Source organism: Rhinoraja longicauda, chromosome 19 (assembly GCF_053455715.1).
Source record: "Rhinoraja longicauda isolate Sanriku21f chromosome 19, sRhiLon1.1, whole genome shotgun sequence".
Lineage (NCBI taxonomy): Eukaryota > Metazoa > Chordata > Chondrichthyes > Rajiformes > Arhynchobatidae > Rhinoraja > Rhinoraja longicauda.
This window is the reverse complement of record NC_135971.1, coordinates 5288608-5356323: the sequence shown is the minus strand read 5'-3', so window position 1 is coordinate 5356323 and position 67716 is coordinate 5288608. Positions and strand designations below refer to the sequence as shown.

The 67716-nt window shown below is 46.9% G+C and overlaps 2 protein-coding genes across 3 annotated transcripts; both read left to right on the top strand.

Moving 5' to 3' along the window:
- The first annotated feature begins 6968 nt into the window (after window positions 1-6968).
- Window positions 6969-44845, top strand: LOC144603056 (E3 ubiquitin-protein ligase TRIM39-like). 2 transcript variants are annotated; one of them, XR_013548527.1, is made up of 4 exons: window positions 6969-7313; window positions 36622-36644; window positions 36742-36860; window positions 44700-44845. XR_013548527.1 is itself a non-coding variant. In XM_078416192.1 (4 exons), exons 1-4 carry the CDS (start codon window positions 33390-33392, stop codon window positions 42077-42079), a joined length of 609 nt encoding a protein of 202 aa, XP_078272318.1. In that variant the 5' UTR covers window positions 33354-33389; the 3' UTR covers window positions 42080-42400. The 2 variants fall into 2 exon arrangements, 1 of the variants encoding a protein (XP_078272318.1); XM_078416192.1 differs by lacking the exons at window positions 6969-7313; window positions 44700-44845 and adding exons at window positions 33354-33407; window positions 41631-42400.
- A 4219-nt stretch (window positions 44846-49064) lies between these two features.
- On the top strand, window positions 49065-65349 carry LOC144603027 (zinc-binding protein A33-like). Its single transcript, XM_078416156.1, has 6 exons — window positions 49065-49484; window positions 49612-49707; window positions 50238-50471; window positions 51671-51693; window positions 51792-51907; window positions 64505-65349. Exons 1-6 carry the CDS (start codon window positions 49065-49067, stop codon window positions 65038-65040), a joined length of 1425 nt encoding a protein of 474 aa, XP_078272282.1. The 3' UTR covers window positions 65041-65349.
- Window positions 65350-67716: the final 2367 nt, after the last annotated feature.

The following is a 67716-nucleotide window of genomic DNA, read 5'->3' as shown; positions in this document are numbered from 1 at the left end:
TGGATGAGCTTGAGGCTCAGTTAGTTATGGGCAAGTATGATGTTGTAGGGATCACTGAGCCATGGCTACAAGAGGACCAGGGCTGGGAACTGAATATTCAGGGGTACACAACGTATAGAAAAGACAGACAGGTGGGCAGAGGGGGTGGGGTTGCTCTGATGGTAAGGAATGATATTCATTCCCTTGCAAGGGGTGACATAGAATCAGGAGATGTTGAATCAGTATGGATAGAAATGAGAAATTGTAAGGGTAAAAAGACCCTAATGGGAGTTATCTATAGGCCCCCAAACAGTAGCCTCGACATAGGGTGCAAGTTGAATCAGGAGATAAAATTGGCGTGTCAAAAATGTAATGCTACGGTGGTTATGGGAGATTTCAACATGCAGGTAGACTGGGAAAATCAGGTTGGAAATGGACCCCAGGAAAGAGAGTTTGTAGAGTGCCTTCGAGATGGATTCTTAGAACAGCTTGTACTGGAGCCTACCAGGGAGAAGGCAATTCTGGATTTAGTGTTGTGTAATGATCCTGATCTGATAAGGGGACTAGAGGTAAAAGAGCCATTAGGAGGCAGTGATCACAACATGATAAGTTTTACTCTGCAAATGGAAAGGCAGAAGGGAAAATCGGAAGTGTCGGTATTACAGTATAGCAAAGGGGATTACAGAGGCATGAGGCAGGAGCTGGCCAAAATTGATTGGAAGGAGGCCCTAGCAGGGAAGACGGTAGAACAGCAATGGCAGGTATTCCTGGGAATAATGCAGAGGTTGCAGGATCAATTTATTCCAAAGAGGTGGAAAGACTCTAAGGGGAGTAAGAGACACCTGTGGCTGACAAGGGAAGTCAGGGACAGCATAAAAATTAAGGAGAAGAAGTATAACATAGCAAAGAAGAGTGGGAAGACAGAGGATTGGGATTCTTTTAAAGAGCAACAAAAGTTAACTAAAAAGGCAATACGGGGAGAAAAGATGAGGTACGAGGGTAAACTAGCCAATAATATAAAGGAGGATAGCAAAAGTTTTTTTAGGTACGTGAAGAGGAAAAAAATAGTCAAGGCAAATGTGGGTCCCTTGAAGACAGAAGCAGGGGAATTTATTATGGGGAACAAAGAAATGGCAGACGAGTTAAACCGTTACTTTGGATCTGTCTTCACTGAGGAAGATACACACAATCTCCCAAATGTTCTAGGGGCCGGAGAACCTAGGGTGATGGAGGAACTGAAGGAAATCCACATTAGGCAGGAAATGGTTTTGGGTAGACTGATGGGACTGAAGGCTGATAAATCCCCAGGGCCTGATGGTCTGCATCCCAGAGTACTTAAGGAGGTGGCTCTAGAAATAGTGGAAGCATTGGAGATCATTTTTCAATGTTCTATAGATTCAGGATCAGTTCCTGTGGATTGGAGAATAGCAAATGTTATCCCACTTTTTAAGAAAGGAGGGAGAGAGAAAACGGGTAATTATAGACCAGTTAGTCTGACATCAGTGGTGGGGAAGATGCTGGAGTCAATTATAAAAGACGAAATTGCTGAGCATTTGGATAGCAGTAACGGGATCATTCCGAGTCAGCATGGATTTACGAAGGGGAAATCATGCTTGACAAATCTACTGGAATTTTTTGAGGATGTAACTAGGAAAATTGACAAGGGAGAGTCAGTGGATGTGGTGTACCTCGACTTTCAGAAAGCCTTCGACAAGGTCCCACATAGGAGATTAGTGGGCAAAATTAGGGCACATGGTATTGGGGGTAGGGTACTGACATGGATAGAAAATTGGTTGACAGACAGAAAGCAAAGAGTGGGGATAAATGGGTCCCTTTCGGAATGGCAGGCAGTGACCAGTGGGGTACCGCAAGGTTCGGTGCTGGGACCCCAGCTATTTACGATATACATTAATGACTTAGACGAAGGGATTAAAAGTACCATTGGCAAATTTGCAGATGATACTAAGTTGGGGGGTAGTGTGAATTGTGAGGAAGATGCAATAAGGCTGCAGGGTGACTTGGACAGGTTGTGTGAGTGGGCGGATACATGGCAGATGCAGTTTAATGTAGATAAGTGTGAGGTTATTCACTTTGGAAGTAAGAATAGAAAGGCAGATTATTATCTGAATGGTGTCAAGTTAGGAGGAGGGGGAGTTCAACGAGATCTGGGTGTCCTAGTGCATCAGTCAATGAAAGGAAGCATGCAGGTACAGCAGGCAGTGAAGAAAGCCAATGGAATGTTGGCCTTCGTAACAAGAGGAGTTGAGTATAGGAGCAAAGAGGTCCTTCTACAGTTGTACCGGGCCCTGGTGAGACCGCACCTGGAGTACTGTGTGCAGTTTTGGTCTCCAAATTTGAGGAAGGATATTCTTGCTATGGAGGGCGTGCAGCGTAGGTTCACTAGGTTAATTCCCGGAATGGCGGGACTGTCGTATGTTGAAAGGCTGGAGCGATTGGGCTTGTATACACTGGAATTTAGAAGGATGAGGGGGGATCTTATTGAAACATATAAGATAATTAGGGGATTGGACACATTAGAGGCAGATAACATGTTCCCAATGTTGGGGGAGTCCAGAACAAGGGGCCACAGTTTAAGAATAAGGGGTAGGCCATTTAGAACGGAGATGAGGAAGAACTTTTTCAGTCAGAGGGTGGTGAAGGTGTGGAATTCTCTGCCTCAGAAGGCAGTGGAGGCCAGTTCGTTGGATGCTTTCAAGAGAGAGCTGGATAGAGCTCTTAAGGATAGCGGAGTGAGGGGGTATGGGGAGAAGGCAGGAACGGGGTACTGATTGAGAGTGATCAGCCATGATCGCATTGAATGGCGGTGCTGGCTCGAAGGGCTGAATGGCCTACTCCTGCACCTATTGTCTATTGTCTATTGTCTATTGAAGTGGTGTTAGGTAAATTAAATGGATTAAAGGCCGATAAATCCCCATGGCCAGATAGGCTGCATCCCAGAGTGCTTAAGGAAGTAGCCTCAGAAATAGTGGATGCATTAGTGATAATTTTTTTTAACTCTTTAGATCCTGGAGTAGTTCCTGAGGATTGGAGGGTAGCTAATGTAACCCCATTTTTAAAAAGGGAGGGAGAGAGAAAACGGAGAATTATAGACCAGTTAGCCTAACATCGGTAGTGGGGAAAATGCTAGAGTCAGTTATTAAAGATGTGATAGCATCACATTTGGAAAGTGGTGAAATCATCAGACAAAGTCAGCATGGATTTATGAAAGGCAAACCATGCCTGACGAATCTTATAGAATTTTTCGAGGATGTAACTAGTAGAGTGGATAAGGGAGAACCAGTCGATGTGTTATATCTGGACTTTCAGAAGGCCTTCGACAAGGTCCCACATAGGACATTGGGGTACAAACTTAAAGCACACGGTATTTGGGGGTTCAGTGTTGAGATGGATAGAGAATTGGTTGGCGGACAGGAAGCAAAGAGTAGGAATAAACGGGTCCTTTTCGGAATGGCAGGCAGTGACTAGTGGGGTACCGCAAGGCTCAGTGCTGGGACCCCAGTTATTTACAATATATATTAATGATTTGGACAAGGGAATTGAATGCAATATCTCTAACTTTGCAGATGACACGAAGCTGAGTGGCAGTGTTAGCTGCGAGGAGGATGCTAGGAGGCTGCAGAGTGACTTGGAAAGATTAGGAGAGTGGGCAAATGCATGGCAGATGCAATATAATGTGGATAAATGTGAGGTTATCCACTTTGGCGGCAAGAACAGGAAAGCAGAGTATTACCTGAATGGTGGCCAATTAGGAAAAGGGGAGATGCAACGTGACCTGGGTGTCATGGTGGACCAGTCATTGAAAGCAAGCGTGCAGGTGCAGCAGGCAGTGAAGAAAGCGAATGGTATGTTAGCATTCATAGCAAGAGGATTTGAGTATAGGAGCAGGGAGGTTCTGCTGCAGTTGTACAGGGCCTTGGTGAGACCGCACCTGGAGTATTGTGTACAGTTTTGGTCTCCTAATCTGAGGAAAGACATTCTAGCCTTAGAGGGAGTACAGAGAAGGTTCCCAGATTGATCCCTGGGATGGCAGGACTTTCATATGAAGAAAGACTGGATAGACTAGGCTTATACTCGCTGGAATTTAGAAGATTGAGGGGGGATCTTATTGAAACATATAAAATTCTTAAGGGGTTGGAGAGGCTAGATGCGGGAAGATTGTTCCCGATGTTGGGGAAGTCCAGAATAAGGGGTCACAGCTTAAGGATAAGGGGGAAGTCTTTTAGGACCGAGATGAGAAAACATTTCTTCACACAGAGAGTGGTGAGTCTGTGGAATTCTCTGCCACAGAAGGTAGTTGAGGCCAGTTCATTGGTTATATTTAAGAGGGAGTTAGATGTGGCCCTTGTGGCTAAAGGTATCAGGGGGTATGGAGAGAAGGCAGGTACAGGTTACTGAGCTGGATGATCAGCCATGATCATATTGAATGGCGGTGCAGGCTCGAAGGGCCGAATGGCCTACTCCTGCACCTATTTTCTATGTTTCTATCTGTGGAGAGAAGGAATGGGTGACTTTTCGGGTCGAGATCCTTCTCTGAAGAACCCGAAACGTCACCCATTCCTTCTCTCCAGAGATGCTGCCTGACCTGCTGAGTTACTTCAGCATTTTGTGAAACGTCACCCATTCCTTCTCTCCACAGATGCTGCCTGACCCGCTGAGTTAGCCCAGCATTTTGTGTCTACATTCATCAGTGAAAATGTCATTTAGCTTAGTGACACGGCGCAGAAACAGGCCCTTCGGCCCACCGGGTACGCAGCGACCAGCGATCAGGCCGCACTAACGCTACCCTTCACACACACAAGGGACAATCTCTAATTTTACAGAAGCCAATTAACCTACAAGCCTGTCGGTCTTGAGAGGTTTGGAGGGAAGAGTGTCAGTAGTAAAGAAAGCAAACTCAGTTATTTCAAGAGGGCTTGTGTACAAAAACAGGGGGTGTTATGCTGAGGCTCTACAAGGCACTGGTCAGGCCCCATTTGGAATATTGTCAGCAATTTTCGCTGTACTTGCTGGAGTTTAGAAGAATGAGGGGGGACCTCATTGAAACCTACCGAATAGTGAAAGACCCGGATAGGGTGGATGTGGAGAGGGTGTTTCCACTAGTGGGAGAGTCTAGGACCAGAGGGCACAGCCTCAGAATTAAAGGACGTTCCTTCAGGAAGGAGATGAGGAGGAATTTCTTTAGTCAGAGGGTGGTGAATCTGTGGGATTCTTTGCCACAGACGGCTGTGGAGGCCACAAGTCAGTGGATCTGGTCTCCAAATTTGAGGAAGGATATTCTTGCTATTGAGGGCGTGCAGCGTAGGTTTACTAGGTTAATTCCCGGAATGGTGGGACTATCATGTGTTGAAAGACTGGAGCGACTAGGCTTGTATACACTGGAATTTAGAAGGATGAGAGGAGATCTTATTGAAACGTATAAGATTATTAAGGGGTTGGACACGTTAGAGGCAGGAAACATGTTCCCAATGTTGGGGGAGTCCAGAACAAGGGGCCACAGTTTAAGAATAAGGGGTAGGCCATTTAGAACTGAGATGAGGAAAAACTTTTTCAGTCAGAGAGTTGTGAATCTGTGGAATTCTCTGTCTCAGAAGACAGTGGAGGCCAATTCTCTGAATGCATTCAAGAGAGAGCTGGATAGAGCTCTTAAGGATAGCGGAGTCAGGGGGTATGGGGAGAAGGCAGGAACGGGGTACTGATTGAGAATGATCAGCCATGATCACATTGAATGGGGGTGCTGGCTCGAAGGGCCGAATGGCCTCCTCCTGCACCTATTGTCTATTGGATATTTTTAAGGCAGAGATAGATAAATTGTTGGTCAGTGCGGGTGTCAGGGGTTATGGGGAGAAGGCAGGAGAATGGGGTTAGGATGGAGAGATAGATCAGCCGTGATTGAATGGCAGAGTAGACTTGATGGGCCGAATGGCCCAATTCTACAACTATCATAGATCCCGGAGAAAACCCACGCAGGTCACGGGGAGAACGTACAGATTCCACGCAGACAGCACCCGTGGTCAGGATCGAACCCTGGTCTCTGGCGCTGTGTGGCAGCAGCTCTACCGCTGCGCCACCATTGTACATCATGATGTATCTATCTGTGTGTCGTTGGTGAAACCACAGTTCTAGCGCCCAGCTACAGGGAGGTGGCATGGTGCTGGAGAGGGTGCAGAAGGGATAGACCAGCTTGGCACGGGCACAGTGGGGGTTAGGTTACAGGGAGAGACTGCACAGGGTAGGTCCCTACTCTGGGGATGAGGGGGATTCTTGTTGAGGTGTATAAAACCATGAGGAGCGTTGGTAATGTGGATGGTCACAGGCCTTTTCCCCAGGGTGTGGTGGTCTTAAACAAGAGTGTAGATGCAATAAACTGGAGTATCTCAGTGGGTCAGGCAGCATCTGTGGAGAACATGGATAGGTGACGTTTCACAGAGTGCTGAGGTAACTCAGCGGGTCAGGCAGCATCTGTGGAGAGCATGGATAGGTAACGTTTCACAGAGTGCTGGAGTAACTCAGCGGGTCAGGCAGCATCTGTGGAGGACATGGATAGGTGATGTTTCACAGAGTGCTGGAGTAACTCAGCGGGTCAGGCAGCATCTGTGGAGAAAAGGAATAGATGATGTTTTGAGTCGAGAACCTTCTTCAGACTGACTCTCATATCGATACCCCTCCCTGCAGCTTCACATTTCATTACTCTCCTCATCTGACCCCCTTTCTGACCCCTTTCATCTTTAGCTTCACCTTTTCGTGAATGAATGAATAAGTTGATGAATGAATGAATGGGTTTATTGGACAAGTATGTGCACATTCAAGGAATGTGCCTTGGTGCTCCGCTCACAAATGACAACACAAACACACAGTTCCCGGGAGAGGGGGGGTCAGGTTCAATGGGAATGTGAGGGGCAGTGTTTTCTGTGGATGATGAAGCAGGCAGGTACAATGACCATGTTGTGTTGCAGGTCTCCACACTGCGGCTCTGTGCGGAACAAGAACGTCGGCCACCGTGGGCTCGGTCACCACTGTCCCCATGGGTGGGACGGTGAGGTTCCCCATCCAGCCCCACAGCCACGAGAAGATCACGGTGGCGATGTGGCGTCTCCATCCCGACCTGCCGATCCTGGATTGGAAGTCTTACAGCCCGGAGAGTCCGTCCCGGATCCACCCGTCCTACAGGGACAGAGTCCGCTTCCGACTGGACGGTGTCATCGAGCTGTGGGCCGTGGGGCTCGGTGACCAGGGGACCTACGAGATAGAGACAAACTACTTTGGCAGGGAGCCGAGGAACCGTGACGTGGAGCACTTTGAGCTGCGCGTGGTCGGTGAGTAGCGGCGTGGAGAGTTGCACAGCACCCAGACACCCTTTGGCCCACACTCTGGGAACCTTGTCAAAGGCTTTCTGAAAGTCAAGGTTTTCTAATGCAGAAGTTGCAGGATCAATTTATCCCAAAGAGGAGGAAAGATTCCAAGGGGAGTAAGAGACACCCGTGGTTGACAAGGGAAGTCAAGGACAGCATAAATATAAAGAACAGAAGTACAACAAAGCAAAGAAGAGTGGGAAGCCAGAGGATTGGGACTCTTTTAAAGAGCAACAGAAGATGACTAAGAAGGCAATATGGGGAGAAACGATGAGGTACGAGGGTAAACTAGCCAATAATATAAAGGAGGATAGTAAAAGCTTTTTTAGGTATGTAAAGAGGAAAAAAATAGTCACGGCAAATGTGGGTCCCTTGAAGACAGAAGATGGGGAATTTATTATGGGAAACAAGGAAATGGCAGATGAGTTGAACCAGTACTTTGGATCTGTCTTCACTAAGGAAGATACAAACAATCTCCCAGATGTTCTAGTGGCCAGAGATCCTAGGATGACGGAGGAACTGAAGGAAATCCACATTAGGCAGGAAATGGTGTTGGGTAGACTGATGGGACTGAAGGCTGATAAATCCCCAGGTGCTGATGGTCTGCATCCCAGAGTACTTAAGGAGATGGCGCTAGGAATTGTGGACGCATTGGTGATCATTTTCCAATGTTCTATAGATTCAGGATCAGTTCCTGTGGATTGGAGGATAGCTAATGTTGTCCCACTTTTTAAGAAAGGAGGGAGAGAGAAAACGGGAAATTATAGACCAGTTAGTCTGACATCAGTGGTGAGGAAGATGCTGGAGGCAATCATAAAAGACGAAATTGCAGAGCATTTGGATAGTTGTAACAGGATTGTTCCGAGTCGGCATGGATTTACGAAGGGGAAATCATGCTTGACTAATCTTCTGAAATTCTTTGAGGATGTAACTAGGAAAATTGACAGGAGAGAGCCGGTGGATGTGGTGTACCTTGACTTTCAGAAAGCCTTCGACAAGGTTCCACATAGGAGATTAGTGGGCAAAATTAGAGCACAGGGTATTGGAGGTAGGGTACTGACATGGATAGAAAATTGGTTGACAGACAGAAAGCAAAGAGTGGGGATAAATGGGTCCCTTTCAGAATGGCAGGCAGTAACTGGTGGGGTACCGCAAGGCTCGGTACTGGGACCGCAGCTATTGACAATATACATTAATGACTTCGATGAAGGGATTAAAAGTACCATTAGCAAATTTGCAGATGATACAAAGCTGGGTGGTAGTGTGAACTGTGAGGAATATGCTATGAGGTTGCAGGGTGACTGGGACAGGTTGTGTGAGTAGGCGAATGCATGGCAGATGCAGTTTAATGTGGATAAGTGTGAGGTTATCCACTTTGGTGGTAAGAATAGGAAGGCAGAGTATTATCTGAATGGTGTCAAGTTAGGAACGGGGGACGTACAACGAGATCTGGGTGTCCTAGTGCATCAGTCACTGAAAGGAAGCATTGCAGGTACAGTGGGCAGTGAAGAAAGCCAATGGAATGTTGGCCATCATAACAAGAGGAGTTGAGTATAGGAGCAAAGAGGTCCCTCTGCAGTTGTACAGGGCCCTAGTGAGACCGCACCTGGAGTATTGTGTGCAGTTTTGGTCTCCAAATTTGAGGAAGGATATTCTTGCTATTGAGGGCGTGCAGCGTAGGTTTACTAGGTTAATTCCCGGAATGGCAGGACTATCAAATGTTGAAAGACTGGAGCGACTAGGCTTGTATACACTGGAATTTAGAAGGATGAGAGGAGAACTTATCGAAACGTATATGATTATTAAGGGGTTGGACACGTTAGAGGCAGGAAACATGTACCCAATGTTGGGGGAGTCCAGAACAAGGGGCCACAGTTTAAGAATAAGGGGGGGGGGCTTGTCCAATGCTTGGCTGAGTAGACATAACTTTTCAGCCCTCCCGAAAATAAAGCCCTAAACTGCCAAAAAAAGACGTACTACATGAAATCAAGTACTTTAAATTAAATCTAAAAGTATACAGAACGTACTGATGCCTTTCAAGATAGAAAAAAGAGCAATACAACTGGCACAGAAGCAAAGAAATCCAGCAAAGAATCAAGGAAAAAAATCGAAGGTAGGCCTACAGCCCAGATGGAGCAGGGGCCTAGATTTTGTGAGCCCTCAGCAGGCGGAGAGTCTGGGGAGGGCTCCGGTGCGATGCTGGAGTCTACTACTCCCAGGAAGCGCTCTTCGACTGGAGGCGAAACACAACGGGGTCTTTGCGAGCTAACAAGAGGGCGCACTGTTCGCCGAGAGGTTGCTGAAGTCATGTCGGAAGCCTCGGAAAAAAATGGAGGAGAATTTTCAAACAGTGATAGATAGAGTTGATGATATACAAATGGAATATGAAATGTTAAAATCTAGAGTGGAAAAAAATGAAGATAGTATTACTGCGGCAGCAATTGAAAGTAAAAAGACGGCAGAGAAGTTTGACGCCTTGGAAAATTATAACAGGAGAAAAAATGTTAAAATTGTTGGTTTGCCAGAGGGAGTGGAGGGGGAAGAACCAATCAATTTTTTCCAAGATTGGATAGTGATTTGTCTGGGAATACATAAACAAGGTGTGATGGAAATAGAAAGAGCACACAGGGCTCTAAGACCGAAACCTTCGGCTAATCAAAAGCCAAGATCTGTTTTGATTAAATTCCTAAGATACCAAGATCGAGAATTGGTTCTGAAGTCAGTCGGGAATAACATAAGAGCGGGGAAACCAATAGAGCATGAAGGTACTAAAATAAATTTCTACCCAGACATCAGTAATGCCTTGTTGAGCAGAAAAAGAGAATTTAATAATGCAAAAAATATTTTATGGAAGAAAGGTTATAAGTTCACTTTATTGCACCCGGCTACTTTGAAGATTACGATCAACCCTGGAGAAAATAATTTTTTCAAAGACTTTGTCCAAGCACAAGATTTTGCTGAAGAATTGCCATGGAGAAAAGCTCAAGAAGACTTAAGGAATGATTATTAACTCTATTATCAGTGTCAACAATTTTAATATATTTGACACCGTGTTTGAATCTTTGCTCAAAGTTGACAAGAATTAAGAATATAAAACCAAGATAAGATAATTAATGGTTGTAACCCACTTCCTAATGTATTCTATTAATAAGATCTGTATACTATAGAGGGGACTAATTGGATTAAGGATTGTTAATTTTCAGAAGTGCTGATATATCGGGAGAGTTGGAGAATATGGATGCTCCTCCATAAATCATGGGCACAAGTGTGGTTTGGACCACACCTCGTATAATAGAGGGGGGTAATGTTGTTAATCTCTTATTTATTAATAACATTAGAGGGAGGGCTTACTTTTCTATCTTTCTTTTTTCTTTTCTGTTTTTGTACCTGGACCATGGAAGGGAGCACACTGAAATACGGCGCAATGTAAATATCGGAAGAGGTATCAAGGTAAAGAAGAAGGAAAAAAAAAGGAATGAATGGATAAAACATTAAAAAAATTAAGTTATAGTGTGAATGGGTTAAATGGACCGATAAAAAGGAAGAGAATTTTAACACAGATGAAAAAATTGGAAGTGGATATAGCTTTTTTACAAGAAACACATCTAACGGAAAAAGAACATCAAAAGTTAAAGAGAGATTGGGAAGGAAGTATGGTAGCATCTTCTTTTAATTCAAAAGCAAGAGGGGTTTCTATCTTATTTAAGAAAACGCTACCAATTAAGATACAAAATATTGTAAGTGACCCAGTAGGTAGATTTATAATGGTACATTGTCAAATTTTCTCAGAATTGTGGACTTTAATGAATATATATGCACCAAATACAGATGAGAAGTTTATGCAGGATACCTTTTTAAATCTAGCGGAAGCACATGAAAATATATTGATAGGAGGAGATTTTAATTTTTGTTTAGATCCAGTAATGGATAGATCATCAAGGACAATGACAATGACAAGAGCAGTGAAGATAAACTTGAACTTAATGGAAGATCTAAATTTAATAGATGTTTGGAGGAAAAGCCATCCTAGGGAAAGAGACTACTCCTTTTATTCCAATAGACATGATACATATTCTAGAATAGATCTATTTTTGATTTCAGCTCAATTAAGGGGTAGAATAATACAAATAGATTATAAGGCTAGATTGTTATTGGATCATTCACCATTATTAATGAAAATTACGATGCCAGATAAAGAACAGTCAGTGTATAGATGGAGACTCAACTCTTTACAATTGAAAAGGTAAGACATGTGATTTTATTCTAGGACAAATTGGATTATTTTTGGAAACAAATTTAGACAATAGACAATAGGTGCAGGAGTAGGCCATTCAGCCCTTCGAGCCAGCACCGCCATTCAATGCGATCATGGCTGATCACTCTCAATCAGTACCCCGTTCCTGCCTTCTCCCCATACCCCCTCACTCCGCTATCCTTAAGAGCTCTATCCAGCTCTCTCTTGAAAGCATCCAACGAACTGGCCTCCACTGCCTTCTGAGGCAGAGAATTCCACTCCTTCACCACTCTCTGACTGAAAAGGTTCTTCCTCATCTCCATTCTAAATGGCCTACCCCTTATTCTTAAACTGTGGCCCCTTGTTCTGGACTCCCCCAGCATTGGGAACATGTTTCCTGCCTCTAATGTGTCCAATCCCCTAATTATCTTATATGTTTCAATAAGATCCCCCCTCATCCTTCTAAATTCCAGTGTCTACAAGCCTAATTGCTCCAGCCTTTCAACATACGACAGTCCCGCCATTCCGGGAATTAACCTAGTTAATGATAAATTTATTGTATGGGATGCAATGAAGGCTTATTTGAGAGGCCAAATTATAAGCTACTCATCTAAGATAAAGAAAGGCTATAGGAAGGAATCTGAAAGACTAGAAAAATAAATCACCGTACTAGAAAAAGACTTACAGAAAGCCTTTTCAGATACGAAAAAAATACAAATTGGAAATAAAAAATTTCAATACAATACGTTACATACTTACAGAACAGAAAAACTAATATTATGAACTAACCAAAGGTATTATGAATTAGGAGAAAGAGCGCACAAGGTACTGGCATGGCAACTGAAATAAGAACAAATATTAAGAACAATAAATTAAATTAGAACAGATCAAAACATTATTACTTATAAACCTGGAGAAATCAATGAGGTATTTAAGCAATTCTACACTAATCTGTATCATTCTGAATCTGAAAAGGATGAAATTAAGATAAACATTTTTTTATCCAAGATACAATTACCAACAATCTCTAATGAGGAGCAGGTGGGACTAAATGCCTCCTTTACTTTGAGAGAAGTGGAGGAAGTATTACATTCTTTACCAAGTAATAAATCACCAGGGGAAGATGGTTTCCCGCCTGAGTTCTATAAAAAATTTAAAGATTTGTTGTTACCAGTATTTATGGAAGTGATACATCAAGCGGAAAAAACTTCTACATTACCAGAATCCTTCTCAATGGCAATTATAACCGTAATTCCAAAAAAAGGGAAAGACCCTTTAAAAGCATCTTCTTATAGACCAATATCATTGTTGAATGTAGATTATAAAATAGTTGCTAAGCTTTTGGCAAGGAGATTGGCAGAATTTTTACCTAAGCTGGTTAAAGAGGACCAAACTGGATTTGTCAAAAAAAGGAGAATATCTGATAATGTAGCAAGATTTATAAGTATTTTACATTTAGCACAGAAAAGAAAGGAATTAAGTGTAGCAGTTGCTTTAGATGCTGAAAAGGCGTTTGACAGGTTAGAATGGGATTTTTTATTTAAAGTATTAGAGAAGTATGGATTGGGAAATGGTTTCATTAACTGGGTAAAAGTCCTTTATAAACAACCTAAAACCAAAGTGGTGACAAATGGCCAATCTTCTCAATCATTTAATTTGGAAAGATCTAGTAGACAGGGATGTCCCTTGTCACCAGCTTTATTTGTACTGGCTATTGAACCTCTGGCAGAACTAATAAGATCAGATTTAGACATTGAAGGATTTAAAGTTAATCAGGAAATTCACAAAATTACTTTATTTGCAAATGGTTTTAATTTGTCTTACTAGACCATTGGAATCCTTAAGAAAATTATATTTCAGACTGGAAGAATACGGGAAAGTATCAGGATACAAAATTAATAAAGATAAAACTGAAATAATGCCTCTTTTTAGACAATAGACAATAGACAATAGGTGCAGGAGTAGGCCATTCAGCCCTTCGAGCCAGCACCGCCATTCAATGCGATCATGGCTGATCACTCTCAATCAGTACCCCGTTCCTGCCTTCTCCCCATACCCCTCACTCCGCTATCCTTAAGAGCTCTATCCAGCTCTCTCTTGAAAGCATCCAACGAACTGGCCTCCACTGCCTTCTGAGGCAGAGAATTCCACACCTTCACCACTCTCTGACTGAAAAAGTTCTTCCTCATCTCCGTTCTAAATGGCCTACCCCTTATTCTTAAACTGTGGCCCCTTGTTCTGGACTCCCCCAACATTGGGAACATGTTTCCTGCCTCTAATGTGTCCAATCCCCTAATTATCTTATACGTTTCAATAAGATCCCCCCTCATCCTTCTAAATTCCAGTGTATACAAGCCTAATTGCTCCAGCCTTTCAACATACGACAGTCCCGCCATTCCGGGAATCAACCTAGTGAACCTACGCAGCACGCCCTCAATAGCAAGAATATCCTTCCTCAAATTTGGAGACCAAAACTGCACACAGTACTCCAGGTGCGGTCTCACCAGGGCCCGGTACAACTGTAGGACCTCTTTGCTCCTATACTCAACTCCTCTTGTTACGAAGGCCAACATTCCATTGGCTTTCTTCACTGCCTGCTGTACCTGCATGCTTCCTTTCAGTGACTGATGCACTAGGACACACAGATCTCGTTGAACATCCCCTCATCCTAACTTGACACCATTCAGATAATAATCTGCCTTTCTATTCTTACTTCCAAAGTGAATAACCTCACACTTATCTACATTAAACTGCATCTGCCATGTATCTGCCCACTCACACAACCTGTCCAAGTCACCCTGCAGCCTTATTGCATCTTCCTCACAATTCACACTACCCCCCAGCTTAGTATCATCTGCAAATTTGAAGGCAATTATGATCAATGTAAAAGAGAAAGTCAGTTTAAATGGCAAAAAGAAGGCATTAAGTACTTAGGAGTTAAAGTAGATAATAAGTTAAATAATTTGTACAAATTAAATTATAAACCACTAATTAAAAAAATAGATGAGGACTTGAAGAAATGGATGAATCTTCCAATTACATTGATAGGGAGAGTGAACTGTATTAAGATGAATATTTTTCCGAGGATACAGTATTTATTTTCAACACTGCCTATAACTTTGCCAAATAATTTTTTTCAGGGATTGAACAAAATTGTGAGGAATTTTCTTTGGAAAGGTAAAATGCCAAGAGTGTCTATGGAAAAATTAACATGGAAATTTGAATTAGGTGGATTGCAATTACCAAATTTTAAAAATTACTATCTGGCAGCACAAATGAGTTTTATTCATCCTTTTATCAAGAGGGTGGAAAAACAGCATGGGTTAAAATTGAAATGGATAAAATAAAAGACTATGCCCAGAAGAATTTATCTATAAATGGGAAGCGAAGCTATTAGTTAAGGATAAAGAGTCACCTTTACTAAAACAGTTAATTAATATATTGTTGAAAACAGTTAAAGCTAATGATAAAAGATTTTTTTTAACAGCTAAAACTCCATTAGTAAAAAATAGATTACTGCCGTTTGCTTGGAATAATCAAATATTACAAGTCTGGGAACAGAACGGTATTAAACATATAGGAGATTGCTACGAAGGGAATAATTTTTTGACATTTTCTCAATTGAGAAATAAATATCAAATTCCAGGGAATAGTATTTTTTTCTATTATCAATTACAATCTTATTTAAGGGAAAAGTTAGGTAATTCAATGTTTTTATTTCAAATTAAAGGAATTGAATCCCTGATTCAGGGCAAGGGAACTAAAAAAATTATATTTTCAATGTATAAATTGTTAAAAAATCTAGTCCAAAGACAGGAATTCAAAAATCAAGACAAAGATGGGAAACAGATCTGAATATTAGCATTGATGAACCAAGTTGGGAAAGATTGTGTTTAGAAAGTATGAAAAATACTATTAATGTGAGATATAGTTTAGTACAATACAATTTTTTACATCAACTATATTTAACTCCGAAAAAATTAAACAATTTAAATCCAAATTTACCTGAAATTTGTTTTAGATGCAACCAGGATGTGGGTACTTTTTTACACTCCACATGGGCATGTCCTAAGGTAACTCCTTTTTGGAAAGACCTAAAAAACTTTTTGGAACAATTGATGAATAAGACCATACCATTGGATTCAAGGTTGTTTTTATTGGGAGATACTAAAGGAATATTACCAAGATTAATTTTAGATAAATATCAGGAAAGATTTCTCAAAATAGCAATAGCAAAAAAATGTGTGGCGGTCACTTGGAAAGATCACAATGAAATAAGAATTGCAAGATGGTATGCAGAAATGCGTAGTTGTATCCCATTAGAAAAAGCTACTTATAATCTGAGAGATAAATATGATTTCTTTTTGAAACTTTGGAACCCATTCACTTTAAAACAGGGATTAAGAATTGGAAAGATTTAATTTCAGCATTGTTTTGATACCCCTAAAAAGAATTTAATAAGAAATTAGCCGGAAGTGTTTCCTTCTTGTCTCCAGGTTTCCTTCTTTCTTCTTTCTTTCTTTCTTTCCTTTTTTGAAATTTTTATTTCTTTATCTTTCTACTTCTCTTTTTTCTAACTGGGGGGTGGGGGGTTGTGGGTGGGGAGATAATACAGAACAATACAGGTATAATCGAATTTAAATGTATAATCGAATTTATAATGTAGGTACCATCGCGTACTATGAGTTCATACATGTATTTGTTTTGTTAAAATTTAAATAAAATTAAAATAAAATAAAAAGTAAGGAATCCTACATAAATAAATATTTATTTAAGTTGCTGCATATTCCAAAATGCTGATTGTATTAGTTCAAGTTATGAATCATACATAAATGAATATTTTTGATAAAACATTTTTGATAAAACACAAGACTTGTTTATTCTTTATCCCATCAGCAATAAAACAGGCAACTTTAAAAAAAATATCAATAAATACTTTTTTCAAGTAATAAATTTTTTAAAAACATTTTATTTTCAACAACTCCATCCGACATTTCCAGAGGTCACACATTCAATGCAGATATTCATTTCCAGATTTACACAGAATCCCTTATTTGCAGTCTCTCTCTCTTACCTGTTCTTGTAGCTGTGATAGCTGCACCTTTCTCAGCTTAGCCCCCAGTCTAGTAGACACTCCAGCCATTCCCATGAGGATCCAGCACCAAGCTTGTGATCACCATCTCTTTTATCTGCCCCCTCCAACCTGAGGGACGAAACAGACATAACAGGCATCTCCCTGAACCAATAATACAAAGGACAGCTCAATGCACTGTGCTGCAAAAACCCAATAGGAACGATGCACTCAGAGTCAGTTTGCAAAATCATTCTGCAAGGTATCAATTTGAAGGAACACCTGGAACATTTGCCATCCTGCAGATCAGCCCGAGCCCAGACTGGCAGGTGTCAATCAAAGGGAAAGCCTGTGAAGTTCTGCAGACAAGGGCTGAGCAATACTGACAAATCCCTGACTCCCTATATTTATTTAAGTTGTTTAAGTATTCCAAAATGCAGATTGTATTAGATAAAGTTTTTGAATCCTATATAAATAAATATTTATTTAAGTTGCTGCATATTCCAAAATGCAGATTGGATTAGTTAAAGTTAGGAATCCTACATAAATGAATATTTATTTAAGTTGTTTAAGTATTCCAAAATGCAGATTGTATTAGATAACGTTTTTGAATCCTACATTAAAAAATATTTTTGATAAAACACAAGACTTGTTTATTCTTTATCCCATCAGCAATAAAACGGGCAAGTTTTGTTTTAATATCAAAAAATACTTTTTTCAAGTAATAAGTATTTTTAAAACATTTTCTTTTCAACAAAATGCAGATTGTATTAGTTAAAGTTAGCAATCCTACATAAATAAATATTTATTTAAGTTCCCACATATTCCAAAATGCAGATTATATTAGTTAAAGTTAGGAATCCTACACAAATAAATATTTATTTAAGTTGCTGCATATTCCAAAATGCAGATTGTATTAGTTAAAGTTATGAATCCTACATAAATAAGTATTTATTTAAGCTGCCACATAATCCAAAATGCTGATTGTATTAGATAAAGTTAGGAATCCTACATAAATAAATATATTTGATTAAATATTTTTGATAAAACACAAGATTTATTTATTTTTTATCACATCAGCAATAAAACAGGCAATTTTTTTTTTAATATCAAAAAATACTTTTTACAAGTAATAAATATTTTAAAAACATTTTCTTTTCAACAACTCCATCCGACATTTCCAGAGGTTACACATTCAATGCAGATATTCATTTCCAGATTTACACAGAATCCCTTATTTGGAGCCTCTCTCTGTTACCTCTTCCTGTAGCTGTGATAGCTGCACCTTTCTCAGCTTAGCCATTAGTCTAGTAGACACTCCAGCCGTTCCCATGAGGATCTAGCACCAAGCTTGTGATCACCATCTCTTTTATCTGCCCCCTCCAACCTGAGGCACGAAACAGACATAACAGGCATCTCCCTGAACCAATAATACAAAGGACAGCTCAATGCACTGTGCTGCAAAACCCCAATAGGAACGATGCACTCAGAGTCAGTTTGCAAAATTATTCTGGGACAAGGTATCAATTTGAAGGAACATGGGGAACACCTGGACCATTTGCCATCCTGCAGATCACCCTGAGCCCAGACTGGCAGGCACCATTCAAAGGGAGAGCCCGTGTAGTTCTGCAGACAAGGGCTGAGCAATACTGACAAATCTCTGACTCCCTATATTTATTTAAGTTGCTGCATATTCCAAAATGCAGATTGTATTAGTTAAAGTTATGAATCCTACATAAATAAATATTTTTGATAAAATATTTTTGATAAAGCACTCAGTCAGTTTGCAAAATCATTCTGCAAGGTATCAATTTGAAGGAACACCGTGACCATTTGCCACCCTGCAGATCAGCCTGAGCCCAGACTGGCAGGTGTTTATGTTGCCACATATTCCAAAATGAAGATTCTCTTAGATAAAGTTATGAATCCTACATAAATAAGTATTTATTTAAGTTCCCACATATTATAAAATGCAGATTGTATTAGTTAAAGTTATGAATCCTACATAAATAAATATTTATTTAAGTTCCCACATATTCCAAAATGCAGATTGTATTAGTTAAAGTTAGGAATCCTACATAAATAAATATTTATTTAAGTTCCCACATATTCCAAAATGCAGATTATATTAGACAAAGTTATGAATCCTACATAAATAAATATGTATTTAAGTCGCTGCATATTCCAAAATGCAGACTGTATTAATTCAAGTTAGGAATCCTACATAAATAAATATTTTTGATAAAATATTTTTGATAAAGCACAAGAATTGTTTATTCTTTATCCCACCAGCAATAAAACAGGGCAGTTTTAAAAAATATATTTTAAAAAACTTTTTTCAAATAATAAATATTTTTAAAACATTTTCTTTTCCATCCGACATTCCAAAATGCAGATTGTATTAGTTCAAGTTATGAATCCTACATAAATAAGTATTTATTCCCACATATTCCAAAATGCAGATTGTATTAGATAAAGTTATGAATCCTACATAAATAAATATTTATTTAAGTTCCCACATATTCCAAAATGCAGATTGTATTAGTTAAATTCACAAAATGCTGGAGTAACTCAGCAGGTCAGGCAGCATCTCGGGAGAGAAGGAATGGGTGACGTTTCGGGTCGAGACCCTTCTTCAGACTGATGTCGGGGGTGGGACAAAGGAAGGATATAGGTGGAGACAGGAAGATAGAGGGAGATCTGGGAAGGAGGAGGGGAAGGGAGGGACAGAGGAGCTATCTGAAGTTGGAGAAGTCGACGTTCATACCACTGGGCTGCAAACTGCCCAGGCGAAATATGAGGTGCTGTTCCTCCAATTTCCGGCGCGCCTCACTATGGCACTGGAGGAGGCCCATGACAGAGAGGTCAGACTGGGAATGGGAGGGGGAGTTAAAGTGCTGGGCCACCGGGAGATCAGTTGCGTTAATGCGGACCGGAGGATGAGACGACCGGGAGGATCCGACAACGGAAGCAGAGGCAGAGGAAGAAAACGGGGGAGGAGGAAGGTAAGAGAAAGAACGTGTCTGTTGCCCCCCAACCCCAGGAGACTGGGAGCAGTGCCAATGGGCCCCAGCCCCAGGAGACTGGGAGCAGTGCCAATGGGCCCCAGCCCCAGGAGACTGGGAGCAGTGCCAATGGGCCCCAACCCCAGGAGACTGGGAGCAGTGCCAATGGGCCCCAGCCCCAGGAGACTGGGAGCAGTGCCAATGGGCCCCAGCCCCAGGAGACTGGGAGCAGTGCCAATGGGCCCCAGCCCCAGGAGACTGGGAGCAGTGCCAATGGGCCCCAGCCCCAGGAGACTGGGAGCAGTGCCAATGGGCCCCAGCCCCAGGAGACTGGGAGCAGTGCCAATGGGCCCCAGCCCCAGGAGACTGGGAGCAGTGCCAATGGGCCCCAGCCCCAGGAGACTGGGAGCAGTGCCAATGGGCCCCAGCCCCAGGAGACTGGGAGCAGTGCCAATGGGCCCCAGCCCCAGGAGACTGGGAGCAGTGCCAATGGGCCCCAGCCCCAGGAGACTGGGAGCAGTGCCAATGGGCCCCAGCCCCAGGAGACTGGGAGCAGTGCCAATGGGCCCCAGCCCCAGGAGACTGGGAGCAGTGCCAATGGGCCCCAGCCCCAGGAGACTGGGAGCAGTGCCAATGGGCCCCAGCCCCAGGAGACTGGGAGCAGTGCCAATGGGCCCCAGCCCCAGGAGACTGGGAGCAGTGCCAATGGGCCCCAGCCCCAGGAGACTGGGAGCAGTGCCAATGGGCCCCAGCCCCAGGAGACTGGGAGCAGTGCCAATGGGCCCCAGCCCCAGGAGACTGGGAGCAGTGCCAATGGGCCCCAGCCCCAGGAGACTGGGAGCAGTGCCAATGGGCCCCAGCCCCAGGAGACTGGGAGCAGTGCCAATGGGCCCCAGCCCCAGGAGACTGGGAGCAGTGCCAATGGGCCCCAGCCCCAGGAGACTGGGAGCAGTGCCAATGGGCCCCAGCCCCAGGAGACTGGGAGCAGTGCCAATGGGCCCCAGCCCCAGGAGACCGTGAGCGGCACAACGGCCAATGGGCCCCAGCCCCAGGAGACCGTGAGCGGCACAACGGCCAATGGGCCCCAGCCCCAGGAGACCGTGAGCGGCACAACGGCCAATGGGCCCCAGCCCCAGGAGATCGTGAGCGGCACAACGGCCAATGGGCCCCAGCCCCAGGAGACCGTGGGCGGCACAACGGCCAATGGGCCCCAGCCCCAGGAGACCGTGAGCGGCACAACGGCCAATGGGCCCCAGCCCCAGGAGACCGTGAGCGGCACAACGGCCAATGGGCCCCAGCCCCAGGAGACCGTGGGCGGCACAACGGCCAATGGGCCCCAGCCCCAGGAGACCATGAGCGGCACAACGGCCAATGGGCCCCTGCTCCGGGAGACCGTGGGCGGCACAACGGCCAATGGGCTCCTGCTCCGGGAGACCGGGAGCGGCACAACGGCCAATGGGCCCCAGCTCCGGGAGACCGGGAGCAGTGCAGTGGCCAATGGGCCCCAGCTCCGGGAGACCGGGAGCAGTGCAGTGGCCAATGGGCCCCAGCTCCGGGAGACCGGGAGCAGTGCAGTGGCCAATGGGCCCCAGCTCCAGGAAACTGGGAGCAGCGCAGTGGCCTCGCCAGAAAATACACCCTGTGCTGAGGAAGCCACCAACCTGTACCACTACCTGTGCAACAAAAATGTGCAGGAACTCAGCCAGATGATTGGCATGCGGGAGGACCGCCTGGAACTCTAAAGGACAATGGAGCTGAAACTGGCATCCTTAAACGTGCGCAGTGTGAAGAGCACTGTGCGATGTGTAACCGCCTTGCAGTACCTGGCCAAGGTAAAGGCGGATGTGACTTTTCTACAAGAGTGCGGGCTGCCACACCTTCGCTGCTATCGGAGGTGGTCGCGATGGTGGCCCCACGGACTGTCGGTATGGTCGGGGGGCAATGATTGTCGTGGGTCCGGTCTGGGGATCTTGCTGCGGGGAGGGGGCTTCACCATCACTGAGGTAAGGGAGGTGGTGGGGGAGCGTCTCTTGGTGGTGAATGTAATGTACCGTGGTTTTCCGCTCCGGCTGATTAATGTGTATGCCTCACACAGGTGGAGCGAGCGGGTGGCCGTCCACCAGCAGCTCCCACCGCTGCTGGCCACGTCTAGACCGCTCGTTCTGGCCGGTGACTTCAACTGCATCATCGATGCGGCTGGACGATCCGGCAGTGCCAACCACAGAATGGACGGCACCTCCAAACTCCTGGTGGAGACGGTCAAAGATGCAAAGCTGCGCGACGCCTTCAGCGACCCTGCAGGCGGGGCCCAGCCGCGGTTCACCTGGTCAGGACCGAACGGTTCAGCCCAGTCCCGGATAGACTTCCTCTTCACATCGAGGGCCGTCACGGTCAGACACACCAACCTCGCGCCGGTGTTCTTCTCTGACCACTGCCTCCTTCAGTCCTCCTGTCACCTACAGGAGGACCGGAAGGCGGGCAGAGGGACGTGGAAGTTAAATGTGGAGCTGTTGACCCCGGAGAACGTTGAGGAGCTAAAGAGGGACTACGCATGTTGGAGAACTGTGAGGCCCCTCTTTGACTCCCCGACACTCTGGTGGGAGGCAACAAAGGAGAACATCAAGAAGTTCTTCGTCTCCAAAGGTGTTCAGAGAGCAAGACAGGGTAAGAGGGAATTGTGTCAACTCCAGACAGATTTGCAGCAACTGCTCCTTCTGCAGAGGAGAGGGGTGGATGTGAGGGAGGAACTGAGAGAGTTGAAGGGCCGGCAAGCTCGGCTCTTTACCTCTGAATCCTCCAATATCATATTCCGGTCCAGGGTCCGCCATGTGGAGCAGGATGAGACGTGCTCACGTTTCTTCTTCCATAAGGTTCACAGGGGGAGCTCTGTGATCAACAGCCTTAGGGAGGAGTACGGCTCGGTAACATCTTCGCAGACAGACATGCTAAAGATCTGTAGATCCTTTTATAAGGATCTGTACGATAAAAAGACCACAGACAGCACCGCCTCCCAGAACTTCCTGTCCTCCATCACGGAAGTCTTGGACGACAGCAAGCGGGAGAGTCTGGACCAACCACTGACCCTGGAGGAGCTGACTGGCTCCATCCGTTCCTTTGACTCGAGTAAAACTCCCGGAGGCGATGGCTTACCGGCAGAGTTGTAATCGGCTCTGTGGGACTGGGTGGGCCTGGACCTGCTGGAAGTGTACAACGATATACTTCTAGCCGGCAGCATGTCAGACTCTATGAGGAAGGGCAGCATCACCCTGATCTACAAGCAGAAGGGGGAGATGAATGACATAAGGAATTGGAGACCCATCACATTGTTAAATGGAGACTACAAGATCCTGTCGAAGGCCATCGCCAACCGGGTCAAGTCTGCTCTGGGACAGGTGATCCACCCGGACCAAACCTGTGCTGTACCTGGCAGGAAAATCTCAGACAGCCTGGTGCTGCTGAGAGACACCATTGCCTACGTGCAGGACAGACGGGTGGATGCCTGCCTGGTCAGCTTGGACCAGGAGAAGGCATTCGACAGGATATCGCACACGTACATGAGGGACGTGCTCTCCAAAATGGGCTTTGGGGAGGGAATCAGGAAGTGGATACAACTGCTCTACACCGATATCTGTAGTGCAGTCCAAATTAATGGGTGGGAATCAGACAGCTTCCCCGTCAGGTCTGGAGTCAGGCAGGGTTGCCCTCTTTCCCCTGTCTTGTTCGTCTGTTGCATTGAACCCTTTGCCGAATCCATCAGGAAGGATGCAAGCATAAGAGGAGTGACACTGCCAGGCAGTGGGGGCACTCAGGTCAAGGCCTCCCTGTACATGGACGATGTCGCCGTCTTCTGCTCGGATCCAGGGTCGGTCCGCAGACTGATCAGCGTCTGCGACCAGTTTGAGTTGGCCACGGGGGCCAGGGTAAACCGCAGGAAGAGCGAGGCCATGCTCTTTGGCAACTGGCCCGACCGATCTTCCATCCCCTTCACCATCAAGCCTGACTTCCTGAAGGTGCTGGGGATCTGGTTCGGGAAGGCTGAGGCATGTAACAAGAATTGGCTGGAGTGGATAGCCAAGGTGGGGAAGAAGCTGGAGCTGTGGAAGCAGCGCTCCCTCTCCATCACGGGGAAAAACCTGGTCATCAGGTGTGAGGTGCTCTCGGGGCTGCTGTACTTGGCGCAAGTGTGGCCCGTCCCTCCCTCCCACGCCACGGGGATCACCCGGGCCGTCTTCCGCTTCATCTGGGGGTCGGCGATGGACCGGGTGCGACGAGCCACAATGCACAAGTCGGCAGACAACGGGGGTAAAGACGTGCCCAACGTCGCCCTCATTCTGATGGCCACCTTCGTGTGTGGCTGCATCAGGCGGAGCATAGAGCCAAGGCACGTGGGCACCAAATGCCACTACCTGCTGAAGTTCAACCTGTCCCCGGTGTTGCGAAGGATGGGCCTGGCGCAGATGCCACGCAATGTGCCAGTCAGCTGGACATTGCCGAACCATCTGTCGTTTGTGGACAGGTTCTTCCGGACCAACACCTTTGACCACAAGTCCATCGGGCAGTGGTCAGCACGGAACGTCCTGCAGGCACTGCAGGGGAATGACTCCATGGATCCTGTGGCGTGGTTCCCAGAACAGACAGCCCAGCTTGTCTGGCAAAATGCCTCATCGCCAGTACTCACCAACAAGCACCAAGACCTGGCTTGGCTGGCGGTGAGGGGAGCACTCTCAGTCAGATCTTTCCTGCACCGCCGGAACCTCACTACCAGCGCACGCTGCCCTCGGGACGGCTGCTACGGAGAGGAGACGGTGGCCCACCTCTTCAAAGAGTGTGGATTTGCCAGGAGAGTCTGGAGAGGTCTGCAGGGGTCCCTGTCACGATTCATTCCGAGCAGCCCGATCCTTGTTGACCTCCCAGCAGAGCGAGCTGTCCGTCAAGGAATGTTGCCGACTGGCCCACTGCAGACTGCAGGAGTACGTGCTGAGGGACGCTCTGAAGCTCGGTGCAGCCAATGCCAAGGCCCTGTGGGGGAGGACCACAGTCTAGGGTCCTTCCGCTGCTGGACATGGGGGGCAGGGTGTGGTGGAGAGAAACGCTACTCCAAATAAGGGATATGTATGTAAATGTATGTAAATGTCTAAGTAAATGCCTGTATTGAATATGTAACCTCCGGAAATGTCGGATGGGTTTGTTTAAAAATGATGTTTTGTAAATGATATTTATAATTTGAATAAAGTATTTTTTGATTAAAAAAAAAAAGAAGAAAAAAAAAAAAAAAAAAGAGAATTCCACAGATTCACAACTCTCTGACTGAAAAAGTTTTTCCTCATCTCAGTTCTAAATGGCCGACCCCTTATTCTTAAACTGTGTGGCCCCTGGTTCTGGACTCCCCCAACATTGGGAACATGTTTCCTGCCTCGAACGTGTCCAACCCCTTAATAATCTTATACGTCTCGATAAGATCCCCTCTCATCCTTCTAAATTCCAGTGTATACAAGCCTAGCCGAAGGGCCTGTTTCCGCGCTGTGTCTCTAAACAAAGCTCTAGGTTCACGGTTGTGTGGGTCTGTCTCCTCCAGGGTCCAGGTGTCGTTGGGCGATCATACCCGCCGTGATCCTTCTCGTTCTAGCCGTACTGGGAGTCTGGGCATCGTATCTCTGCAGCAACCCCCACACCGTGACGTGAGTATCCCCGTCTCCCCTCTCTGTCCGCGTCCCTCCCCCTCACCTCATCGCCCCACCCTCCCCCATCTCCGTCCCGTCTCCTCTCTCCGTCCCGTTCCCCCCCCTCACCCGCCCCCCTTCCTTTCCTTCCCCCTCTCTCCGTCTCCTCCTCCCCTCTCGGTCGCCACCACTCTTCCCCCTTCCCCCCCCGTCTCCCTGCCCCCCCCCCCCGTCCCCTCCCCTCTCTCCTGTCTAACATTGTGGGGTCACGCTGCCCCGGCAGTGAACGGGATGGATGGGCCGCGATGTCCGGTCACTAACACAGGACTCTCTCTCTCTCGCCCCCTCTCTCTCTCTCCCCCCTCTCTCCCCCCTCTCTCCCCCCGCTCTCCCCCCCTCCCTCCCTCTCTCACCCCCCTCCCCCCCTCCCTCCCCCCCTCCCTCCCTCACCCCCCCTCTCTCTCCCCCCCCTCTCTCCCCCCCTCTATCCCCCCCTTCTCTCCCCCCCTTCTCTCTCCCCCTTCTCTCTCCCCCCCTTCTCTCTCCCCCCTTCTCTCTCCCCCCTTCTCTCCCCCCCTTCTCTCTCCCCCCCCTTCTCTCCCCCTCTCTCTCCCTCCCTCTCTCTCCCTCCCTCTCTCGCAGGGATGAGGAGCGGGCGTTGTGGGACCGGGAGTGTTGCAGAGCGGGGACCGCTGTACGCGGGGGGTCACAGAGCACCCCGTTTCTGGGTGACGGGGAACGGGTTTGCTGCTGTGCCGTCTCTGTGGCAGATGTGACCAGATGTGTCCATGGTCCCAGATCCCAAAGTTTACGACAAGACCCTTGTGGAACAATGAACAGTTCCCACTTTGTCCGTGCTGTCGGGAGGTCTGGGTAGAAGGCAGGAACGGGGTACTGACTGTGGATGATCAGCCATGATCACATTGAATGGCGGTGCTGGCTCGAAGGGCCGAATGGCCTCCTCCTGCACCTATTGACTATTGTTGCTCTTTGGGAACCTGTAATTTATACAAAGTCTGGTCACTGATGCAGTGGATGTTTGTTCTGCACGTTTTTGTGCAGCTTGTGATGATTTTGAAAAATGTACTTTGTACATAATAAAACAGATTTATTTAACACTGCTGCCTGTCATGTAAGCCTGTGCCTGATGTAATCAAGGCCATTGGTGGTTCATCGTTCTGTGTACTGATTGAGAATGATCAGCCATGATCACATTGAATGGCGATGCGTACAGGCTCGAAGGGCCGAATGGCCTCCTCCTGCACCTATTGTCTATTGTCGCCTCCAGCGAGCGACCATTCAAGCCGTTAATGATTGTTTAAACAAATAACACACGCCCACAATTCAATATAATAGGTGGTAGAAGGTTCACCAGATTGATCCCTGGGATGGCAGGACTGCAGGCAGTGAAGAAAGCGAATGGTATGTTAGCATTCATAGCAAGAGGATTTGAGTATAGGAGCAGGGAGGTTCTGCTGCAGTTGTACAGGGCCTTGGTGAGACCGCACCTGGAGTATTGTGTACAGTTTTGGTCTCCTAATCTGAGGAAAGACATTCTTGCCATAGAGGGAGTACAGAGAAGGTTCACCAGATTGATCCCTGGGATGGCAGGACTTTCACATGAAGAAAGACTGGATAGACTAGGCTTGTTCTCGCTGGAATTTAAAGACTGAAGGGGGATCTTATAGAAACTTACAAAATTCTTAAGGGGTTGGACAGGCTAGATGCAGGAAGATTGTTCCCGATGTTGGGGAAGTCCAGAACAAGGGGTCACAGTTTAAGGATAAGGGGGAAGTCTTTTAGGACCGAGATGAGAAAGTTTTTTTTCACACAGAGAGTGGTGAGTCTGTGGAATTCTCTGCCACAGAAGGTAGTTGAGGCCAGTTCATTGGCTATATTTAAGAGGGAGTTAGATGTGGCCCTTGTGGCTAAAGGGATCAGGGGGTATGGAGAGAAGGCAGGTACGGGATACTGAGTTGGATGATCAACCATGATCATATTGAATGGCGGTGCAGGCTCGAAGGGCCGAATGGCCTACTCCTGCACCTATTGTCTATGTTTCCCCGATGATAATTCCCCGTGAACGACGATCAGACGTCGCCCGCTCTGGGTAAAGGACAAACAAACCTCCACCACGTTCTGCAGTCCCCGGCCCCCCTGGCCCCGCCCTCCGCCCCTGGCCCCGCCCTTCGCCCCCTGGCCCCGCCCCCGCGGCCAAGCCCCGGACCCGCTGCGTGATGGCGGCTCGGCGAAGTGCGCCTGCGCGCCTCTGGGCGGCCGCTGCTGCGTCATGCGAAATGTACGCATGCGCGCTCCAGGGCCGGGGAGGGAGCGGGAGCTGGAGCTGCGTCAGTCCCTCAGTCAGTCAGTCTCCCTTTTCTCTGTCCCGCTTCACCAGAGAGTTTCTCCACAGCCTGGAGTGGGTCGCCAGCCGGGACCAGGACCAGGACACCGCCAGGATGCGGCGCTCTCTCTGCACGGCCGTACATCTGCTGTGCCTGCTGACAGGTAGAGACATGGGGGGGAGAGAGAGTGAGAGGATGGGGGGAGAGATGGGGGGAGGGAGAGATGGGGGGAGAGAGATGGAGGGCGAGAGAGGGATGGGGAGAAAGAGATGGAGGGAGGGAGAGGGAGAGGGGGAGAGATGTGGAGCGAGAGATGGGAAGACGGGGAGAGATGGGGAGATGGCTGAGACATGGGGGGAGAGGGAAAGAGATGGGGGAGAAAGAGAGAGATGGGGAGAGAGAGAGAGATGGGGAGAGACAGATGGAGATGGGGAGAGACAAAGAGGGGGGGAGGGAGGGACGGAGAGGGGGAGAAATGGAGGGAGGGGGGGAAGGAGGGAGGGAGACAGAGGGGGTAGAGAGAGAGAGAACGAGAGCTGCTGTCCACGGAGTTGGAAGTGGACAATTGTCAGTCAAACACTGTACTGGGGTAACTCAGCGGGTCGGGCCTCATCTACATGAACTACAACAATTGTTCATCCCAGTTTGGCAAAAGAACAAACCAGGTCCAGCAGAGGAGGATAAAGGGCTTAATTAGGAAAGGGAAAATAGATTATGAGAGAAAACTGACAGGGAACATAAAAACTGACTGCAAAAGCTTTTATAGATACGTGAAGAGAAAAAGACTAGTTAAGACAAATGTAGGTCCCTTGCAGTCGGAAACAGGTGAATTGATCATAGGGAACAAGGAGATGGCAGACCAATTGAACAACTACTTTGGTTCTGTCTTCACGAGGGAAGACATAAACAATCTGCCGGAAATAGCAGGGGACCGGGGGGGGGGGGGGGGGGGGGGGGGGGGGGTCTAACGAGATGGAGGAACTGAGGGTAATCCAGGTTAGTCGGGAAGTGGTGTTAGGTAAATTAAATGGATTAAAGGCCGATAAATCCCCAGGGCCAGATAGGCTGCATCCCAGAGTGCTTAAGGAAGTAGCCTCAGAAATAGTGGATGCATTAGTGATAATTTTTTTTAACTCTTTAGATTCTGGAGTAGTTCCTGAGGATTGGAGGGTAGCTAATGTAACCCCACTTTTAAAAAGGGAGGGAGAGAGAAAACGGGGAATTATAGACCAGTTAGCCTAACATCGGTAGTGGGGAAAATGCTAGAGTCAGTTATTAAAGATGGGAAAGCATCACATTTGGAAAGTGGTGAAATCATCAGACAAAGTCAGCATGGATTTATGAAAGGCAAATCATGCCTGACGAATCTTATAGAATTTTTCGAGGATGTAACTAGTAGAGTGCATAAGGGAGAACCAGTCGATGTGTTATATCTGGACTTTCAGAAGGCCTTCGACAAGGTCCCACATAGGAGATTGGGGTACAAATTTAAAGCACACGGTATTGAGGGTTGAGTGTTGAGGTGGATAGAGAATTGGTTGGCCGACAGGAAGCAAAGAGTAGGAATAAACGGGTCCTTTTCGGAATGGCAGGCAGTGACTAGTGGGGTACCGCAAGGCTCAGTGCTGGGACCCCAGTTATTTACAATATATATTAATGATTTGGACGAGGGAATTGAATGCAATATCTCTAAGTTTGCGGATGACACGAAGCTGGGTGGCAGTGTTAGCTGCGAGGAGGATGCTAGGAGGCTGCAGAGTGACTTGGAAAGATTAGGAGAGTGGGCAAATGCATGGCAGATGCAATATAATGTGGATAAATGTGAGGTTATCGACTTTGGCGGCAAGAACAGGAAAGCAGAGTATTACCTGAATGGTGGCCAATTAGGAAAAGGGGAGATGCAACGTGACCTGGGTGTCATGGTGCACCAGTCATTGAAAGCAAGCGTGCAGGTGCAGCAGTCAGTGAAGAAAGCGAATGGTATGTTAGCATTCATAGCAAGAGGATTTGAGTATAGAAGCAGGGAGGTTCTGCTGCAGTTGTACAGGGCCTTGGTGAGACCGCACCTGGAGTATTGTGTACAGTTTTGGTCTCCTAATCTGAGGAAAGACATTCTAGCCTTAGAGGGAGTACAGAGAAGGTTCACCAGATTGATCCCTGGGATGGCAGGACTTTCATATGAAGAAGGACTGGATAGACTAGGCTTATACTCGCTGGAATTTAGAAGACTGAGGGGGGATCTTATTGAAACATATAAAATTCTTAAGGGGTTGGAGAGGCTAGATGCGGGAAGATTGTTCCCGATGTTGGGGAAGTCCAAAACCAGGGGTCACAGCTTAAGGATAAGGGGGAAGTCTTTTAGGACCGAGATGAGAAAACATTTCTTCACACAGAGAGTGGTGAGTCTGTGGAATTCTCTGCCACAGAAGGTAGTTGAGGCCAGTTCATTGGCTATATTTAAGAGGGAGTTAGATGTGGCCCTTGTGGCTAAAGGGATCAGGGGGTATGGAGAGAAGGCAGGTACAGGTTACTGAGCTGGATGATCAGCCATGATCATATTGAATGGCGGTGCAGGCTCGAAGGGCCGAATGGCCTACTCCTGCACCTATTTTCTATGTTTCTATCTGGAGAGAAGGAATGGGTGACTTTTCGGGTTGAGATCCTTCTCTGAAGAACCCGAAACGTCACCCATTCCTTCTCTCCAGAGATGCTGCCTGACCCGCTGAGTTACTCCAGCACTCTGTGAAACGTCACCTATCCATGTTCTCCACAGATGCTGCCTGACCCGCTGAGTTTCTCCAGCACTCTGTGAATCGTCACCTATCCATGTTCTCCACAGATGCTGCCTGACCCACTGAGTTACTCCAGCACTCTGTGAAACGTCACCTATCCATGTTCTCCACAGATGCTGCCCGACCCGCTGAGTTACTCCAGCACTCTGTGAAACGTCACCTATCCATGCTCTCCACAGATGCTGCCTAACCCGCTGAGTTAGCCCAGCATTTTATGTCTACATTCATCAGTGAAAATGTCATTTAGCTTAGTGATACGGTGCAGAAACAGGCCCTTCGGCCCACCGGGTACGCAGCGACCAGCGATCAGGCCGCACTAACGCTACCCTTCACACACACAAGGGACAATCTCTAATTTTACAGAAGCCAATTAACCTACAAGCCTATCAGTCTTGAGAGGTTTGGAGGGAAGAGTGTCAGTAGTAAAGAAAGCAAACTCAGTTATTTCAAGAGGGCTTGTGTACAAAAACAGGGGGTATTATGCTGAGGCTCTACAAGGCACTGGTCAGGCCCCATTTGGAATATTGTCAGCAATTTTCGTTGTACTTGCTGGAGTTTAGAAGAATGAGGGGGGACCTCATTGAAACCTACCGAATAGTGAAAGACCCGGATAGGGTGGATGTGGAGAGGGTGTTTCCACTAGTGGGAGAGTCTAGGACCAGAGGGCACAGCCTCAGAATTAAAGGACGTTCCTTCAGGAAGGAGATGAGGAGGAATTTCTTTAGTCAGAGGGTGGTGAATCTGTGGGATTCTTTGCCACAGACGGCTGTGGCGGCCACAAGTCAGTGGATCTGGTCTCCAAATTTGAGGAAGGATATTCTTGCTATTGAGGGCGTGCAGCGTAGGTTTATTAGGTTAATTCCCAGAATGGTGTGACTATCATGTGTTGAAAGACTGGAGCGACTAGGCTTGTATACACTGGAATTTAGAAGGATGAGAGGAGATCTTATTGAAACTTATAAGATTATTAAGGGGTTGGACACGTTAGAGGCAGGAAACATGTTCCCAATGTTGGGGGAGTCCAGAACAAGGGGCCACAGTTTAAGAATAAGGGGTAGGCCATTTAGAACTGAGATGAGGAAAAACTTTTTCAGTCAGAGAGTTATGAATCTGTGGAATTCTCTGTCTCAGAAGGCAGTGGAGGCCAATTCTCTGAATGCATTCAAGAGAGAGCTGGATAGAGCTCTTAACGATAGCGGAGTCAGGGGGTATGGGGAGAAGGCAGGAACGGGGTACTGATTGAGAATGATCAGCCATGATCACATTGAATGGGGGTGCTGGCTCGAAGGGCCGAATGGCCTCCTCCTGCACCTATTGTCTATTGGATATTTTTAAGGCAGAGATAGATAAATTGTTGGTCGGTGCGGGTGTCAGGGGTTATGGGGAGAAGGCAGGAGAATGGGGTTAGGATGGAGAGATAACTCAGCCGTGATTGAATGGTGGAGTAGACCTGATGGGCCGAATGGCCCAATTCTACACCTATCACTTATGACCTAAACCGGAGATCCCGGAGACAACCCACGCAGGTCACGGGGAGAACGTACAGATTCCACGCAGACAGCACCCGTGGTCAGGATCGAACCCTGGTCTCTGGCGCTGTGAGGCAGCAGCTCTACCGCTGTGCCACCATTGTACATCATGATGTATCTATCTGTACGTCGTTGGTGAGACCACAGTTCTAGCGCCCAGCTACAGGGAGGTGGCATGGTGCTGGAGAGGGTGCAGAAGGGATAGACCAGCTTGGCACGGGCACAGTGGGGGTTAGGTTACAGGGAGAGACTGCACAGGGTAGGTCCCTACTCTGGGGATGAGGGGGATTCTTGTTGAGGTGTATAAAACCATGAGGAGCGTTGGTAATGTGGATGGTCACAGGCCTTTTCCCCAGGGTGTGGGCGTCTTAAACAAGAGTGTAGATGCAATAAACTGGAGTAACTCAGCACGTCAGGCAGCATCTCTGGAGAACATGGATAGGTGACGTTTCACAGAGTGCTGGAGTAACTCAGCGGGTCAGGCAGCATCTGTGGAGAACATGGATAGGTGACGTTTCACAGAGTGCTGGAGTAACTCAGCGGGTCAGGCAGCATCTGTGGAGAACATGGATAGGTGACGTTTCACAGAGTGCTGGAGTAACTCAGCGGGTCAGGCAGCATCTGTGGAGAACATGGATAGGTGACGTTTCACAGAGTGCTGGAGTATCTAAGCGGGTCAGGCAGCATCTGTGGAGAACATGGATAGGTGACGTTTTACAGAGTGCTGAGGTAACTTAGCGGGTCAGGCAGCATCTGTGGAGAACATCGATAGGTAACGTTTCACAGAGTGCTGGAGTAACTCAGCGGGTCAGGCAGCATCTGTGGAGAACATGGATAGGTGACGTTTCACAGAGTGCTGGAGTAACTCAGCGGGTCAGGCAGCATCTGTGGAGAACATGGATAGGTGACGTTTCACAGAGTGCTGGAGTATCTAAGCGGGTCAGGCAGCATCTGTGGAGAACATGGATAGCTGACGTTTCACAGAGTGCTGAGGTAACTCAGCGGGTCAGGCAGCATCTGTGGAGAACATGGATAGGTAACGTTTCACAGAGTGCTGGAGTAACTCAGCGGGTCAGGCAGCATCTGTGGAGAACATGGATAGGTGACGTTTCACAGAGTGCTGGAGTAACTCAGCGGGTCAGGCAGCACCCTTTGGCCCACACTCTGGGAACCTTGTCAAAGGCTTTCTGAAAGTCAAGGTTTTCTAATGCAGAAGTCACAGGATCAATTTATCCCAAAGAGGAGGAAAGATTCCAAGGGGAGTAAGAGACACCAATGGCTGACAAGGGAAGTCAAGGACAGCATAAAAATAAAAGAGCAGAAGTACAACAAAGCAAAGAAGAGTGGGAAGCCAGAGGATTGGGACTCTTTTAAAGAGCAACAGAAGATGACTAAGAAGGCAATATGGGGAGAAACGATGAGGTACGAGGGTAAACTAGCCAATAATATACAGGAGGATAGTAAAAGCTTTTTTAGGTATGTAAAGAGGAAAAAAATAGTCAAGGCAAATGTGGGTCCCTTGAAGACAGAAGATGGGGAATTTATTATGGGAAACAAGGAAATGGCAGATGAGTTGAACCGTTACTTTGGATCTGTCTTCACTAAGGAAGATACAAACAATCTCCCAGATATTCTCGTGACCAGAGATCCCAGGGTGACAGAGGAACTGAAGGAGATTCACATTAGGCAGGAAATAGTGTTGGGTAGACTGATGGGACTGAAGGCTGATAAATCCCCAGGGCCTGATGGTCTGCATCCCAGGGTACTTAAGGAGGTGGCTCTAGAAATTGTGGACGGATTGGCGATCATTTTCCAATGTTCTATAGATTCAGGATCAGTTCCTGTGGATTGGAGGGTAGCTAATGTTATTGCACTTTTAAGGAAGGAGGGAGAGAGAAAACTGGAAATTATAAACCAGTTAGTCTGACATCAGTGGTGGGGAAGATGCTGGAGTAAATTATAAAAGACAAAATTGGGGAGCATTTGGATAGCAGTAACAGGATCGTTCCGAGTCAGCATGGATTTACGAAGGGGAAATCATGTTGACTAATCTTCTGGAATTTTTTGAGGATGTAACTAGGAAAATTGACTGGGGAGAGCCGGTGGATGTGGTGTACCTCGACTTTCAGAAAGCCTTCGACAAGGCCCCACATAGGAGATTTGTGGGCAAAATTAGAGCACATGGTATTGGGGGTAGGGTACTGACATGGATAGAAAATTGGTTAACAGACAGAAAGCAAAGTGTGGGGAGAAATGGGTCCCTTTCAGAATGGCAGTCAGTGACTAGTGGGGTACCGCAAGGCTCGGTGCTGGGCCAAAGCTATTTACAATATACATTAATGACTTGGATGAAGGGATTAAAAGTACCATTAGCAAATTTGCAGATAATACAAAGCTGGGTGGTAGTGTGAGCTGTGAGGAAGATGCTATGAGGTTGCAGGGTGAATTGGATAAGTGGATAAGTGTGAGGTTATCCACTTTGGTTGTAAGAATAAGAAGACAGATTATTAAATGAATGGTGTCAACTTAGGAAAAGGAGACGTACAACGAGATCTGGGTGTCCTAGTGCATCAGTCACTGAAAGGAAGCATGCAGGTACAGCAGGCAGTGAAGAAAGCCGATGGAATGTTGGCCTTCATAACAAGAGGAATTGAGTATAGGAGCAAAGAGGTCCTTCTGCAATTGTATAGGGCCCTAGTGAGACCGCACCTGGAGTACTGTGTGCAGTTTTGGTCTCCAAATTTGAGGAAGGATATTCTTGCTATTGAGGGCGTGCAGTGCAGGTTTACTAGGTTCATTCCCAGAATGGCGGGACTGTCATATGTTGAAAGACTGGAGCGGCTCGGCTTGTATACACTGGAATTTAGAAGGATGAGAGATCTTATTGAAACATATAAGATTATTAAGAGGTTGGACACGTAAGAGGCAGGAAACATGTTCCCAATGTTGGGGGAGTCCAGAACAAGGGGCCACAGTTTAAGAATAAGGGGTAGGCCATTTAGAACTGAGATGAGGAAAAACTTTTTCAGTCAGAGAGTTGTGAAACTGTGGAATTCTCTGCCTCAGAAGGCAGTGGAGGCCAATTCTCTGAATGCATTCAAGAGAGAGCTAGATAGAGCTCAAGGATAGCGGAGTCAGGGGGTATGGGGAGAAGGCAGCAACGGGGTACTGATTGAGAATGATCAGCCATGATCACATTGAATGGTGGTGCTGGCTCGAAGGGCCGAATGGCCTACTCCTGCACCTATTGTCTATTGTCAAGGACCACAAATGGACAGAGGGCAGTAAATCTCTGGGAATCTCCAACCAAGAGACTCTTAGAGGTTTAATCTGTTGGATGTATTTATACCAGGGGAAGATACATTTTTGAAAATTTGGGGAACTGAAATCAAAGGGAATGGGACAAAGCGGAGGAGTTCAGTCCTGGGCTGGATCAGCCATGACCACATTGTGGGGATTAACATTGAAATCTAGAACGTGGCGCACACAGCAGATTGATCATCTATATCCGGTTCCCATCAGCAGTGGGTGGTCACCTTGGGGGAATTTGCTCTGTTTGTTTTACCCACCTTTGTTCACCATAGAATGACATCCCATTCTACATCATAGACAGGCCATTCGGCCCATCCTATCCAGTCAAGAGTTCTGCTGCTCTCGACATCCCTCCCATCTACTCACCACACCCGGTAACAATACCCCGAATTTCAGGAGTGCTCACGTGTTTATCCCGCTTGCCCTTAAATTATCTCTGCTGTTGGATTCAGTCCCTCCAATGCAAGTGAGGTCCATGTTCTCATGACTGCATTCCTTTCAGTATTTATAGAAGAGGCTGGGGTTGTTTTCCCTGGAGCAGAGAAGGCTGAGAGGGGACATGATCGAGGTGTACAAGATCATGAGGGGCATAGATAAGGTAGATGGCGGGGAACTTCTTCCACTGGTGGAAGGTTCAACAACGAGGGGACATAGATACAGGGTAAGGGGAGGGAGGTTTCGGGGGGATGTGAGAAAGAAGTTTTTCACCCAGAGGGTGGTTGGAGTCTGGAACTCACTGCCTGGGGTGCTGGTGGAGGTGGGAACACTCACAACATTTAAAAAGCATTTGGATGGGCACTTGAAATGCTACAACATTCAGGGCTATGGTCCAAATGCGGGAAAATGGGATTAAAATTAGACTGTGTTTTGTAACGGGCGGCACGGACACGATGGGCCGAAGGTCCTCTTTCTGTGCTGTAGGACTCTATGACTCTAAGACCACGTTACATTTCAGCATTGATTTTTGCTCTCCCATCGATTAGAGATATTTCATCCCCCCCCCTCCCATTTAAATTCACCGCTAAACTTAAATTCTATCTTATCATTCCTGACATTTTCTCCAGATAAAATCCGTCGACCTGCTCATTCTTTGCATTGAGCTCCATCCTCTCAGTTATAGCATCATTCTCATGAACACTCCTTGTGCTTTCCCCCATCGTTCTACATCTCTACGGCAATATCAGCTTTCTATCTGCATGGCAGCGGCGATAAGAGTTGGGAAATGGGAATTATCAGAGGGTTGTAGAAATGTGGAGAAATTCCCGCTGTCGGGATGAGGACGTAACATCTCAGTCAATTGAGATTTGTGTTTTATTTCTTTCAGGGGGAAGCTGGTGGCAAGCGAAGGTAGGACATGCTCTTGATGGAAACATTGTAAGTTTTTGTGGAACAGTTCAAAACATTTCTAATGCTCAGTTGATAACCAGCTGTTAAATGTTCACAGGGTTCGTGATGAAGCCAAACCACTGTCGGTGGTAGATGATGCCTTGCCGATTGAAAAGTTTCATTGCCCTGTTTCATTCAACACGGCATTTAAAGAAACATCTGATGACTTCAAGCATGGTAAAGCTTATACCTTTTCCATTGTTCTTGTTTCTGACATCTTTAAGTAATGTATGTAGGAAAGAACTACAGATGCAGGTTTAAATCGAGGGTAGACATAAAATGCTGGAGTAAATCAGCAGCAGGCAACATCTCTGGAGAAAGGGAATGGGCGATGTTTCGGGTCGAGACCCTTCTTCAATCTGAAGAAGGGTCTCAACCCGAAACGTCGCCCATTCCTTTTCTCCAGAGATACTGCCTGTCCTGCTGAGTTACTCCAGCATTTTGGGTCTACCTTTGATTGTGTCTACCTTTAAGTAATACTTAGATGCAATGATCAAAGGTATTTTAGGGAAATTGAAGATTTGATCTCCCACCAAGCTCATCTGCTGGGAAGCATCACAGAGTCAGAGAGCTTTGTAGCACAGCAACAGGCCCTTTGACTGGACTCGACCATGCCAACCAAGTTGCCCAACCAAGCTAGCCCCACTTGCCTGAGTCTGGCTCATATCCTTCCAAGTCTTTCTTATCCACGTATCTACCCAATTCTCTGTGAACTGTGTACCTGCCTCGACCACTTCCTCTGTCAGATCATTCCACATCTACACTACCCACTGACGGAAAAACCTGCTCCTCAGGTCCTTTTTATTGTTTCCACTCTCACCTTAAACTGACAATAGACAATAGGTGCAGGAGTAGGCCATTCAGCCCTTCGAGCCAGCACCGCCATTCAATGCGATCATGGCTGATCACTCTCAATCAGTACCCCGTTCCTGCCTTCTCCCCATACCCCCTCACTCCGCTATCCTTAAGAGCTCTATCCAGCTCTCTCTTGAAAGCATCCAATGAACTGGCCTCCACTGCCTTCTGAGGCAGAGAATTCCACACCTTCACCACTCTCTGACTGAAAAAGTTCTTCCTCATCTCCACTCTAAATGGCCTACCCCTTATTCTTAAACTGGCCCCTTGTTCTGGACTCCCCCAACATTGGGAACATGTTTCCTGCCTCTAATGTGTCCAATCCCCTAATTATCTTATATGTTTCAATAAGATCCCCCCTCATCCTTCTAAATTCCAGTGTCTACAAGCCTAATTGCTCCAGCCTTTCAACATACGACAGTCCCGCCATTCCGGGAATTAACCTAGTGAACCTACGCTGCACGCCCTCCATAGCAAGAATATCCTTCCTCAAATTTGGAGACCAAAACTGCACATAGTACTCCAGGTGCGGTCTCACCAGGGCCTGGTACAACTGTAGAAGGACCTCTTTGCTCCTATACTCAACTCCTCTTGTTATGAAGGCCAACATTCCATTGGCTTTCTTCACTGCCTGCTGTACCTGCATGCTTCCTTTCATTGACTGATGCACTAGGACACCCAGATCTCGTTGAACTCCCCCTCCTCCTAACTTGACACCATTCAGATAATAATCTGCCTTTCTATTCTTACTTCCAAAGTAAATAACCTCACACTTATCTACATTAAACTGCATCTGCCATGTATTTGCCCACTCACACAACCTGTCCAAGTCACCCTGCAGCCTTATTGCATCTTCCTCACAATTCACACTACCCCCCAGCTTAGTATCATCTGCAAATTTGCTAATGGTACTTTTAATCCCTTCGTCTAAGTCATTAATGTATATCGTAAATAGCTGGGTTCCCAGACCCCACTGGTCACTGCCTGCCATTCCGAAAGGGACCCATTTATCCCCACTCTTTGCTTTCTGTCTGTCAACCAATTTTCTATCCATGTCTGTACCCTACCCCCAATACCATGTGCCCTAATTTTGCCCACTAATCTCCTATGTGGGACCTTGTCGAAGGCTTTCAGAAAGTCGAGGTACACCACATCCACTGACTCTCCCCTGTTAATTTTCCTAGTTACATCCTCAAAAAATTCCAGTAGATTTGTCAAGCATGATTTCCCCTTCGTAAATCCATGCTGACTCGGAATGATCCTGTTACTGCTATCCAAATGCTCAGCAATTTTGTCTTTTATAATTGACTCCAGCATCTTCCCCACCACTGATTTCAGACTAACTGGTCTATAATTACCCATTTTCTCTCTCCCTCCTTTCTGAAAAGTGGGATAACATTTGCTATCCTCCAATCCACAGGAACTGATCCTGAATCTATAGAACATTGAAAAATGATCTCCAATGCTTCCACTATTTGTAGAGCCACCTCCTTAAGTACCCTCGGATGCAGACCATCAGGCCCTGGGGATTTATCAGCCTTCAGTCCCATCAGTCTACCCAAAACCATTTCCTGCCTAATGTGGATTTCCTTCAGTTCCTCCATCACCCTAGGTTCTCCGGCCCCTAGAACATTTGGGAGATTGTGTGTATCTTCCTCAGTGAAGACAGATCCAAAGTAACGGTTTAACTCGTCTGCCATTTCTTTGTTGCCCATAATAAATTCCCCTGCTTCTGTCTTCAAGGGACCCACATTTGCCTTGACTATTTTTTTCCTCTTCACGTACCTAAAAAAACTTTTGCTATCCTCCTTTATATTATTGGCTAGTTTACCCTCGTACCTCATCTTTTCTCCCCGTATTGCCTTTTTAGTTAACTTTTGTTGCTCTTTAAAAGAGTCCCAATCCTCTGTCTTCCCACTCTTCTTTGCTATGTTATACTTCCTCTCCTTAATTTTTATGCTGTCCCTGACTTCCCTTGTCAGCCACAGGTGTCTCTTACTCCCCTTAGAGTCTTTCCACCTCTTTGGAATAAATTGATCCTGCAACCTCTGCATTATTCCCAGGAATACCTGCCATTGCTGTTCTATCGTCTTCCCTGCTAGGGCCTCCTTCCAGTCAATTTTGGCCAGCTCCTGCCTCATGCCTCTGTAATCCCCTTTGCTATACTGTAATACTGACACTTCCGATTTTCCCTTCTGCCTTTCCATTTGCAGAGTAAAACTTATCATGTTGTGATCACTGCCTCCTAATGGCTCTTTTACCTCTAGTCCCTTTATCAGATCAGGATCATTACACAACACTAAATCCAGAATTGCCTTCTCCCTAGTAGGCTCCAGTACAAGCTGTTCTAAGAATCCATCTCGAAGGCACTCTACAAACTCTCTTTCCTGGGGTCCATTTCCAACCTGATTTTCCCAGTCTACCTGCATGTTGAACGCTCCCATAACCACCGTAGCATTACATTTTTGACACGCCAATTTTATCTCCTGATTCAACTTGCACCCTATGTCGAGGCTACTGTTTGGGGGCCTATAGATAACTCCCATTAGGGTCTTTTTACCCTTACAATTTCTCATTTCTATCCATACTGATTCAACATCTCCTGATTCTATGTCACCCCTTGCAAGGGAATGAATATCATTCCTTACCATCAGAGCAACCCCACCCCCTCTGCCCACCTGTCTGTCTTTTCTATACGCTCGAGGTTTAGACTCTCCAACCTTGGGTAAAGTACTGTGCATCTTATACACATCTACATTGTCACCCTGACAGGCTCCCATGAAAAAATGTCACAGTCTGAATAGTCTGTTCCAGAACTGAGTAGATTAACCTATGATGACATGAGAACTGAGAGGAGGAAAAACTTTTTCAGTCAGAGTTGTGAATCTGTGGAATTCTCTGCCTCAGAAGGCATTGGAGGCCAATTCTCTGAATGCATTCAAGAGAGAGCTAGATAGAGCTCTTAAGGATAGCAGAGTCAGAGGGTATGGGGAGAAGGCAGGAACGGGGTACTGATTGAGAAAGATCAGCCATGATCACATTGAATGGTGGTGCGGGCTCAAAGGGCCGAATGGCCTCCTCCCGCACCTATTGTCTATTGTCTATTGATGAGTGTTTGTCGGCATTGGGCCTGTACTCACTGGAATTTAGAAGAATAAGGGGGGACCTCATTGAAAAATACAGATGAGTGAAAGGCGTTGATAGAATGTATGTTTAGAGGATGTTTCCATTAGTGAGAGAGTCTCGGACTGGAGGTCATAGCCTCAGAATTAAAGGATGTACTTTTAGGAAGGAGATAAGGGGAAATGTTTTTAATCCGAGGGTGGTGAATTTGTGGAATTCATTGCCACAGAAGGCTGTGGAGGCCAAGTCGGTGACTAATTCAGGCAGAGATAGCTGGATTCTTGATTAGTACAGGTGTCAAAGGTTATGGGGAGAGAGCAGGAGAATGGGGTTAGGAGGGAGAGATAGATCAGCCATGATTGAATGATGGAGTAGACTTGATGGGCCAAATCGCCTAATTCTAATACTTTCACTTATGACATTATGACCTTCCGACTGTCTAACTTCACCTGATAACACAGGCCTTCAGACCTGATGAAGTTGTTGTAAATCCGTTTGCACCCACTCCAATTGACTAACAAACCCACCCTTCCCTTTGTCCAACCCACCACTCAAAAAACACAAGAGCAGTTCATCTGGCCCCTCGTGTCTGCCCCCTTTCATGGCGATCCCACCACGCACCTCCACCTCCTCTTTAACAACCTCAAATTACCGATAACCTCAATATCAACCTGCTCCGATCTGCCTCCATATCTGAATAATTCGCTTCATTCCCCCATCCCCACTGCAATCTCGCAATCCTCTTTACTCTCTACACTCGTCCTCCCCGTCCACCCTCCCCCACCTCACGAAATTCCCCTCTCCATCCCAGATAAAAGCTCCGGGAGAGATGCTGTTGTCCACCCGCTGTGGTTGTGGGTGAAACACCGGGCAGGGTTTCAGTTGTCCGCCCGCCTGTGCCTGAGGCCGAGCGGCCCGAGTCTCCCCCCGACACCCGGGGACTCTCTGATTCTCTGCTTCTCCCCCCAGTCTCCGTCACCCTGGATGTGGAAACAGCGCATCCGTGGCTTGAGGTGTCTGAGGATCGGAAGAGGGTGAGACTGACCGGGACCCGGAGGAGTCTCCCTGACACCGGGAAGAGGTTTACAGTCTATCCGTGTGTGCTGGGATCGGAGGGATTCACATTGGGGAGACATTACTGGGAGGTGGAGGTGGCGGGGAGTCGGTTCTGGAGTCTTGAGTCGCCACAGAGTCTGTGGGGAGGAAGAGCCACACTGACCCCGGGGACTAGAGTCTGGAGCATCAGGCGGCACTATGACTGGTTTCATGCATTCACCTCCCCTCCATCCCCTCTCCCCGCCCGTCCCATCCCCGGGAGGGTGGGAGTTTATCTCAGTTACGAGTCCGGGACAGTTTCATTTTACGACGCGGACACCAAGTCCCATCTCCACACCTTCACTGGGAATAAATTCACGTAGAAACTTTATCCTTTCTTCTGGACTTGGGATGTAAACAAGTGGCTGAGAATCTGCTCCGGTTCCGCTCCGGGTGTGTAAAAGGGTCGGGTCCCGGGACCGGCGTCAGGAGCGGGGCTCAGGGGCTGTGGGGCAGAAACCCGGTGGACAACAGGTCGGCGCTGAACGGCTCCCATCTAATCCCCAAATTCCGCTTCGCAAAACCCCAGTGAGCGCGGAAATAAAACCAGGGGGAATGTAAATGTGGGAAGAGTGAAATAAACAGCAAGTGGAATCAGAGCTGTCGATCCGTTCATTTCAACGCGTTAACCGCGTCCGTCAACGGAACAGAAACACTTGCGAAAATATAAAGATTGAAACAATCTCCCTTCCCGCGGGCTCCGCGGGTTCAGCAGCAGCCGCGGGCGGCGGGTCCTAAACTCGCCCCGAGTCACAACGCGGCACCAGCGGTGTTGGTGCGGACTTCAACAGCGGCGTAAAGGCGAGTATGGGGGAGGGGGGGGGCAGGTGGAGACAGGGGGGCGGAATGACATCGGAAATTCCCTCCAGTGAGAGAAGGCAAAGTGAATATTGGAAATGGTAGATACAAGAAATCTGTTGAAATATAATGGGGGTTAATAAAAACCCCAAACAAAGTGCTGGAGGAACTCAGCGGGGCAGTCAGCATCTGTGGAGGGAAATGGGCAGACCACGCTTCAGGGTCTGGACCCTTGTTTGGTCTGAAGAAGGATTTCCAAGAGCTACAGGTCTGTTATATCAGAGTGAATGAATTGGTGTTGATGTCGTGCGGAAGAGGGCGGTAAAGGTCTGACTCGGGAGGTGTAAATAGGAGGGAGGAATGAAATCGGAAATTACTTGAAAGGGAGAAGAATAAAGCTGAATGTTGGGAGTGGGAGATACAATGGGTCTCTCGGTGTTGATGGCCATGTAGAACTAGAACGCTCTTCGGCCCACATAGAACGTGGAACAGTACAATGCCAAGCTAATCTCCTCTTTCCTCTAGTTGCTCCGGTTTTATCCCACATCCCAAAGACGTGCGGGTTTGTAGGTTTGGCCCCTGAGTCATTAACTCTGTTTCTTTCTCTACATAAGCTAACCGGCCTATTCACTATTTCTTGCATCTTACTGTACGTCTTCATTTTGGATTTTCAGCATCTGGGTTTTTATTTTACTTTTTCCTGTTCAATGGTCGATTGGAATGTGAGTCTGCCCATAAACTGCCAAGAAAAAAACCAGAAAACATTGGCGGAAATTCAGCAGGTCAGGCAATAGATGGTACTTGGAAAGAGAAGACTTAATATTTCTAAGGTACTGTGGAGCAGCGGGAAGAGCCGCTGCCTCACAAGGCCAGGGACCCGGGTTCGATCCTGACCTCGGCCGCTGACTGTTACATAGAAACAGAAATAAAGTGGATGAGCTTGAGGCTCAGTTAGACATTGGCAAGTATGATGTTGTGGGAATCACTGAGACATGGCTACAAGAGGACCAGGGCTGGGAACTGAATATTCAGGGGTACACAACATATAGAAAAGACAGACAGGTGGGCAGAGGGGGTCGGGTCGCTCTGTTGGTGAGGAATGATATTCACTCCCTTGCAAGGGGTGACATAGAATCAGGAGATGTAGAATCAGTATGGGTAGAAATGAGGAATTGTAAGGGTAAAAAGACCCTAATGGGAGTTATCTACAGGCCCCCAAACAGTAGCCTCGACATACGGTGCAAGTTGAATCAGGAGCTAAAATTGGCGTGTCACAAATGTAATGCTACGGTGGTTATGGGAGATTTCCACATGCAGGTAGACTGGGAAAATCAGGTTGGTAATGGACCCCAGGAAAGAGAGTTTGTGGAGTGTCTCCGAGATGGATTCTTAGAACAGCTTGTACTGGAGCCTACTAGGGAGAAGGCAATTCTGGATTTAGTGTTGTGTAATGAACCTGATCTGATAAGGGGACTCAAGGTAAAAGAGCCATTTGGATGCAGTGATCACAATATGATAAGTTTTACTCTACAAATTGAGAGGGAGAAGGGAAAATCGGAAGTGTCAATATTACAGTATAGCAAAGGGGTTTACAGAGGCATGAGGCAGGAGCTGGCCTGAATTGACTGGAAGGAGGCTCTCGCAGGGAAGACAGTGGAGACAGCAATGGCAGGTATTCCTGGGAATAATGCAGAAGTTGCAGGATCAATTTATCCCAAAGAGGAGGAAAGATTCCAAGGGGAGTAAGAGACACCCGTGGCTGACAAGGGAAGTCAAGGACAGCATAAAAATAAAAGAGCAGAAGTACAACAAAGCAAAGAAGAGTGGGAAGCCAAAGGATTGGGACTCTTTTAAAGAGCAACAGAAGATGACTAAGAAGGCAATACAGGGAGAAAAGATGAGGTACGAGGGTAAACTAGCCAATAATACAAAGGAGGATAGTAAAAGCTTTTTTAAGTATGTAAAGAGGAAAAAAATAGTCAAGGCGAATGTGGGTCCCTTGAAGACAGAAGCGGGGGAATTTATTATGGGAAACAAGGAAATGACATCGGACACCATCACGCTGAGTACGGGGGCCCCACAAGGATGTGTGTTAAGCCCCCTGCTCTTCACCTTGCTGACCCACGACTGCACACCCACCCACAGCTCCAACCACTTCGTCAAGTTTGCGGACGACACAACCGTGGTGGGTCTCATCAGCAACAACGACGAGACCCACTACAGGAAGGAGGTGAACCAGCTGGCCGCGTGGTGCACAGACAACAATCTCTTCCTGAATGTGGAGAAAACAAAGGAGATTGTTGTCGACTTCAGGAGAACGCACACCCAACACCCCCACCCACTGACCATCAATGGTGCTGCTGTGGAGCAGGTGAGCAGCACCAAATTCCTGGGGGTGAACATCACCGAGGTTCTCTCCTGGAGCAACAACACCACGTCCATCGCCAAGAAAGCCCAGCAGCGCCTCTACTTCCTCCGCAAACTGAAGAGAGCGGGAGCCCCCACACCCATCATGTACACTTTTTACCGAGGCGCCATTGAGAGCATCCTCAGCAGCTGCATCACTGTGTGGTTCGGAAGCTGCACAGCCTCCAGCCGTAAGACCCTGCAGCGCATAGTGAACACTGCTGAGAGGATCACTGGCGCCTCACTCCCAACACTCCTGGTCCTTTACACCACCCGCCTCACCCGCAAAGCATTGAGCATTGTGGGTGACCCCTCCCACCCCTCCAACAGCCTCTTCACCCTCCTGCCTTCAGGGAGAAGGTTTCGCAGCCTGAGGTCGAGCACCACCCGACTAAAGAACAGTTTTTTCCACCAGGCTGTCAGGATGCTGAACTCTCTCCCCTCCCTCCCTCCTCTCTCCCCTGCCCCCATTGGACCTGGACTTTAACACCCCACACACACGCACATCCAGCACCAGACATTTTTTTAAATGCTGCTATGGACAGGCTTTGCACTACTGTTCATTATTTTTTATTGTAATATATTCATCTTCATCTTTTTTTCATTGAAGTGACTATATTTTATATTGATTGTTGTTTGCTGTGCCTTTTTAATTTTAACTTAATTTAATGCACTTTATTCCTCGGGATTGTGGGAAACGGTATTTCGATTTTCTGTCTGTGTAAACTAACTGAAAATTGACAATAAAGTTGACTTTGACTTGACTTTGACTTTGAAATGGCAGACGAGTTGAACCGGTACTTTGGATCTGTCTTCACTAAGGAAGATACAAGCAATCTCCCAGATGTTCTAGTGGGCAGAGATCCAAGGGTGACGGAGGAACTGAAGGAAATCCACATTAGGCAGGAAATGGTGTTGGGTAGACTGATGGGACTGAAGGCTGGTAAATCCCCAGGGCCTGATGGTCTGCATCCCAGAGTACTTAAGGAGGTGGCGCTAGAAATTGTGGATGCATTGGTGATCATTTTGCAATGTTCTATAGATTCAGGATCAGTTCCTGTGGATTGGAGGGTAGCTAATGTCCCACTTTTTAAGAAAGGAGGGAGAGAGAAAACGGGAAATTATAGACCAGTTAGTCTGACATCAGTGGTGGGGAAGATGCTGGAGTCAATTATAAAAGACGAAATTGCGGAGCATTTGGATAGTAGTAACAGGATTGTTCTGAGTCAGCATGGATTTACGAAGGGGAAATCATGCTTGACTAATCTTCTGGAATTCTTTGAGGATGTAACCAGGAAAATTGACAGGGGAGAGCAGGTGGATGTGGTGTACCTTGACTTTCAGAAAGCCTTTGACAAGGTTCCACATAGGAGATTATGCCACCGGGCGGCACGGTGGCGCAGCGGTAGAGTTGCTGCTTTACAGCGAATGCAGCGCCGGAGACTCAGGTTCGATCCTGACTACGGGTGCTGTACTGTAAGGAGTTTGTACGTTCTCCCCGTGACCTGCGTGGGTTTTCTCCGAGATCTTCGGTTTCCTCCCACACTCCAAAGACGTACGGGTATGTAGGTTAATTGACTGGGTAAATGTAAAAATTGTCCCTAAAATTGTCCCTAGTGTGTGTAGTGTTAATGTGCGGGGATCGCTGGGCGGCGCGGACTTGGTGGGCCGAAAAGGCCTGTTTCCGCGCTGTATCTGAAATATGAAAAAATATGAAAAATATGAAAAGATTAGTGGGCAAAATTAGAGCACATGGTATTGGAGGTAGGGTACTGACATGGGTAGAAAATTGGTTGACAGACAGAAAGCAAAGAGTGGGGATAAATGGGTCCCTTTGAGAATGGCAGGCAGTAACTAGTGGGGTACCGCAAGGTTCGGTGCTGGGACCGCAACTATTTACAATATACATTAATGACTTGGATGAAGGGATTAAAAGTACCATTAGCAAATTTGCAGATGATACAAAGAATGTGAACTGTGAGGAAGAAGCTATGAGGTTGCAGGGTGACTTGGACAGGTTATGTGAGTGGGCGGATGCATGGCAGATGCAGTTTAATGTGGATAAGTGTGAGATTATCCACTTTGGTGGTAAGAAAAGGAAGGCAGAGTATTATCTGAATGGTGTTTAGTTAGGAACAGGGGACGTACAACGCGATCTGGTGTCTTAGTGCATCAGTCACTGAAAGGAAGCATGCAGGTACAGCAGGCAGTGAAGAAAGCCAATGGAATGTTGGCCTTCATAACAAGAGGAGTTGAGTATAGGAGCAAAGAGGTCCTTCTGCAGTTGAACAGGGCCCTAGTGAGACCGCATCTGGAGTACTGTGTGCAGTTTTGGTCTCCAAATTTGAGGAAGGATATTCTTGCTATTGAGGGCGTGTAGCGTAGGTTTACTAGGTTAATTCCCGGAATGGCGGGACTATCATATGTTGAAAGACTGGAGCGACTAGGCTTGTATACACTGGAATTTAGAAGGATGAGAGGAGATCTTGTCGAAACGTATAAGATTATTAAGGGGTTGGACACGTTATAGGCAGGAAACATGTTCCCAATGTTGGGGGAGTCCAGAACAAGGGGCCACAGTTTAAGAATAAGGGGTAGGCCATTTAGAACTGAGATGAGGAAAAACTTTTTCAATCAGAGAGTTGTGAATCTGTGGAATTCTCTGCCTCAGAAGGCAGTGGAGGTCAATTCTCTGAATGCATTCAAGAGAGAGCTGGATAGAGCTCTTAATGATAGCGGAGTCAGGGGGTATGGGGAGAAGGCAGGAATGGGGTACTGATTGAGAATGATCAGCCGTGATCACATTGAATGGCGGTGCTGGCTCGAAGGGCCGAATGGCCTCCTCCTGCACCTATTGTCTATAAATCGGTGCAGGAGAAGGCAATATGGCCCTTTGAGCCAGCACCGCAATTCATTGTAATCATAGCTGATCATCCACAATCAGTAACCTGTGCCTGCATTCTCCCCATATCCCTTGATTCCACCAGCCTCTAGAGCTCTATCTAAATCTCTTTTAAATTCATCCAGTGAATTGGCCTCCACTATCTTCTGTGGCAGAGAATTCCACAAATTCACAACTCTCTGGGTGAAAAAGTTCCTTCTCACCTCAGTTTTAAATGGCCTCCCCTTTATTGTTAGACTGTGGCCCCTGGTTCTGTACTCCCCCAACGTAGGGAACATTTTGTCTGTATCGAGATTATCCAGTTGGAGGTAGTTGGGCAGGGACTATCACAACGTTTACGAACTAGTTGGACAGATACATGGATAGGGCAGGTTTGGAGGGATATGGGCCAAACGCGGGCACTGCAGGTCGGTTGAAGAACCCAATGGTTGTGGGGGAGGAGCTGGGAATGGGAGCTATAATGAACCTGTCGGTTTAGTTGATGGCCACATCGAACAAGATCAGTCCCTTCAGCCCACATTAGACTACGCAATGCCTCTATCTTATGTGTCTCTACCCCCACTCCAGCAGCGCGTTCCAGGCACCCACCACCCTGTGTAATAAAACATGACCCGCACATCTCCTTGAAACTTGCCCCCACTGAGCTAAAATCCATGTCGTCCCGGCAGAGCCGAGAAGGAAGGGGGGCGGCGCGGGGGCGCCTGCTGCCTCGTGCGGCGGGACCTGGTTCGCCGCTGCGGGGCAATATAGACTGTTCCATAAACATCCCGCAACTTTGGTGGCCCCAGAAACGTGGCGACTCTCTCTGTACAGCCTGGGGGAGGTGTGTATTTTACCGGATTTCATTCAAAAGCAAAGCATTTCACGGTCCCTTGGTTCATGTGACAATAGAGCATCATTGGCTCATTAAGCTGAATCCAAGTTTGCACATGAGACTGTTAAATAAAATAACAGTGTTTGCTGTGGATATAATATCATTGTGCAGCCTAATATAATGAACAATTCACGATGGGAAACACTGATGTGTTTAGTTTAAGGGAATGAAATTTACCTGCAGCTTGTTGCATATAACATCCAGTTGCTGGTCAGGGCTGTGATTGACGGGGCTGAGCTCCGCCTCCCCTCAGCCGTGCCCCGATACCAAGGGTTCAGCAGCTGCGCGAAAGGGAACGCGTTTTGAACCAGGAAGTGGCGGAGTTAGAATGGCTTCGAAAGATCAGGTCGAGAGTTTAACCGAGGAGGCAGTTTGTCCCATCTGCCTGGATTTCTTCACCGATCCGGTTATACTGGAGTGCGGGCACAACTTCTGCCGCTCCTGTATCACACAGAGTTGGGACAGGGAGGGGAGAAACTCCTGCCCGGAATGTAGAGAGGATATTACAGACCGCACCCTCAGGGTGAATCGGGCCTTGGCGAGACTGGCTGAGAAAGCTCGAACACTGAGCCTGAATCGGGAAATAATTCCAGAGAAGGAAAGTAAACCTCACTGCGAGGAACATCAGGAAGAACTGAAGCTGTTTTGTGAAACTGACAAAAAGCTGATCTGTGTGATTTGTGCAGGTGGGCGGGAACACAGAGATCACCGCTTCATGCTGGTAGATGAAGCTGTTGAAATCTACAAGGTAAAAGCAAACCGATTTTGTTGCTGCCTGTCCCAATGGGTTACACCAGCATTTTGTGTCTGTTACTGTTTAATTCCTTCTTTATTGTCTAACACTTTTATTCTCTGATTTTCAAACACAATTCCAGGGTCAGGTGAAATCTTCCATCCAGTCTCTCACAAAATATAAATCAGGGATCCAGCAAATGGAGCAGCAACAGAAAGAGAAGATTTCTGGAGTTCTGGTGAGGCTTTTAAGTTTCGATTTCCTGATCTTGTGCAGGTTTGATCCCTGTGACGCGTGTAATAACAGGGCAGCGCAGTGACACAAGTAGTGCGCCTGTCTCCTAGTTCTGGTGTGCGGGTTCGATCCTGACCTCGGGCGCTGCCTGTGTGGTTCACGCCCTCTCCCTGTGACCGCGTCGAATTCCTTCCACGTCCCCAATACACGCTGGTTCAATGGTCAATCGGGGACTGTAAAATTATCCCTGGGACAGTGGATGGTGGACGGATAAATAGGAATTAAAGGGCAGATGAAAAGGAAAGCAGGGTATTGTATTGGGGGGTAGAGGATTAATGGGTAATAAGATTACCCTCTCGACATTTCAGAAGCATTTAGACAAACTATTGAATTGTCAAAGCAAATAAAAATGCACAGGCAAATGTTACGGTCAAGGTCGAAGGGCCGAATGGCCTACTCCTGCACCTATTGTCTATTGTCTATTGATACACAATCAGTGACATGAAATATTGATCTTCCCCTTTCATTTCACAGGAACAGTCACACAACCTTCAGTCCAAGATCACATCCCAGTTTGCTGAACTGCACCAGATTCTCACTGGGAAAGAGCAGCGCGTACTGGCAGATATCCGGGAGGAAGAGAAGAAGATCCTAAATACAATGGAGAAAAAACTTGAAGAGATTGAAGAGAATTTAAATTCCATTGAGGAGGATCTCTTAAAGTTGCAGCAACAGATGGATCAAAAGGACAGTGTGGTGTTTCTGAAGGTGAGGGGTGACACTCCAGTTTGGCGAAGTGAAAGTGCACAGTCACAAAATGGTGGGGGATATTTCTGAGATAAATGCTGCATTACCATATAACCATATAACAACTGCAGCACGGAAACAGGCCCGTTCGGCCCTACCAGTCCACGCCGACCACTCTCTCTGACCTAGTCTCATCTACCTGCTCTCAGACCATAACCCTCCAATCCCCTCTCATCCATATACCTATCCAATTTACTCTTAAATAATAAAATCGAGCCTGCCTCCACCACTTCCACCGGAAGCCCATTCCATACAGCCACCACCCTCTGAGTAAAGAAATTACCCCTCATGTTACCCCTAAACTTTTGTCCCTCAATTCTAAAGTTATGTCCCCTTGTTGTAATCTTCCCCACTCTCAAGGGGAAAAGCCACGTCAACTCTGTCCTTCCCTCTTAAAATTTAAAAAACCTCTATCAAGTCCCCCCTCAACCTTCTACGCTCCAAAGAATAAAGACCCAACCTGTTCAACCTCTCTCTGTAGCTTAAGTGCTGAAACCCAGGCAACATTCTAGTAAATCTCCTCTATACCCTCTCCATTTTGTCGACATCCTTCCTATAATTGGGCCACTAATTGAGAACTGGGTAAATGCTCCGTCTGTTCCAGAGCTGTGCTGCTGTTGTTCCCAAACTAAATGGCCTCCCGTATAATCTGCGGGATCTCTGCACTGCCTGCGGTCTCCGTGGGATGAGTTACTGTGATCCTGTCACTGAGATAGCGAATGTTTGAAATTTCCCCGAAACGATGGAAAATCTCCACGAAATCAAAAGATCATGTGGAAAGTTTGTCCTATGTTCCTCTTTAGTGGGAAAGAATTACGCGGCATTAAACCGATCTGTTGAAGGCTTGCTCTCAGATACACTTCATCAAGTCTTGTGATTTACCCACCTTAACATGCCTTGAGATCACCAGCACTATAAGGGGACCTATCCTATCCTAATTATCCCTTTGCTCTTAAAGGAACCTATTATTCCCCCTAGTTATTATTTTGCTATTAATACACTTGTAGGATCTCTCGGGCAATATCCAATATTTGTCTCTGTGACGATGACAATAAATGCTGGGCAATGGAACATTTCTGGGGCTTGTTGTGATTTGTGTGAAACTCGGGATGTGGACGTCCTGTCTCAGTCTGCTCAGATTTGTGTTTTATTTCTTGCAGGGGGAAGCTGGGAGGAAGAGGAGGTAGGACATGCTCTTGACTGAAATACTGCATGTTTGTGTGTATCAGCTCAAAGAAATTGTTGAGGCTCAGTTTATAACCAGCTGCTGAATATTTGCAGGGTTAGTGATGAAGATAAAGCACTCACAGTGACAGATGGTGCCTTGCCGATTGAAAAATTCCATCAACACTTTTTGATGAACACGCTGTGGAGAGAAACATCTGCCATTAAGCAAGGTAAAACCTGTCCAGTTTCCCCTCTTCTTGTTTATAATGCCTTGTAGTAACACAGATGCAAACATTGCCGAGAGAAATTGTATTCGCCTCTACACCTCCGATGGCAGCTATCTCTCTGTCACCCAGTGCCTGAAAACGTTGCCGTTCAAGAACATTTTAGACTTTCCCTTCACAACTTAAACCGATGCCCACGAAGTTTAGAAAACTGCATCTCCCATTCCTCAGTCCGTTGGCCCAGTTCATTACGATCAGTTTAATCTTAGACAACCTTCTTCACTCTCCACCATGTCTCATGAATTTTAGTCTCATCCACAAACCTGCTTGCCATGCCACCCACATACACGTCATTTATCTAATCATTTGTATGATTAGGGACCAACAGTTGACTCAGCATTGAGCATTGTGGTACACCACTTGCGACAGGCTTCCAGTCTGAAAAACAACTCTGCCTCCCACCTTCCGGCCACATTTTTCCCCACTCGCTAACTACCCTGGATTCCATACGTTCCAGCCTTCCTGATCAACCTACCATAGAGGTTGCTGCTATCAAATTGCTAATCATACCTCCGACATTCACATCCAAGCCTTAGAAATATCACATAAACAGCAGTGAACATCTGAAATGTTCTGCCCTAGGAGGTAGTGATAGGTCAGATTATTGGAATAGGCAAAGTGAACACAGATGGATATTTGAAGGATCGAGAAATTGGCGGCTATGGACAACTTGTATAGAACAGGAATTGGTGCCATCTTAGATCAGTCATGATCACATTGAATGGCGGAGTCGGCCTGAGGAGTGGAGCCTACTCCTCCTGCTATTTTCTTGTGATCTTTAGTTTTTTTCATACCTACAGCATGATAAACCTTACACAGAGTTGAATGCGGCAAAGATTGACAATACTTCTCCCTGGGACAATGATTTTCCTGTGCGGGGTGAGATTGGGGAGACTAGGCCTGTGTACTCGAGCGTTTGGGTGTATTAGAGGGGACCTCAGTGAAACACACAGTTCTTACAGGGCTCAGTGGGCTGGATGCAGGGAGGATGGTTCCCCTGTCAGAGGGGTCTGGAGAGCGGGCACTCTCTCAGAATGTGGGCTGCACCATGTAGCACAGAGATAAGGAGACATTACTGCACGCAGAGGCTGGGGAACGACCCTGCACCGGAGGCAGTGGAGACTCAGTCATTCAGTGCTCTTGGAGCTGAGAGCCATGGTTGTACATTACAGAGTCTGGCCCTTCGGCCCATCGTGTCCATGACCATCTTTTCCCAGCTAAACTATTCGATTGGCCCACATTCCATCGGCATTCTTCTCCACCTCACCTATTTAAATGCCGCCAATATATTGATTACATCTCACTCCACCACCTCCACTGTAGCATGTTCCAGATATCACCCACTCTCAGTGTAAATCTATGTACTAAACCTCTCGTTTGTTTGTTTGTTCCTGAACTACAGCCAAAACGGTACACGATAGCATGACGATTTTAAGCCCACCTTACTCACCGTCATCCCTTTGGTGCTCATGGAAGAAGTTTAATTGAAATCAGTGTTATATTTTTTAAGTTATTCACATTTTAAGGTTTAAATCTATCTCCTAGGGACGTAGGGGGAGGGAGGGGGAGAGGGGGGGGGGGGAGGAGGGGGAGAGGTGGGGAGGAGAGGGTGCTGCACCAATGCAGGAGAGGTTTGGGCCTAACGGATCCACTTGGTCCAGTAAAACCTAAATCTCAGATATACTTTTAAATACTTTGCTCTCAATATAAAACTGCACTCTCGTGATTTGATATCCCTGCATGCGAATAAGGTTTAGATAATTACCCTGCATCCTACTGCAGACTCTGACAACCTTCCCCACTATCCTCAATATTTGCTTCCTCCCCAAACTTACTATTCACACCTCCCACATTCACATCCAAGCCATGATCATATAACAAGAACAGCAAAGGGGACTCGAGGTAAAAGAGCCATTAGGAGGCAGTGACCACAATATGACAAGTTTTACTCCACAAATTGAGGGGGAGTAGGGAAAATTGGAAGTGTCAGTATTACAGTATAGCAAAGGGGATTACAGAGGCATGAGGCAGGAGCTGGCCAGAATTCACTGGAAGGAGGCCCTAGCAGGGAAGACGGTGGAACAGCAATGGCAGGTATTCCTGGGAATAATGCAGAAGTTGCAGGATCAATTTATCCCAAAGAGGAGGAAAGATTCTAAGGGGAGTAAGAGGCACCCGTGGCTGACAAGGGACGTCAAGGACAGCATAGAAATAAAAGAGAAGAAGTACAACAAAGCAAAGAAATGTGGGAAGCCAGAGGATTGGGACTCTTTTAAGGAGCAACAGAAGACAACTAAGAAGGCAATACGGGGAGAAAAGATGGGGTACGAGGGTAGAAACATAGAAAATAGGTGCAGGAGTAGGCCATTCGGCCCTTCGAGCCTGCACTACCATTCAATATGATCATGGCTGATCATCCAACTCAGTATCCTGTACCTGCCTTCACTCCATACCCCCTGATCCCTTTAGCCACAAGGGCCACATCTAACTCACTCTTAAATATAGCCAATGAACTGGCCTCAACTACCCTCTGTGGCAGAGAATTCCACAGATCCACCACTCTGTGTGAAAACAAATTTTCTCATCTCGGTCCTAAAAGCCTTCCCCCTTATCCTTAAACTGTGACCCCTTGTTCTGGACTTCCTCAACATCGGGAACAATCTACCTGCATCTAACCTGTCCAACCACTTAAGAATTTTGTAAGTTTCTATAAGATCCTCCCTCAATCTTCTAAATTCCAGCGAGTACAAGCCGAGTCCATCCAGTCTTTCTTCACATGAAAGTCCTGCCATCCCAGGAATCAATCTGGTGAACCTTCTCTGTACTCCCTCTATGGCAAGAATGTCTTTCCTCGGATTAGGAGACCAAAACTGTACGCAATACTCCAGGTGTGCTCTCACCAATGCCCTGTACAACTGCAGCAGAACCTCCCTGGAGTAGTTCCTGAACCTCCCTGCTCCTATACTCAAATCCCCTGGCTATGAATGCCAACATACCATTCGCTTTCTTCACTGCCTGCTGCACCTGCATGCCTACTTTCAATGACTGGTGTACCACGACACCCAGGTCTCGTTGCATCTCCCCTTTTCCTAATCAGCCACCATTCAGATAATAGTCTGCTTTCCTGTTCTTGCCACCAAAGTGGATAACCTCACATTTTCCACATTATAATGCATCTGCCATGCATTTGCCCACTCACCTAACCTATCCAAGTCACCTTGCAGCCTCCTAGCATCACTATCCCACGGTCTAGGCTTAAACTCAGGGGTGACCGCGCTTTTGCGGTTGCAGCTCCTAGACTGTGGAACAGCATCCCTCTCCCGATCAGAACTGCCCCCTCCATCGACTCCTTTAAGTCCAGGCTCAAAACATATTTCTACTCCCTAGCGTTTGAGGCTCATTGAGGAGGCGCTGTGAACTGTTTGCGTGCTACTGTATGTTTTCATTTTTTTTTTCTATTGGAACCTAATCAAATGTACAGCACTTTGGTCAACGTGGGTTGTTTTTAAATGTGCTATACAAATAAAAATTGACTTGACTTGATCCTCCTCACAGCTAACACTGCCCCCCAGCTTCGTGTCATCCGCAAACTTGGAGATGTTGCATTCAATTCCCTTGTCCAAATCATTAATATATATTGTAAATAGCTGGGGTCCCAGCACTGAGCCTTGCGGTACCCCACTAGTCACTGCCTGCCATTCCGAAAAGGACCCGTTTATTCCTACTCTTTGCTTCCTGTCCGCCAACCAATTCTCTATCCACCTCAACACTGAACCTCCAATACCGTGTGCTTTAAGTTTGTACCCCAATCTCCTATGTGGGACCTTGTCGAAGGCCTTCTGGAAGTCCAGATATAACACATCGACTGGTTCTCCCTTATTCACTCTACTAGTTACATCCTTGAAAAATTCTATAAGATTCGTCAGACATGATTTACCTTTCATAAATCCATGCTGACTTTGTCCAATGATTTCACCACTTTCCAAACGTGCTGCTATCCCATCTTTAATAACTGACTCTAGCATTTTTCCCACGACCAATGTTAGACTAACTGGTCTGTAATTCCCCTTTTTCTCTCTCCCTCCCTTTTTGAAAAGTGGGGTTACATTAGCTACCCTCCAATCCTCAGGAACTACTCCAGAATCTAAAGAGTTTTGAAAAATTATCACTAATGCATCCACTATTTCTGGGGCTACCTCCTTAAGCACTCTGGGATGCAGCGTATCTGGCCCTGGGGATTTATCGGCCTTTAATCCATTCAATTTACCTAACACCACTTCCCGACTAACCTGGATTTCACTCTGTTCCTCCATCTCATTTGACCCCCGGTCCGCTGCTATTTCCGGAAGATTATTTATGTCTTCCTTAGTGAAGATAGAACCAAAGTAGTTATTGAATTGGTCTGCCATGTCCTTGTTCCCCATGATCAATTCACCTGTTTCTGACTGCAAGGAACCTACATTTGTCTTAACTAATCTTTTTCTCTTCACATATCTATAAAAGCTTTTGCAGTCAGTTTTTATGTTCCCTGCCAGTTTTCTTCCATAATCTATTTTCCCTTTCCTAATTAAGCCCTTTGTCCTCCTCTGCTGGACTCTGAATTTCTCCCAGTCCTCTGGTAGGCTGCTTTTTCTTGCTAATTTGTATGCTTCATCTTTTGTTTTGATACTATCCCTAATTTCCCTTGTTAGCCACGGATGCACTACCTTCCCTGATTTATTCTTTTGCCAAACTGGGATGAACAATTGTTGTAGTTCATCCATGCGGTCTTTAAATGCCTGCCATTGCATATCCACAATTCACGTCTCATAGCCTCAAAGATACCTTTCTTTAAGTTCAGAACCGTTGTTTCTGAATTAACTCTGTCACTCTCCATCCTAATGAAGAACTCAACCATATTATGGTCACTCTTGCCCAAGGGGCCACACACATCAAGACTGCTAACTAACCCTTCCTCATTACTCAATACCCAGTCTAGAATAACCTGCTCTCTCGTTGGTTCCTCGACATGTTGGCTTAGAAAACTATCCCGTATACATTCCAAGAAATCCTCTTCCTCAGCACCTCTGCCAAATTGATTCACCCAATCTATATGTAGATTGAAGTCACCCATTCTAATTGTTTTACCTTTGTTGCACGCATTTCTAATTTCCTGCTGGATGCCATCCCCAACTCTACTACTACTGTTAGGCGGCCTGTACACAACTCCCACTAGCGTTTTCTGCCCCTTAGTGTTTCGCAGCTCTACCCATATCGATTCCACATCCTCCAAGCTAATGTCCTGCCTTTCTATTGCGTTAATCTCCTCTCTAACCAGCAACGCTACCCCACCTCCTTTTCCTTTCTCTCTATCCCTCCTGAATATTGAATATCCCTGGATGTTCAGCTCCCAGCCTTGGTCACCCTGGAGCCATGTCTCCGTAATCCCAACTATATCATATTCATTAATAACTATAACATATAACATATAACAACTACAGCATGGAAACAGGCCTGTCCGGCCCTACCAGTCCACGCCGACCATTCTCCCTGACCTAGTCTCATCTACCTGCACTCAGACCATAACCCTCCAATCCCCTCCTATCCATATACCTATCCAATTTACTCTTAAATAATAAAATCGAGCCAGCCTCCACCACTTCCACCGGAAGCCCATTCCATACAGCCACAACCCTCTGAGTAAAGAAGTTCCCCCTCATGTTACCCCTAAACCTTTGTCCCTCAATTCTGAAGCTATGTCCCCTTGTTGGAATCTTCCCCACTCTCAAAGGGAAAAGCCTACCCACGTCAACTCTGTCCGTCCCTCTCAAAATTTAAAAAACCTCTATCAAGTCCCCCCTCAACCTTCTACGCTCCAAAGAATAAAGACCCAACCTGTTCAACCTCTCTCTGTAGCCTAAGTGCTGAAACCCAGGCAACATTCTAGTAAATCTCCTCTGTACCCTCTCCATTTTGTCGACATCCTTCCTATAATTTGGCGACCAGAACTGCACACCATACTCCAGATTTGGCCTCACCAATGCCCTGTACAATTTCAACATTACATCCCAACTTCTATACTCGATGCTCTGATTTATAAAGGCAAGCATACCAAACGCCTTCTTCACCACCCTATCCACATGAGATTCCACCTTCAGGGAACAATGCACAGTTATTCCCAGATCCCTCTGTTCCACTGCATTCCTCAATTCCCTACCATTTACCCTGTACGTCCTATTTTGATTTGTCCTACCAAAATGCAGCACCTCACACTTATCAGCATTAAACTCCATCTGCCATCTTTCAGCCCACCCTTCCAAAAGGCCCAAGTCTCTCTGTAGACTTTGAAAATCTACCTCACTATCAACTACTCCACCTATCTTAGTATCATCTGCATATTTACTAATCCAATTTGCCACACCATCATCCAGATCATTAATGTAAATGACAAACAACAGTGGACCCAACACAGATCCTTGGGGCACTCCACTAGACACTGGCCTCCAACCTGACATACAATTCTCAACCGTTACACTCTGGTATCTCCCATTCAGCCATTGTTGAATCCATCTTGCAACCTCACTATTAATACCCAACGATTTAACCTTCTTAATCAACCTTCCATGTGGAACCTTGTCAAATGCCTTACTGAAGTCCATATAGACAACATCCACAGCCTTGCCCTTATCAATTTCCCTGGTAACCTCTTCAAAAAATTCAAGAAGATTAGTCAAACATGACCTTCCAGGCACAAATCCATGTTGACTGTTTCTAATCAGGCCTTGATTATCCAAATAATTATATATATTGTCCCTAAGTATCTTTTCCATTAATTTTCCCACCACAGACGTCAAACTAATAGGTCTATAATTGCTAGGTTTACTTTTAGAACCTTTTTTAAACAAAGGCACAACATGCGCAATGCGCCAATCTTCCGGCACCATCCCTGTTTCTAATGACGTTTGAAATATTTCCGTCATAGCCCCTGCTATTTCTGCACTAACTTCCCTCAATGTCCTAGGGAATACCCTATCAGGACCTGGAGACTTATCCACTTTTATATTCTTCAAAAGTGTCCGTACCTCCTCTTCTTTAATCCTCCTAATTTCCATCACTACTCTACTTGTTTCGCTTACCTCACATAATTCAATATCCTTCTCCTCGGTAAATACCGAAGAAAATAAATTATTTAATATCTCCCCCATTTCTTCCGGCTCAGCACATAGCTGTCCACTCTGACTCTCTAATGGACCAATTTTATCCCTCACTATCCTTTTGCTATTGACATATCTGTAGAACCCCTTGGGGTTTACTTTTACATTACTTGCCAAAGCAGCCTCATATCTTTTTTTCGCTTTTCTAATTTCCTTTTTAAGATTCCTTTTACATTCTTTATATTCCTCAAGAACCTCATTTACTCCCTGCCGCTTATATTTATTGTATATCTCCCTCTTTTTCTGAACCAAGTGTCCAATTTCCCTGGAAAACCATGGCTCTTTCAAATTATTATTCTTTCCTTTCCACCGAACAGGGACATAAAGACTCTGTACTCTCAAAATTTCACCTTTAAATATCCTCCATTTCTCTATTATATCCTTTTCATAAAACAACAATTTCCATTTCACTCCTTTTAAATCCTTTCTCATCTCCTCAAAATTAGCCTTTCTCCAATCCAAAATCTCAACCCTTGGTCCAGATTTGACCTTCTCCATAATGATATTGAAACTAATGGCATTATGATCACTAGACCCAAAGTGCTCCTCAACACATACCTCCGTCACCTGACCCATCTCATTTCCTAACAGGAGGTCCAACACTGGTAGGCACCTCTACGTATTGCTGCAAAAAACTATCCTGCACACATTTTACAAACTCCAAACCATCCAGCCCTTTAACAGAATGTGATTCCCAGTCTATATACGGAAAATTGAAATCACCCACAATCACCACTCTGTGCTTACTACTAATATCTGCTATCTCCTTACATATTTGCTCTTCCAATTCTCGTTCCCTATTTGGCGGTCTATAATACACCCCTATAAGTGTTGCTAAACCTTTCTCATTTCTGAGTTCCACCCAAACAGCCTCCTTAATCGAGCCTTCTAGTCTGTCCTGCCAAAGCACTGCTGTGATATCCTCCCTGACAAGCAATGCAACACCCCCACCTCTTGCCCCTCCGATTCTATCACATCTGAAACAATGAAATCCTGGAATATTTAATTGCCAATCGCAACCCTCCTGCAACCATGTTTCACTGATCGCCACAACATCATACTTCCAGATGTCAATCCAGGCTCTAAGCTCATCCACCTTTCTTACAATGCTCCTAGCATTAAAATATACACATTTAAGGGACCCATCATTTCTTATTCTCAGTTTATTTCTTTTCCCTTCTTTCTCTCCTACATATTGGGTCTGAGTGTTTCCCTTTTCTGCCTCCTGCCTCACACACTGCCTATTAGCTATCTGTGTTTGAGTCCCTCCCCCCAACCGTACTAGTTTAAAGTCTCCGCAGTTATTTTAGCAAATCTCCCCGCCAGGATATTGGTTCCCCTCGGGTTCAGATGCAACCCGTCCTTTTTGTACAGGTCATACTTCCCCCAGAAGAGGTCCCAATGATCCAGAAACTTGAAACCCTGCTCCCTGCACCAGTTCCTCAGCCACGTATTTATCCTCCACCTCACTCCATTCCTATTCTCACTATCGCGTGGCACAGGCAGTAAGCCTGAGATTATTACTTTGGAAGTCCTTTTTTTAACTCTCTTCCTAGCCCCCTGAATTCTCCTTTCAGGACCTCTTCCCTTATCCTACCTATATTGTTGGTACCTATATGTACCACGACCTCTGGCTCCTCTCCCTCCCCTTTCAGGATATCCTGGACACGCTCAGACACATCCCGGACACCGGCACCAGGGAGGCAAACCACCATCCGGGTCTCCCGACTGCGTCCACAGAAACGCCTATCTGACCCCCTCACTATAGAGTCCCCTATTACTACTGCTCTCCTCTTCGTTTCCCTACCCTTCTGAGCAACAGGGCCGGACTCCTTGCCAGAGGCCCGGGCACCGTCGTTGCCCCCAGGTAGGCTGTCCCCCCCAACAGTACTTAAACAGGAGTACTTATTTCCAAGGGGTACAGCCACCGGGGTACTCCCTAGTCCCTGCCTCTGTTCCTTGCCCCCCCTAACAGTGACCCACTTGTCTACCTCCCGTGGTCTAGGAGTGACCACCTCCCTGTAACTCCTATCTATAACCTCCTCACTCTCCCTGATCAGACGGAGGTCATCAATCTGCCGCTCCAGGTTCCTAATACGGTCCCTTAGGAGCCCCATCTCGTCACACCTGGCGCAGATGTGGATGTCTGGAAGACTATCAGACTCCCAGATTCCCCACATCTGACACCCAGAACAAAAAACTGCCCTGGCAGTCATACTCTCCAAACAAAGCCCCGCGCTCGGTTACTAAACCTACCGCCCGGCCGCTACTCCAACCGCTCCAACCGCCCACCCAAAAGAACTGAGTGATCTCCTGGGAGAGGCGAAAAACCGGATAAAAAACCCAGGCCAATTTGGGAAAAAATCCGGGAAATTCCTCTCCGACCCCAAGCTAGGCGATCGAAACTAGTCCGGGAGATCACACAGGTCTTACTCCTTACTATCCCCACACAATCCCCACACAATCCCCACACACTACTTCCCAAGCAACACAGCTAGGTGCTGCTTGCTACTGCTGCTTGCTGCTGCTGCTACTGCTGATTGCTGCTGCTGCTACTGCTGATTGCACATTCAACTCATCCACCTTATTATGAATGCTCCTTGCATTGAGACACAAAGCCTTCAGGCTTGTCTTTACAACACTCTTACCCCTTATACAATTATGTTGAAAAGTGGCCCTTTTTGATTTTTGCCCTGGATTTGTCTGCCTGCCACTTTTAATTTTCACCTTGCTACCTATTGCTTCTACCCTCATTTTACACCCCTCTGTCCCTCTGCTCCTGCTCCCATCCCCCTGCCACATTAGTTTAAATCCTCCCCGACAGCACTAGCAAACACTCCCCCAGGGACATTGGTTCCATTCCAGTTCAGGTGCAGACCGTCCTGTTTGTACTGGTCCCACCTCCCCCAGAACTGGTTCCAATGTCCTAGAAATTTGAATCCCTCCCCCTTACACCATTTTTCAAGCCACGTATTCATCTGAAATATCTTCCTATTTCTACTCTGACTAGCACGTGGCACTGGTAGTAATCCTGAGATTATTACCTTTGAGGTCCTACTTTTAAGTTTATCTCCTAGCTCCCTAAATTCACCTTGTAGGACCTCATCCCGTTTTTTACCTATATCTTTGTTGCCAATGTGCACCACGACAACTGGCTGTTCACCCTCCCGCTCCTGAATGTTCTGCAGCCGCTCAGAGACATCCCTGACCCTTGCACCAGGGAGGCAACATACCATCCCGGAGTCTCGTTTGCGACCGCAGATCTATTCCCCTTACAATTGAATCCCCTATCACTATAGCCCTTCCACTCTTTTTCCTCCCCTCCTTTGCCGCAGAGCCTCCCATGGTGCCATGAACTTGGCTGCTGCTGCCTTCCCCTGATGAGCCATTTCCCTCAACAGTATCCAAAATGGTATATCTGTTTAGGAGGGAGATGACCGCAGGGGACTCCTGCACTACCTGCCTACTGCTACGCTGGCTAGTGGCCACCCATTCCCTTTCTGTCCGCTTAACCTTTACGTGCGGTGTGGCCAACTCACTATACGTGCTATCCACGACCTTCTCAGCATCGTGGATGCTCCAGTATGAATCCAACAGCAGCTCCAACCGTTCAATACGGTCTGTCAGGAGCTGCAGCTGGACACACTTCCTGCACACGTAGTCATCAGGGACACCGACAATATCCCTGATCTCCCACGTGTTGCATGATGAGCACTGCACTCCACGTTAAACTAGCCAATAATATAAAGGAGGATAGTAAAAGCCTTTTTAGCTATGTAAAGAGGAAAAAAATAGTCAAGTCAAATGTGGGTCCCTGGAAGACAGAAGCAGGGGAATTTATTATGGGGAACAAGGAAATGGCAGACGAGTTGAACCGGTACTATGGATCTATCTTCACTAAGGAAGATACAAGCAATCTCCCAGATATTCTAGTGGCAAGAGATCCTAGGGTGACGGAGGAACTGAAGGAAATCCACATTAGGCAGGAAATGGTGTTGGGTAGACTGATGGGACTGAAGGCTGATAAATCCCCAGGGCCTGATGGTCTGCATCCCAGGGTACTTCAGGAGGTGGCGCTAGAAATTGTGGGCACATTGGTGATCATTTTCCAATGTTCTATAGATTCAGGATCAGTTCCTGTGGATTGGAGGGTAGCTAATGTTGTCCCACTTTTTAAGGAAGGAGGGAGAGAAAACGGGAAATTATAGACCAGTTAGTCTTACATCAGTGGTGGGGAAGATGCTGGAGTCAATTATAAAAGACGAAATTGCGGAGCATTTGGATAGTAGTAACAGGATCGTTCCCGAGTCAGCATGGATTTACAAAGGGGAAATCATGCTTGACTAATCTTCTGGAATTCTTTGAGGATGTAACTAGGAAAATTGACAGGAGAGAGCCGGTGGATGTGGTGTACCTCGACTTTCAGAAAGCCTTCGACAAGGTTCCACATAGGAGATTAGTGGGCAAAATTAGATTTTTAGATTTAGAGATACAGCGCGTAAACAGGCCCTTCGGCCCACCGGGTCCGCGCCGTCCGTCGATCCCCGCACATTAACACTATCCTACACACACTAGGGACAATTTAAAAAAAAACATTTACCCAGTCAATTAACTTACATACCTGTACGTCTTTGGAGTGTGGGAGGAAACCGAAGGTCTCGGAGAAAACCCACGCAGGTCACGGGGAGAACGTACAAACTCCGTACAGTAGTCAGGATCGAACCTGAGTCTCCGGCGCTGCATTTTTCGCTGTAAGGCAGCAACTCTACCGCTGCGCCACCGTGCGGCCCATGAGAACATGGTATTCTGTCCAACACCCGATCATTCAACCTCTGCCTCCTTCCATGGTCCAAGCCACCCCTCCCTCTCTTTCACCCTCCACTATAAGAAACAGGGGCAGGTCATCTGGCCCCTCGTGTCTGCCCCCTTTCACTGTGATCATGACGACCCCACCACGCACCTCTACCTCCTCCTTAACAACCTCAAATTACCGCTAACCTCAATATCCTCTTGCTCCGATCTGCCTCCATATGTGAGTAGCCTCCCCCCCCCTCCCTTCGTTTCTCCTTCACCACCGCAATCTCCCAATCCTCCTCACTCTCTGCATTCGTCCTTCCCGTCCACCCTCCCCCACCTCACGAAATTCCCCTCTCCATCTCTGGATTAAAAACTCCGGGGGAGATGTCAGTTGTCCACCCGATGTGGTTGTGGGTGAAACCCCGGGCAGGGTTTCCGTTGTCCGCCCGCCTGTGCCTGAGGCCGAGCGGCCTCTCCCCCGGTCCCGGGGCCGCGCTGCCCGAGTCTCCCCCCGACCCCCGGGGACTCTCTGATTCTCTGCTTCTCCCCCCAGTCTCCGTCACCCTGGATGTGGAAACAGCGCATGCGCGGCTCGAGGTGTCTGAGGATCGGAAGAGGGTGAGACTGACCGGGACCGAGAGGAGTCTCCCTGACACCGGGAAGAGGTTTACAGGCTGGTGTCCGTGTGTGCTGGGATCGGAGGGATTCACATCGGGGAGACATTACTGGGAGGTGGAGGTGGCGGGGAGTGAGGGCTGGGGTCTGGGAGTCGCCGCAGAGTCTGTGGGGAGGGAGGGACCGGTCACACTGACCCCGGAGACTGGAGTCTGGAGGATCGAGCGGGGGGGTAACAAGTTTGATGCAGTCACCTCCTCTCGATCCCCTCTCCCCGCCCGTCCCATCCCCGGGAGGGTGGGAGTTTATCTCAGTTACGAGTCCGGGACAGTTTCATTTTACGACGCGGACACCAAGTCCCATCTCCACACCTTCACTGGGAATAAATTCACGGAGAAACTTTATCCTTTCTTCGAGACATGGAAGGTAGACCAGTGGCTGAGAATCTGCTCCGGTTCCGCTCCGGGTGTGTAAAAGGGTCGAGTCCCGGGACCGGCGTCAGGAGCGGGGCTCAGGGGCTGTGGGGCAGAAACCCGGTGGACAACAGGTCGGCGCTGAACGGCTCCCATTTAATCCCCAAATTCCGCGTCGTAAAAATCACCCAGTGAGCACGGAAATAAAACCAGGGGGAATGTAAATGTGGGAAGAGAGAAATAAACAGCAAGTGGAATCAGAGCTGTCGATCCGTTCATTTTAACGCGTTAACCGCGTCCGGCAACGGAACAGAAATTACTTTTGTGAAAATATTTTTTAAATGTAATGGGATTGGACCCTTCTCGTCAAAAGTCGTTACGGTATTATTAACTCCGTTCAATGACTGGTTCAATGTAATAGATACAGTTCATGTTACTTCAGTGATTTGGAAAATGTACCCAGCCATTGACACACACGACAAGCTAATTGAAAGATCGCGTTTATTTGAATGATGTGCATTGTTGCTTCCAATACTGTAATTGAAATAAACTCAAAATTACTTGGACTGTACAGATTGCTTTTGAATTCTTTTGAAATCTACTGAACGGGGAGACAGCAGTTTAGTTTGCTTCAGTTTAGATTGGAGATACGGTGCGGAAACAGGCCCCTCGGCCCACCGAGTCCGCACCGCCCAGCGATCCCCACACATTAACACTACCCTACTCTCTCTCTCTCTCTCTCTCTCTCTCTCTCTCTCTCTCTCTCTCTCTCTCTCTCTCTCTCTCTCTCTCTCTCTCTCTCTCTCTCTCTCTGTTCCTCTCTCTCTTCCCCTCTCTCTCTCTCTCTCTCTCTCTCTCTCTTCCCCTCTCTCTCTCTCTCTCTCTCTCTCTCTCTCGCTCTCTCTCTGTTCCTCTCTCTCTTCCCCTCTCTCTCTCTCTCTCTCTCTCTCTCTCTCTCTCTCTCTCTCTCTCTCTCTCTCTGTTCCTCTCTCTCTTCCCCTCTCTCTCTCTCCCTCTCTGTTCCTATCTCTGTTCCTCTCTCTCTCTCTCTCTCTCTCTCTCTCTCTCTCTCTCTCTCTCTCTCTCTCTCTCTCTCTCTCTCTCTCTCTCTCTCTCTCTCTCTCTCTCTGTTCCTCTCCTCTCTCTCTCTCCTCTCTCTCTCTCTCCCCCCCTCTCTCCCCCCTCCCCTTTCTCTCCCCCCTCTCTCTCCCCCTCTCTCTCCCTCTCCCCCTCCCCCTCTCTCTCCCTCTCCCCCTCCCCCTCTTCCTCTCCCTCCCCCTCCCTCTGTGTGTGTGTGTGCTTGTGTTACAGTTCTTGGCCTTGTAATACAAAATAGACGACACACTAATTGTGTGGCTGAGCTTACTTACCCCCAGTCTAGTAGAGAGTCTGGAGAGAAGGAATGGGTGACTTTTCAGGTCGAAATCACACAGACACTTAATAGTTAGTTTAGTTTAGTTTTGAGATTACAGCACGGAAACAGGTCCTTCGGCCCATCGAGTCCGCGCTGACCACCAAAACCCCGCACATTAACACTATTAAGGCAGGAACAGGGTACTGATAGAGAATGATCAGCCATGATCACATTGAGTGGATCGAAGGGCCGAGTGGCCTCCTCCTGCACCTATTGTCTATTTTTCTATCCCACACACACATAGCAGGGACAATTTACAATTATACCAAAGCCAATTAGCCGATAAACCTGTTCGTCTTTGGAGTGCGGGAGGAATGGCCCTCAGATGTGGTCAGGGCTGACGTCACAAGGTCATGAGTGATAGGAGCAGAATTAGGCCATTCGGCCCATCAAGTCCACTCCGCCTCTCAATCATGGCTGATCTCTCTCCCTCCTAACCCCATTCTCCTGCCTTCTCCCCATAAACCCTGACACCTGTACGAATCAAGAATCTATCTATCTCTGCCTTAAAATATCCCCTGACTTGTGGCCTCCACAGCCTTCTGTGGCAAAGAATCCCACAGATTCACCACCCTCTGTCCAAAGAAATTTCTCCTCATCCCCTTCCTAAAAGAACATCCTTTAATTTTGAGGCTGTGAACCTCTTGTCCTCGACTCCCCCAATATTGGAAACATCCTCTCCCACATCCACTCTATCCAAACCTATGATGTGGACATAGGGCTGAGGGACAGGTGGAGGCCTTGAGGAGCAGATGTGGACAGATGCGGAGATGGGACTGGCAGGTGCGATGCGGGGAGGGGGTGCCGGCACAGATGTGATGAGGGGGGGAAATGGTGGGGAGATATGGAGCAGGTAGATGCGGACAAACATCACGGACAGATGTGGAGCTGGGACAGATGTGGACGGGACATAGGTTTAAGGCGAAGGGGAAAAGATTTCATGGTAAATCTTTCACACAAAGGGTGCATGGAACAAGCTGCCAGAGGAGAATAGTTGAGACAGGGGACTATCCCAACTTTTAAGACACGGTTAGACAGGTACATGGATAGGACAGGTTTGGAGGGATGTGGACCAAACGCAGGCAGGTGGGGACTCGTGTAGCTGGGACATGTTGGCCGGCATGGGCACGTTGGGCCCGAAGGGCCTGTTTCCACGCTGTATCACTCTCCGACTCTATGTGGGGAGGGATTTAATAATAGAGGCAGACGTGGAGAGGGTCTTGCACAAGGAGCGAAACTCTGGAAAAATATATGGCACAGGTCCAGTCACAGGAAGGCTATGGTATCGGAAGAATCTCACCCACACTCAGATTCCTTGGGCTA

Coding starts and splice junctions, on each gene's coding strand:
- LOC144603056 (XM_078416192.1), top strand. Junction 36,645..36,741: donor GAAGCTGGTGGCAAGCGAAG/GTAGGACATGCT, acceptor AAATGTTCACAG/GGTTCGTGATGAAGCCAAAC. Junction 36,861..41,630: donor ATCTGATGACTTCAAGCATG/GTAAAGCTTATA, acceptor TTCTCCCCCCAG/TCTCCGTCACCCTGGATGTG.
- LOC144603027 (XM_078416156.1), top strand. CDS start 49,065: ATGGCTTCGAAAGATCAGGTCGAGAGTTTAACCGAGGAGGCAGTTTGT. Junction 49,485..49,611: donor AAGCTGTTGAAATCTACAAG/GTAAAAGCAAAC, acceptor ACACAATTCCAG/GGTCAGGTGAAATCTTCCAT. Junction 50,472..51,670: donor ACAGTGTGGTGTTTCTGAAG/GTGAGGGGTGAC, acceptor TATTTCTTGCAG/GGGGAAGCTGGGAGGAAGAG.